Below are 66,660 nucleotides of genomic sequence, written 5' to 3' on the forward strand. Positions count from 1 at the left end.
ATTTGTGAGTGTGAAAAAAGAAAGAAAGATTGTAGTAGACTAGAAAGCAATAAGCAACAACAACGGCTTTATAGAGTACTACTCCGGGTATGAGGAAATGATGGTTAGTCTTATCCCCATATAGTGCATTCTGAACAAAAATACATCTGCCACCCTTGCATATGGAAATGGGCGAGCAGTCACTCACTAAGAAAAGTACATATAAACCTACTACATAGCAAAAGGAAATACATAGGATGAAAGCATAGTAAAAATAGGTGGAGACGGTCATGTGGCCATGGGCAACACACCCTGGACAATCATGACCGTGACACTTAGCATTAATCGCATGGCTCTCTCGTCATCAATGCATCGCTCGCATGAGTCGCTTGGCATGGCAGCTTGGCATCGACACATCACTTGGCACGGCAGCTTGGCATCGACGCATCGCTTGGCACGGTAGCTTACCATCGATCTTAAGGCTCGCTCAGCCGCTCGACGTATGGGCGCTGGCATCGATGCATGGGCTTGCTCGGCATGGGCGCTTAGCATCGCTCGCAGGGCTCACTCGACCGCTCAATGCATGGGCTCACTCGGCATGGGCGCTTAGCATCGCTCGCATGGCTCATTCGACCTCTCGACGCATGGGCGCTGGCATCGATGCATGCCACCCTCTAGCGTATTCCTTGCCCGCATCCTCACCTACCCTTACGTTTATATTCCTTCTGCATGGCCGACCCTCGTGCCATCCAACCTTCCAACACATCACTTTAACTTTCTTCCTTCAGCTGCATACCACTACCAACGTATCCATCACAATCCTTCCAACGCATCCATTGAGCCTAATGTGTTGGTCTAACCTCCAAGGCATGCGTCACTCCCACTTCAAATTCTCCCTTTACCCAAGTAATCTTTCCAAGATCTTATGGCCAACGCATAGCAATGCCTAGTCCAACACTTAGTCAATTTTCATCAATTAAAGCTTAACTCAAAGCTACTCAAGGAAAATCTATTCAACACTTAAAAATTTAATTCACTTTAACATCGGATTTAACTTTCACCTAGTTGATCCCTTAATCACCTGTTTAAGTAGGGATAATGAAAATTCGGGTTTCACATCAGTCGCTTACTAACACTCCACGATCGTTTACCTTACTCCAAGCTGTCACTTAGTAAATCCAATTTACTTGACAACTTCAGTGAGAATATTTCCGAAAGAGGAAATCTCAAATTCACAAAATCTCATGCTTACTAAAATTAGGAAAACATTTTTCCTTTTATCTTACGGTTACCATGAAAACCACCAATAACCTCCCACTCAATTGGTTATTAGAGAAAAAGAGTTAATTATCCAATAATTAATATTATTATAAATATAAATGATAACTAACTTATCATACTATATTTATAACCTATATAATATTTCATCTCATGAAACATACAAACCATAGCTCTTTTTCTTTTCCATGGTACTTAATGTAAATCTCATTTACATTAATCCTCCACTAGATGTATCTCATACTTCATACCGATCATATCTTATATAATCGAATTACCTCTTGTCAGTTTGAACATTTCAAATCAACACCAAGAATTGATCCTCAAATGAATCCATTGAGCTACCAAGGGGACCTTATGGACCTGTAGCTCGAAGCTTCAACGGTACGTGAATAATTGACTAAACTCTTTAATCACGGGATCCACCATCCATTAACTGTCAGGCACTCCACTAAAGACCGCCAGCTGAACTTTCCTTACCACAGATATATTATGTCTCCATTTTAACCAATCAGCAGTGCAACAACCCTTCACAGATCGTTCGTAAGTACAACTGGGCCAATAACTGTTATGCCCCTGTAGTTACATCTAACTCCTTAAGTACCACTGATCCTTCTAATGAACATAAGTCATAGTCCTACTATAGCTGAGTCCTCTCTTCCAAAGAGAAGTTGTGCCCACCATGTTCAAGCCCCAGAATCAACCCTTAAGGGAACAATCTCTCTACTTATCCCTACTTCAGGAAAGAAGTGAATTACATCTTGTGTATTGAGTTCCCAGCTCCCAAATCAGACAAGTCCCCAAAAAGGTAGGCATGTTGAGTTGGCAATCTAGCCATTCTCACCCATATTAATCAAAGGACCACCTTCAAAGGCAGAAGTTCTCAAAACACTCGGGATTGAGGTCGTGTCACCTATGGTCGTTTAGGTGAGATGTAAGTCTCTAGTATCAACGACATTATATACAGAGTCTCGTCATCTTGTGGTCTGGTCTTATACAAACTCTTTGTATAGGACACCTCCGCTCACACGTCTCCACATGAATGGTTAGGATCTACAATCTATTTAATCAGTTTACAACACCTTGCAAACCTCTACAAAGCGGGCCGTATCCACAGTGTCACCAGGATCAGGTATCCCACCTTAATCCTTATACTACATACCTTTTAGGTTATATCACTTAAGGCATGATCCACTTGTATATCACATATACATGCTAAGTTCACATAAGATAACCATGGAGCTTTGTTTATTGGATATAAGTAAATGCCGGAATGAATAACATTTATTTTATTCATAAACAATGTGTATAATTACAAACAACGAGACTCTGGGAGAATTAGGGCAACCAATCCCAAACAATCTGGAGATGATTGGCCTAGATAAAACATACTTAATTGTTGAAACCCGGATTCTTAATTTCCCTACTTAAGCAGGTAATTAAGGGAAATTGACTAAGTATAAGTTAATCCTATGTTAAAGAGAAGGAAATTATAAGTGTTTAAATAGATTTGTTTAGTAGCTTTTGAGTTAAGCCTTAACTAGTGAAAATTCGCTAAATGTGTAGTAAAAAGAAAATCATGTGTTTGGTGTTAGGAAATATTAATGCATGTGACCCTAATAAAACTAAGTTTATAGAGGTTATAAGGGATTAAGCATTGAAGCCAAAACAACCATGAGTTGAGCTCGTGAGATTTGGATGCATGTTGGCCAAAGTTATTGGCAAGAGGACGTTACCCAAAGATTGCTCATGCATTGGGATGATAAGAGCCTTCGTGAGTGAAATCGAGAGGGCTAGACAATGAGTACAAGGCACTGGGCGATGGAGTGATGTGCGTGGACGGTCGGTGTAATTACATGCAGTGCTAGACGATAGCACTAGACGATAGCGCTACACGATAGGCGATGATGCTACACAATTATCATAAGCGTTGGACGATAACACTAGACGATAGCGCTAAACGATGAGCTCAGACGCGCTAGACAATAAGCGTAGAAGTTAGACAATGCCTTAGACGTGGGCGCTGGGCAATAGATGCAAGAGTTACATGATGGCGTTACACGATGAGCGTGGGCGTTACATGATAAGCGAAGCACTAGACGATGGGCGTTGCACGTTAAACGATAGGTGCCAACGCTACACGATGAGCGAGAGTTACGCGATAGCGAGATTGTTAACAGCGAGAGGTATGCAATGAGCAACAGTGAGATCGTTAGCAGCGAGAGAGTATTAAACAATGAAGCTATTTGATGGGGCGTAAGTACTATGCAATAGGCGCAGATGCTATGCGATGGGTTATGCATTAGACGATGAGCGATAGCGAGAGGGTTGGATGATGAGCAACAACGAGAGATTACTAGATGATGAGCTAGGCGATGAACGGAAGAGCTACACGATGAACTAGACGATGAGCCAAGCCATGGTGGGCACATGGTGAAGTGTCTATGCTTTGCTAAGGCTTGCGGTACATAAGGCTTATGAGGTTGGATTGTGTTGGTCTTGAGCAAGAGACTAAGGACGTTGGCAAGCAACAAGGGCATGCTAGCATTAGTCATAAGGGATGCATTAGCAAGAGGCTAGGCAATGGTAAGTTATACCATGAGGCGTTGAGTTGAGACCTAGCTTGACCCAAGGGTTGTTATGCGCTGGTGATATGCTATGTGTTAAGGACATCCGAGGGCATGTGGGTGCATAGGACAAGGCTTGAGCAAGTAGCAGGTGATAACTTGTAGAAATACAAGTTATTTATACTGCCTTATCTAGATATTGCAGCCAAAAGATAGTGAATATGCGTCAATTGTGTGAAAATTAGCTCAGAATTACAATAATTATAAATTATCGCAATTACACCCACTAGCATCTTTAAGATGGAAGAAAAGGAGATTTTACTCTGTTTCGCAGGAAACTGAGTCACCGCTTGCACTCAAGGCTCAAGAAGACCTGATCAACGCATCTTTGACACAATGCCCGTCAATCCATAATGAAGAGACGATTAATGCAATGACGGCGCAATGCGACAGTTGATCTAGAGATGACTATCAACCACATGCGATAATAAAAACAGCACCGCATGCGAACTCACGATCGAAAGATGCAGCTGTGCAATGCAAAAGCGAAGGATTGAGACACGTGTACAACTAACGGTTCTGCAGAATTGACGGTCTGATTGCATAACAGAAGGAATAATATCTCTCCATCTTTGAAATTTTCATAACAATAAGTAGGGACTATAAGGCCGGAGTCAAAGATCCTCACCTATAAATACCCCATAGATTTCAGAGAAAACATATGTTACTGGATACGGGGCTAATTGTTGCTAAAGTGTTGGGAGAAAAGGTTGAGTTGGGTGCTTAACTGAAGAAATCCGGGAAGAAGACGAGACAAGGCCGAGAGGTGAGTCTCAGTTCTATTATGCCAAATACCCGTCGAGAAGCTCTGTGCTGAGAACCCTGCTACCGGTTGAGCAAGCCTGAGAGGGAAGCTCATCTATCCATCTCATCCATCCAATCCAGCAAGTAGATCTCCATTAGAATTCGTGCCAAGACATTGGCGCTTGTTTGTATCTGTTCTATCTATTTTCATCATTGTATTTCACTTTCTTTATCTTTTCATTCACACACCATGTATCAAATTATTAATAGACATATTAAATGTTTCGATTGCCTTCATATTCCATTGTCTGTCTACTTCTGTTCCTCCGTGAATCACTTTCTCCATGATGTCTTCTTAATCCCCTGGTAGTTAATATGAATTAAACGAGTACTTAACTTGTGTTAAAGAGATAACTACATTTAGGTAAAACATGCTAGACGACATCTTCACCTGTGAGAGCAGAAGTGAAGATGCCATTCTGATCTATCGAGAGAAGGTTAAAAGAATTCGTTAACTAAAACGAGTAGTACTTCAAGACATGGAAGCAACCTTCTATTCATTACGTTCGTCTCTGATTCACCACAGACATGTGAGAGCGCGGTCGATCACTGAAAGGTGTACACCAAGAGAAAAGCGGAATCGTACTTATAACTTCAACGCAATTAAGAAACTTGCGTTGTTTATATTCATTATCTTTCTCTTTCTGTTTGTACATAAGACTTGCCACCGCATTCCATACTCTTTGCATAACCTTCACAGCCAGCCTGGACCCCAACATCTTGTATCATGAAACCTGTATCTTGTATCATCTAGCTTAGGTTTACTGTACTTATTTTATTATCGCATTTTACTGCTTTCCTTTACTTTACCGCAATTTTATATACTTGTACAAAACACTCTTTAGAGATTGAAAAACCTAGTCGCATATACCACGAACATACCACAATAACCTCAAACAGTCCCTATGTTCGACCTTGGATCACACCGAGAAACTTGCGGTGGAATTACACTTGGTTCCAATGTAAGGAAACTTGTGACAACGCAAGGCATACTACAAGAATATTCATAAGTAACGCATATCTAGAAGTAGTATCACATATTTGTCCACATGCTTAAAGATATAAATTTTAAGATACAGCAGGCGTGGAAAAGTGTAATGGTCATAATCCTAGTTGAACGCATGTGCCAAGGGAGAGCCATGCAAGCGAAGAAAGGTATGCGGTCAAGCAAGGATGCGATGTCTTGAGTTTAGTATGGCTCAAGTGATGTGTTGATGAGAAAGTCGTGGGCTGATAGTGGCTAACCGAGAAAAGGTTAAGCTTAAGTAAGTAAAAGGCGGTAGATAAGATCTCGTGCAAGTTGAGATGGATAGCCGATGAGGCATGCAAGAAGGGACTTATACGTTGGCTAAGGGAAAGGAAGACACTTCTGTGTGGTTATGGCAAGGAGCTGTGTTGGCAACAGGAAGAGAGGACGCCTGGACATGCAACCAAATAGGAGGTGTCGAGCTTGGAGGGACTTTGGAAGCCTATAAATAAGGCCAATGACTTCTCTTCAAATCATAACTCGAATTCTCTTCAAGGAAATTAGGAAGAGTATATGAGGGCTGATGGGGAGGAGTCTATGCGTTGATCAAAGACGGCATGCATTGGTAACAAGACCATGCATTGGTCAAGTGGTTTCGAGAAAGAGAGATGCTGCCAGACAATGGGATCATAAAGTAGCATCAATTTGGGACGAAGAGTTCTCCCAGAATACTCGTGCGTTTTGAGTTATTCCAAAGCCAATTGAAAGCTCAGAGAGTCTAGTTTTCATGGCAAGGCTGTCCAAGAAGAAACTCCAAGAAATCAGGCTGGAGAGTGAGGAAAAGACAAAATGGTCGAGCTCTCAGGTAAGCTTGGGCCAGTTCTGATGATATGAGAATTCCGGCAAAACCATGAGGAGTTCTGAGCTGAGATTTTAAGGTAAAATTTTTTAGACAATTTAGAACATGTTTATAGAAGGAAGTTTCTCGAAATAAGATTTGGAACTATAAGTAATCTAAGATTTAAATTGAATATGAAATTTAGGGTTAAAAAAGGAACCCGAGGAAACCTAAAGAACTTCGGAGAGGAAAGTACCTACCCAACCAAGGTGAGTAGTTATTCCATCGTTTGTATGATTGATTTCTATATATATATATGTGTGTGTATGTATGATTATATATAGGTTGTATTTGAAATATTGGCATGATTGAGAAATGTGTTTTGTCTGGATTTGATTGTTGTTGTGTTATTGTCATAATGTGTTTATAATTGCATTGGGAAATGGGATTTATACTTGGGATATTGTTAGCATGCTTTGTGGATGCTTGGTTGGGATTGCCAGGGTATCTAGTTGGAATTGTTAGTGTACCCAAACATGTCTAACAGGAAATGTCGACATGTGCACATTCAGCGGGTTATAGGGTGTTGAGATTGTGTCCACGTTAGTCATCGCAGGTTATTCGCGGAGAGTACCCGGGGAAAATACATGATCATGCCAGGGTTGTCCAGCTGACAAGCTGGAGAGATCACATTTTGTTATATGGTTGTTGTTTGATTGTGGAATTGTTTTCCCAAAAATGAATTCCTTAAATCAAACTTATTTTCGTGTAAAGCTGCCACTCACTGAGCTTTGTAGCTCATGTTTTCCATGTTTATTTATTCCCCCCCCCCCCCTAGCCCCAGGAAGTGGAGATTGAGGAGTTCCAAGGTGTTGCTAAGATCAAGGTCTTCCACCCACAGTCACACTTCCAGTTTTAGGGTTGTTGTTGTAAACTTTGTAGTTAAGCCTGAGAGTTGTATAAATGTTGTACTATTGGTAATGAAATAAGGTTGGTCAAACAATTGTTGATTACATCTTTGGCTTAAAGTTTACTGAGTGTAGTAAGGTAGAGATAGACAGTAGGTATCACAAAAGGGTGGTATCTTCCGTCCTCATGCCTCTCCTCGGGATTAAGAGGCAGGCTCGGGGTAGAGTGTGACACTTGATAAGGCCAGCCTTTGTGATTAGGCAAACTTTGAAGGCCTACATATAGTGTCTCAACTTATCGACAGTGAAGAAGAGTGTGAGGCACATTTTCTCGATAGAAGAGTAATTAATTTTAGCTCTGGTTAATGTCCTACTTAAATAGTAGAGAGCACGCTTCCTTCTTTTCTCCTCTTCCTGTGCCAATAATGCCCCTAATGATCTTTCTTGCGCGACAATGTACAAAATCAATGGCTTGCCTACTACATAAGTGCCTAGGACAGAAGGATTAAGCAAATGTTTTTTTTATATTATCAAAAGCATTCTAACAGACTTCGTCCCACTCAATTTTTTCTCCTTTTCTAATTAGCCTTTGAAAAGATTGACATCGACTAGCCAAGTTGGAAATAAACCTCCGGATATAAGCTACACGACCTTGAAGACTTCTTAATTCATGTAAATTCTTTGGTCTTAGCATTGATCTTGGATTGGTCTATCTCGATCCTTCGATGTCTCACAACGAAACTGAAAAACTTTCCTGAGGTCACGCTAAATGCGCACTTGAGAAGGTTCATCCTCAGCTGATATTTTTGCAAGTGATCAAACATAACTCTTAAATCCCTCAGGTGATCTTGTCTTTTCTTGGACTTGACCACGAGATCGTAAATGTAGCATTCGACATGTTTTTGCAGCATATCATCAAACACTTTTTGCATGGCACATTGGTATGTAGCACCCGTATTCTTTAATCTGAAGGGCAACACCTTATAACAGTATATCCCCTTCAGAGTCTATAAAGCCGTCATTTCCTCATCTGCGAGAGCCATTCGTATTGGTTATACCTAGATGACCCATCCATAAAGGATAAGGCCTTATGCCCTATAGTCTTATTAATCATGATTTATGTGATGTTCAATGCAAAATCGTCTTTTGAACATGCGTTATTTAGATCACAAAAGTCTACGCAAACGCGAAGCTGTCCATTCTTCTTTCTAACATGAACAATGTCGGCTATCCATGTCGAGTATTTGACTTTGCTGATATATCTTGCTTCAATCAACTTATTGACTTCGACTTTAATTTGGGGAATCAGCTCGGGTCGAAAGCGTCGTTGAGCTTGTTTAACTGGTTGACACCTTTGTTTGATTGCGAGATGATGGAATGCTAATTTTGGATCAAGCCTCGCCATCTCTTTGTATGACCAAGTGAAGATGTCCCTATACTCAGTGAGTAGACTTATGTATTCTGCCTACTCCTCACTAGAGAGGGATGCACTAACAAAAGTTAGGCGCAATTCCTCTTTTGTACAAGGGTTCACTTCTTTAAGTTCATCCATAGCGGATTGTCCACCATCTTCAAGTGTTTGTGGGGTGTCCTCTACATCTTCGTCATTTTTCAACTCTTCTACGACGGAAATGTGGTGACATGAAGTTTCACCTTCCTTTTGTTCTAGGTTTTCATTTTCAAGATTAGTGAAGATGACATAACGTCTTTTTACTTTTAATAAGCCTTCGCACATATTGAGAGAAACAAAGATATTTCTTTTCATTCGCAAAGGCACAAAACTACGAATTTCCCTATCGCTCTTTGATTCACAAGATGACTTCTCATCCAATTGACTTTCGGTGTCCATGTGCTTAAGGCGGTTCCAGATTGACGTCGGGATATCAACTCCTTCTTTACAGTTACATTAGGCACATTGCTGCGAATTTCTCCTTCACTTTTTGTCCCATTGGACCATTTCTTACCGAAGCAACTTTCATCACCTTCGTGTTTGAGACGCTAAAAAATTGACATCTGAGGCACTTTCCCATTTTCTTTGTAGTCGTGCTTAATATTGCAAAGGCTAATAGTCATGTTTCCCCTGGCATTTGACAAATTACCTCTTCTACTTTTGAAGGCATGGTCAACCTTCGAAAGGTCGATCATTAATCGGGGCTAGGCATCAGATGTTGACTTCCTTTCTCTTTTGTTGTCATACTTAATCTTTCAAAGACTAAAGCACGTGTCACAGGTGGTCTAATGCGGTCGAAGGCTGAAGTTCTTTGATGATTACTCTCTTTTTCTTTTGCATCATCAACCTCATTTGTGGTTATATGATTATTGTCGACCACTTTTCCTCTCAACCTTCTAGTTGTATGAACTGGCTTCAGTGATTATATCTGAGTCTTTTTCTCGATGCAGCTATAACATGCCCTTCTTGCAAAAGCATTTTCTAGTTCGGAGAAAGCTCAGGCCGTTCATAGATCTTCAAGCTTTTGAACTTAGTGAGAGTTGCGAAATCATCACCTACTTTTGTTGGCAGCTTGTAAGCCTTAGGGTCGAACCCATTTTTCATTCGCTTTTTAGGCAGATTTACATTTGTCAGATCTACCTTTGGTTTATGGATCTCCTGTTTCGTTATCTTTGTGAGCGATGTGATAAAATTCTTTTTTAGGATTTTGATATCACCAACCGTCAACCCCTTCAAGCATTCCACAAATGGCGAATTACCCTTCCCACGTCTCGACAGAAAAACATAACGCAAGATTGGAGGGCTCGAAGCTTTTTCGCCCTTTAAAATGGTAATCTTTGTAATGCTAGTGGATGTCTCACTCTCTTTAGAGTTAGTGACAGCTATCCTATCGCTTTTCTCTTTCCTTGCATCAACTTGTGAACCTGGCTTAGGTTTACCTCCATTCCTTATCAAAGGGGTCTTCATAGGCATTGTTTTGTCGATGCCATAATTCTTCAAATAAAACTTCGCATTTGCGAAGTGATACTCGGCTTCTGAGAATGGATTGGAATCCGTTTCAACTTTCTTAATGCCATCTTGATAAAACTTGAAACATTGAAAATATAACTCCATTTTCGTGAATCCACAAACGACCCAACAACAACTTATATGTGGTCTTCGAGTCTATGATATGGAATAATGTGTGGGCTTCTGGTTACTGATGATAAGCTCTAAGCATATCATGCCTATCGCCCTCTGGCTTCCCTAATTGAAGCCTTGAATTACTAGTTTTCTATTTAATAGTTCTTCCATCAAGATGCCTAACTACTTCATAGTTGACTTTGGCATTATATTGACGGCTGATCCATTATTGATGAGAGTCTGACCAACCTTTTGTTCTTGAACGTATCCTAAAATGTACAATGATCTATTATAAAGTTTTGATTCCAAAAGCAGATCTTCATCTGAGAAGCCTACAGACGTATAGTAAAAGACGCATGTATGCGTCATAGAGGTTGGAGCATTAGATGCATTTGAACCTATTAATGTGTCGATGAAAACTGTCTTAGTTGCTGAAGGAAGTGAAAATAAGTCATTTACGTTGAATGATGGTAAGTATTTCAATTCTTCCACCATCTTCGAAGAACTCAGAGGAGCATCATCACTCTCTGCCGTACTAACAGTATGACAAGCGACGACTTCTAGCGCTTTCTTCAAACAATCATTGTAGAAATTCTCTAGAAAGAAATCTGCTAATGTAATTTGTCGCCTGGGTCAAGAAAAGTTTTCATCTTTCTCCTCAACAAGTTTAGGCTTCCAAGTATTCTTTTTTTCCTTTATTTTTCGAGTCATGTTACATTTTCCATACCTTTGATAGGAACACAACTCTTTTTTTGGTAGAACTCGACTTCTGTTTCCTTCGACGAGTCATAAGGATCCATCCCTCATTGTCATCATTGTCGACATGCTCATCTTTATTGTTAGAATCTGTCTTCGAGTTTACTTGCTAAAACCAAACAACTACCGGTTGAGGGTTTTGAAATGGACCAAGCTTTCTCTTTCCTTATAAATCATAGTTGATGTTGGAACACTTGGAGTTAATGCAACTGCAACATGATTTGCTTGAGCTACTTCATCCAAATCCAAATAAATCTTCTTCTCACGAGCCAACCTTAGGATCAGCTCCTTCAACACAAAGCATTTTCCAACCAGGTGGCTAACAACCCTGTAATACTTGCAGTAGTTAAGATCATCCATTTTTTCTGCTTGTTTTGGTTGTTTGCATTATGGCAACTGAATAAGTTGCTTTTCCAGCAGTTGTTTGAGTATATCCGCAACATCCGATCAAGAAACGAATAGACTTTCCCTTGTCTTTCTTTTAGAGTCAGTCGACGCCTTTCGCCTCCATCATCTTTCTTTTCAACTTTGTTCTCTTTTCCCTTGAAAGAAAATTTCAGCAGGGTCGTATTAACGACCATTGATTCCTTTGTGGCCCTCTTCACAATCTTTTTCGGTGCCTTTTGCCTCATTCTTATCTTTTTTTGCTTCAAGGACTAGAAAATCTTTAATTCCCTTATTGGTGATACTCAGCTTCATATCGTGGGTGCGAGTCGCCAACTCTTTAAACGTTCAGGGTTTTATCCCCTATAGAATGTAAAGGATTCTGTTGCGTTAAAAAAAATGGAGTAAATAAATCTGCGTACATCTTATGATATGCGTTGATCTCCATGCGTCGATGGTCATGTGTTGGACTAAGAAATATGCAAGATGCGTTTAAGAATATATGCGATGACCATGTGTTCCCGCCACAAGTTTTCTCGCTCTCTCGCCAAGTATAACGAGAACGCAAGTTTCTCGGGGTGATCCGAGGTCGAACTCAGGGACTTGTAACTAAATGTTGTTTGTGAAGTAATGCGTTTGAGGCGATGGATAAAAGTAAAAAGATAAAAGTTGAAGGATTATGCACTACTCCTACTCCTAGCTAAACATATTGAGCAATAGAAGTTTAACTAAGAGAATTGGTAAAGATGCAGCAGTCGTCAACGCATAATAATGTTCATTATGTTAGGTCACCCGAGTAATCCCAGCTCGCCACATTAACGCATCGCGCACCTCTCGGTGGTTGGCTGCATGCTTATATCTCTATAATGCATGGTTGCGTCGAGCATAAGATCATGCCTATCTCTAGGAACAATACATACTTTGCTTTAGTGTATCACTACTCACCCTCTCAGGCTTTTAGTTATGGCTAATCAGCTCATAGACAAGCATTGTAATAGCCCATAGACAAGCGTTGCGACAACCTCACATCAAGAAAAGAGAATTAACTCACTATACTCACACAACGTACACCTCTCAGTGGGTTGCTACATGCGTCCTATCTCTAGGCTACACGATTGAGTATGTGATCGCCATTAATAACTAAACGATGAAGATAAATGATGACATAGATAAAGAAGATGAAGAAGATGACGCTGAAGGAATTAAGATATGCATTGATTACAAAATGTCTTAATATCTTAAGTTAAAATATAATACAATACAGGGGCAAAAGGAGAAAGGGAAGGTGCGATGAAAACAATCTCTTGCTTTTCATCCGAAATGCATCAAGCCTGCTGGTGGCGCCATGGATGGATGGTGGAGATGTCTCTCTCGAGCTCTATCTCTGGCGAAAGCTCCGGTCATCACTCGGAATGGTTTGTGGAGGTGAAGAATCCTCAAAGAAAATCTCGCTCATGCTCTCATCTGTGATCGTAAGCATCTGCTTTAAGGCAGAAGCTCGGATGCTTTAAAGTAAAGGTCCAAGGTGCTATTTATAGAGCTCAAACGCCGACAGCCTTCATGATTGCGTTCTGCCTCACTGCCACCTTTGTCGCGGTATGGGCAATGTCAATATCATCTTATCTTATTAATACTCCCAAGGTATGCGTTTGTGCTTGCTTTTCTTTAGGTGTCAACGCATTCCATCTACCTTGTGAGTAGACTTCTATCGATCTGTGGAAGCAACATCCCATGCGGAAAACTTAATCTGCGTTCAACCTTGCGGCGGTCTAAGACCGACGCATGCGATCAACTCTTGTAATATCTGCAAAATTGAATACTTTGACCCGAAATAACGCATGGTATAGGGTTAGTGAGGATTTTTAGTGCTGTTTGATGCAAGCTCACTTTTCACATGAATTCTTAGTATTATCAACGCATATTCTTGCTTATTGGCCCTCATAATTCTAGGTAAAAGGCTACAAAAGCTTGCATTTCTATGAGCTATCATAGTCCCCAATGCATGCCCTGGGTGTACATCTCCACAGCAGGCAATTGGTTGAGTCTGTCTTTGCAGCTAAGACTTAGAGCTCTCTATCGTTGATGTAGTCAATGATCGACTCTCCCTTTTGCTGCATGACGTTCGTCAGTTCCATCTTGCTAACAGTACGCCTGATGCTGTAAAAGCTATTCAGGAACTCTCTTTCAAGTTGCTCCCAATTATTGATCACCTCAGGTTCTAGATTAGCGTACCAATAGAAAATGTTTCCTTTCAGGGTTCGGACAAAGTACTTGACTAGCAGATCTTCTCTTGTTCCTGCAATCTCACATGTTTCAACAAAATGGGCAATGTGTTACTTTAGGTTGCCCTTTCCATCGAATTGCTGGAACTTCGGGGGTTCGTATCCAACAAGCATCCTCAAGTTGTCAATTCTCTTAGTGTATGACTTGGAATACATAAGAGAAGTCTGAGATGGATCTCCATACTGAGCTCTAATGGAGTTGGTGATCATGTCCTGTAGTTGCTAAACCGACAAGGAGGCAACAAAAGTTGATTGTTGTGGTAGTGTTTCCTACAACACGATTTTCCCTTTGTCATGGATCTTGTTAGTAGGAGTTTGGCTCGAATCAATAGTTTCACGAGTCTGTATCGGATCTCTTAAGGTAGTGATTTCATGATCTCGCTCCTCAACAACTTTCATCAGGATATTTATTTTCCTTCCATCTCCACCATGGCTGCTTCGGCCGTTACATCTGCCATCATAACATACATCTTATCGAGGTGTAATTCTTTCCTAAATCGATTGGAAGCAAGAGTAGAGTTGTTAAACAAGAGATTTTCCTTGATGACGATCCCACCTTTTGGAGATCCCGTCAACTGCTCCTAGATTCTCTTTGCGATGACAGGACCTTGCTCTTGCTCCTACATGATTCCCTTTGAATGACTACGGGTGACAAGTCTCGTGTAGATGTCGCTTGTAGCAGTAGTTCTGGAAGTAGCTTTCTTTGGTGCCATCAATTTGTTTGAATGTTGAGAGAGAGATGAGAAGTAGAGATGTCCTACTGGGCGTGCCAATTTATTCGCACAAGTTTTCTGGAGAAACTTGGTTCGTGGAGGTGAACTCTGTATTTGTGTTGATTTGATGCGGATGTAGTTCGATCTCTAGAACTTGATCCTCTGATTCTCTCTCGGTTGAATGCGTATGCTTGATTTGAGGAAGCGAAGCGCGTGATGTTCTAGAAATTGGAGTTTTGGAAGAGTTTTTTTTTTTTATCTTCGAAAGACTTATATCTTCAAGGAGTGTTCAACTTCAGGAGTTTGAAAGTCTTCTGATTGTTGGGAGAATTCTCTCTGGGCTTTCTGGAGTTTAGAATTGCTGACCTCCATAAATAAAGAGAGTTCCTCTATTTATAGAGTTCTTAGGTAGGTTTGGTAAGCTTGGGCTTAGTTGGTTCATGGACCCATTTAATTGGATTTGAGTTTTATTTGACATTTGAGTCAAATTAAGTCTATTTTTGGGCTCATTAGAGTTTAACCCAAATAATATCAAATTGGATCAAATTATTTGATTCAATCCAACGGTCATGATGAATACACGTGGTATCATCAGGATTCTTCAATTTCAATTTAGGACACATGTTAATTTTTAATTAGTCCTAAATTAGATGATTTGTAAATTCATCATTAATTTGGTAAATAACATGACAATATGTGATTGGTCCAAAATTTTTTATTCAACATCAATTTTTCTAAATAATATATAATTTAATAGTTGATAAATAAAATTAAGATATGTCATGCAAGGCACACGGTAAAAGCTAGTAAAAAGAAAAAAGTAATATTCTATAGTGTGATAGACTATTGGTTATAGTCTTTGTTGTTAATACGAGTCTATCAATGATAGACTTATATCAACGATAAATTTGGCTAATAATGAAAGAACTGATAGACTTTAATTAGACATTTTAAATCTATCGACTGAATGTAAATTATGTTATAGATTTTAATTCTTTTAAATTGTGTTATATCGTAAATTATTTCGTGGCTGAATGCATTTGCAACAAGAAAAAAAGAAAAAGAAAATCGAGATGGCCTTGGGCCTGAGTTAAATGAGTATAATGGATCAGGCAAATGGGCCAACATCCAGAACAGGGTCGACGAAAGGAAAGGAAACCCATCGAACGCAGGATAACTTCGGATGTATCTATACTGTATGTTTCGTCGGAAACGAAACAACTCCAAAAAGTCCAAACAAATCCAAAGAGATAAGAGACTGTTTTGTGTTTGGAATCGAAATTGAAGAGCTTACACATATCATTACGTGTCACCCCAAATTCACCTTCTATTTACACCTGTCTCCCTTCAATCAAACCCCATTTTCATCCATTTTAAATCCCACAATCCTCCACTTCTCATCCATGCAATTTTAGAGCATATTTTTCCATTTTCAAGTTTTACAACAACGAAGAAAGGAAAGGAGAATAAACTAAACGCTCTGCTCCGAGAGGAAGAGTTTTGGTTGGTGGTTTTCGTTTAAGTTGAACTGTTTTTGCTGTCGTTATGCCGCCGAGACGATATGCTTTTGGACGGGCCGATGAGGCCACACATCCTGACTCCATTCGAGCCACCTTGGCTGAGTTCATTTCCACTTTCATCTTCGTCTTTGCTGGCGAAGGCTCCGTCCTTGCTCTTGGTATGATCACACTATTAAATAGAGTGATTTTTAAATTGTTAGTAATTTCCCCACATCAAAATTGATTTAGTTACTTAATTATGATTAAAAGCATGTTTTGATGATGATATTAAATTTAAATATGAGAAAAGGATGTACTATTTTTAAAATCAATTCCAAATATGCCCATGAGTGATTGTAAAATGGTTAAAAAATGCTTTGATTGTTTTCAAAATAATCATTCAAATCATGATACGAAAATCGCTTTTAAAAATATGATTAAATTAATTTTGAGTTATAAAATGCACTTTTAAATGAATTAATTTTGAGTAATAAATAAAAAGTGTACGATAAATTATTTTTCTTTCAAACATGCAACTGCGAGGCTCGAGCTTATTTAAATATTCGAAACATTGTATTTGATGGGAATTTCTTTTTCTTCACGGTCTAAAGGAAAAATAAGCGTCCAATTAATACATATATAACATTTTCAAGTACATGCATGCATGATCGATGGATGGATTTATTAGTTCTTGGGTTTTGCTCTTTGTAGATAAAATTTTCAGGCCAGCGGATTATGGAAGCCATGGCCATGGAAGTTATGGTCGAGGAGGATATGGTTACGGTCATGGTTATGGTCGAAGGGGGGCGGACACAGGCAGAGCTGCGTCGGATTTAGTAGTGATAGCAATAGCGCATGCATTTGCGCTGTTCTCGGCGGTTGCAGCGAGTATCAATATATCGGGTGGACATGTGAATCCTGCAGTAACTTTTGGGGCTCTTCTGGGAGGGAGGATCTCTCTTATCCGTGCATTCTTCTATTGGGTTGCTCAGATTTTGGGTGCCATTATCGCATCACTTCTCTTGAGACTCGCAACGGGTGGCATGGTAAAAGAAAAACACGCACATATACCTAATGCTTTTAGAAATGGAAGCCTTAAATTTTATTCTCACAGTTGTGAAGATTTAAGAATAAAGATGAACATGAATACTCCTGTGTGTTCAGATTAAACATGCATATTCGTTTATTTCATCATAGAGAGTGACTCTTTTCTTTTTTTTTTTTCTTTTTTTGTTTTAAAGAGCTTTTTTTTCCCTTGGAAGAAAATGCAACTTTTTAGCCCCATTTCGTAGTTTTTCTTTTATTCGTACATATTTACTTGCTCTTATTTCTTTACTATCGCAGTCAATATTTAATATTTTAATTAAAAAAAGTGAGTTTCATTATTTATTTATATTATTGTTATTGTTATTGTGCAAACGATCACAAGTTTTTTTTAAAAAAAAAAAAAGATTTTTTTGGTTTCATAATTTCATGCATAGCTCAACTGCCTCGCTGGTTTCACCCATCTTAATTTTCAAACCAAACCTTACCAAACCTCAGGTCCGTTCATAACCATTTGGGTTTGAAACCAAGTCTATAAACACCCCCCTCTCTATCTCTAAATTTATGCTTTCTTATTTACTTTCTACTAATTTTTTCAAAAAACCAAACTAAGTTAAAACTTACAAAAAGGGGGGAAAAGTAGTTTTTAAAAATTGTTTGTCTTGAAATTTGAGTGAACTGTTACCAAACAGCTCAATCTTAGTTCGATTCGTTCGACCTAATTTTCTTTTCCCTTTTGTTTTCTGTTGGGATATTGCAGAGGCCTATGGGGTTCTTTGTTTCATCAGGAATATCAGAATTGCACGGATTTCTACTAGAGATAGTGCTTACATTTGCTTTGGTCTACACAGTCTACGCAACAGCAATAGACCCAAAAAGGGGCAGTTTGGGAACAATGGCACCACTGGCAATCGGGTTGATAGTCGGGGCGAATATTCTGGTGGGTGGGGCCTTCGATGGGGCCTGCATGAACCCAGCCAGGGCATTTGGGCCGTCTTTAGTGGGCTGGAGATGGGACAATCATTGGATCTATTGGATCGGCCCATTATTGGGAGGTGGGCTTGCGGCCCTTGTATATGAGTACTTGGTTATTCCCGTTGAACCTCCTCTGCATACCGGTCACCAGCCCTTAGCTCCCGAGGATTACTGAGTTTTTGTTTTTTGTTTTTTTTTTTTTTTTTTATAAATTTGTAAAAACAGATTCGAATGTGTGTTTTGGATGTGAGACTGTTTTTATGCTCTATTCTGTGGGGTTTTTTTTTTCTTCTTTGAAAAAGACTGGATGCCTTTGTTGGCTGAGGGTTGTTTGTTGTCTCCGTTTGGGGTTTATTTGTGGTGTTTATGTTCATGAAGGTAATAAAAGTAATACAGCTTACATCTTTTTTTCTTTACCTAAATTTTTAGGGGATGGTTTTTTTTAATTAAAAAAAATAAAAGATCTCTTTTTTCCTGTTTCATTTGATAATCCCCCTTGGGGAGTTGCTCCATCTTTTTTCTCTTCCCTAATACTTCAAGAAGTAATGGACTATTTCAAATGGTAATTAGGAACAAATGAATTTTTTTAATCAGACAGGATTGCCTGTTCGGGAAACAAGACCCCTGTTAACATATTCAAACAGAATATTCAATAAATTTCAAAATAAAGACACAAAAAGGGGGAAAAGACAGACAGGAGTAAGATCGTGGTATGGAGATACCATAAGGTTCAAAATCTTGCCCTTAATCCTTATCCTTTTCGTCCTCGTACTTATCTGCCTATTTTATTTCCTGTATTTTCACGACAACCAGAAATGGTCTTTCAATTTTTGTCTTTGCAATCCAGGTCCTTAATAATATTGACATAAATTATAAACATAATTGCAGTCTAATAAACATTGGTCCCAATACTATTAAAAAGCATTTTGATCTCCCCAAATTATATACATAGCTACGGTCCAATAAATGTGGTCACAAGTTTATAGTATATTGGTGTACACTTGGATTGAAATTCTAAGAGGGAAAAAAAGGATAAACAAGAGGTAAATGGGACCAAAATTGACGTACAAAAGACCGAAATGCGTTTTGACGGTACATATACTAAAAAGATGAACGCAAAAAAATACAACAAAAATAGGATTGAACCTGTATTGTTGTTTCATTTTCTTTTATAGAATTTGGCAACCCAAGGAGCAAGTTGAGTGTCGTGGGGTGATCTTGGATTGGCGGCATAATGATCGGACCAGTAACAAGGGGTGAGTTTATGAGCGAACCTTCCGTTGGAATAAATGCAAAAAGGAAGCCAATTTTCACCACCATTCATCCTTCTCTTGCGTTCTATGGGATAAGCCAATGGTGCCTGGACATATCTGGAAAAAAAAAACATCTCAGCAATCTGCTTATGACTAAAGATGAAAGCACAAATTCACGTTTATAAAATGGTCACATAATGAGAAGAATTTATTGTCCTGAACTGCTTTCCTACACTTAAATTGTATTTAAGCACTTTGGAGAATCACACTCCAAAAGCTAGCTTTAGGATGGGAGAGCCAAACCACTTAAGTACCACATTGGTCATCCCATTCTAATCAATATAGGACAAAGACATCCCATACTACCTTGATTCTTAACAAATACATAATTAGACCTAGCAAAGTGAATTGATTTAACATTACCTGATGCCATCTAGTACATGATCCCAGCAGAAATGGGTATGACCAAACACATGACATGCTGATATTGTTTCTTTACTCCCGTGTATCGACCTTATACGATTCTCGAGATAATCTGAGCCAATGATTTTAGGAAGTTTTGGATAGAATAGCATCCTCTTTTCTGGGCATAGCTCTAGTCTATGAACACAACAAGCAGGCACACCAGTCTATCAACAGAAGTAACAAACAGAAAGACGCTTCTGATATAAAATTCATAAATTCTAATCTGCTTGATTTCGTCAAACGGTTCAGTAATCATGTTTCCCCGTGATTAGAAGTGATCCTAGTGGTATAGGATGTTTAGAGATAGCCTCCAAGATCATGGATTTAATAATTTTATTAATTTAAAACCTTTTTGACCCTTAAAGCTAGCCTTGGATCAGCGAACTATCTTCCAAAGGTTAATTAGAATGGACATGAACATATACATAATGAACATAATGTGTGGAGTGGGGGCCTCCAATACCACAGTTCTTTAATACAAGTGACAGTGATAAGAAAAATGTAATAAAAGAAAAAGTTAAGCAAACTTGTCCTTTGGTTTGAGTCGGTATTTGATTTGCTTCCGTACAATGTCAATCCAATTTCATTTAAGAATGAGTGCCAGAAATGAATCATCACATTTGTTACTACTTCATATTCTATAATAAAGTGTGGAACAAGCACCACGATACATAACTGCATTTCAAAGACAACAGCATAAGATATGCAAATTGAAGACTATTGACAAGATATAAAAGATGCGTCAAATTCTCTCCATAGAAGTCCGTGATATGAGAATCAATTTGTAAAACACAATTAATGAGTTGGGTGTTTGCGCACGAATTGTAACTGACCTGGGAACAAAGTGAGAAAATGTAATTATCTGACTGCAGGTTCTCTTGATCTTCTCAACCATTATGTGATTCTTTTCATTCATTGCATCAAAGAATGATGCTAGTGAAGTACCTTCATTTGAAAAATCTCCAGGCCATTTGCATGCATGGAAGTCTTTACACACCTGCCATTGGCCATAATACCAATCGGATAAGCGCACTCAGATAAGCAAAGGAAGTTGCAAAAATAATCAAAATAAAGTTTTCGTGTAAAAGAATGAAAATCATAAAATATAGAACCAGAGAACAGCCCCCTTCACCATAATCAGAGCGTTACGTTGTGACTAATCATGAATTGAAAGGATTCAAAAACAGTACGAAGATACAATAATAATTCAGAGTCTTTTTCAAGCACAAATAAATAAATTAATTACCATGCATGAACATCTACACTAAAGTAACTGACTGGAGAGAACTATTCGCTCAGTAAAATTCTCTTTTAATATAATGAGAAAAGAGATGGAAATTGATAGATAACCATACAAGTACAATTTCACCATAGATATAAAACATTAAAATTTCAGAGCCCAACTATACAAGAAAAGAAGATTCCTTATTCCATCAAAACAAGTCTTGATCAGTGCTCTAGGTGAATTTCCATGAGAAATCAAAGAAACATGAAACTTGAAAGAATACACACAATTTGAAAAGATACAGTACATCTCAAGCGAACTAAAAAAGAAAGAAAAATATACAAATTATAAATTTACAAGGGTTGGAGGATAAAAGACAACAATTAGAGCACTAGAACATAGAAAGATATTAGCGACGATTGTCATGATAAGAATGACTAATTTTATTGTCATTTTCTATATGCATGATTCAAAGAAAGAAAACCAATGAGACTATTGCAAGAACCATGAACAATAAATGAAAAGACTAACAGGAAACTATACCAAAGAGCGTTAAAGATGCATACAAAACTGACATTAAAACTAGCTCTAAAGACTCTTACTAGGGGAAAAGAAAGTGAATCACCATCTCCAGAGATGGAATGCGGATATCCTGTATGTCCACTTCTCTGTCAAAGCTCTGAAGCAAAAACATCAAATAACCAACAAGGAAAAGCATCAATATCACTTGAACCGAAAGCTAAAAGGAAAGTAACAGTCGATCACCCACCTCATGATACCAAGAGAGCAACGGAATGATTCCCAATCCGTTCAAAATTGCCGGATTGGTATCAACTCCAAGACCTCTACACGCATCAAGAAGTTTACTCATCTTGTCAAGAGAATCGAGCTGAAAAGAAGAAGGCGAGTAATGTAATAGCTAAGAAGTAAAATCTGCTGAAAATCGCAATGTGTGGATGATAAAAACTGGTAAATCAGCTTGCAAAGATAAAAACTAAGAAACTGCGAGAGAGTCTACAGCACGAAACTTAACCTCCGACAACTTACATAATTGTCTCCCTCCTGACGGCACCACAAATCGTGATTCCCAGGCACAAAGAAGACGCGCTCGAATCTATCCTTCAACAAAGCCATTGTTGAAACAAAATTACTTATGGTCTCGGCTACATCTCCGGCGACAAGAAGAACATCGTCTCTATATTTGACCGATGACAAGGAGTCAATCCAGTTCATATTTTCCTCGTAATCCGTATGTAGATCGGAGAGCACAAAGACTCGCAGGCCATCGACTTCTCCGAATGCAGACGGCAGAATCTGAGGCCTCGCAACACCGAAACATTTCAACTTTGCGCTTCTCTGATTTTTGCATAACGCTGTGAGGATCAGAGGGCGGTTAGAACGGCCGAGTTTTAGGGTAAAGTTCGAGCAAAAAGGGGCAAACGTCGCCACCATGTGCAGTGTGGCAATTGGCCGTCCGACGGCCTTCGTGGAATTTGGAGAGTCGAGATTCTTGCCTCTCCGTCGGAGTTAAACAAAATTTTTGCCTCTCATTAAAATATAGATAATATCTGGCGCCTAAAATTAAATAAAGTTTCGGTAGAGCTCAAAAATAAATAAATAAATAATAGTGCTCTTTTCAAATAATGGATGATTGTTATGGCCCATAAAAGTGATATTTTACTCTATTTTAAAATATTTTTTATTTAAAACGATTACTCTAAATAATAAAGGTTTAGTTATCCTTTTGTTTTCGTGAGATCTGAACTAATAAACATGAGTTATAGTTGTAAATTTAGTACCTAATCTTTTAAAACTATATAGAAGGTTTTTGGAGCGCAGAGTAGATTATTATAGTCTAATTTGTAGTATGTAGATTATAATAAATCGTGTGCTATTATAGTTTCTACTTGAAGTGTAGTGTAGATTATTACAGTCTAGTTTATAATTGTCTGTATTTGAGATACTGATTATTTTAATTTGTACTATAATAGTTTGTGTTTGGAGTACAAGTTATTATAGTCTAAATTATAATAATTTGTAATTTAAATGTAGGTTATTCTAGATCATGTGTAATTTTTTCTGCTATGATATTTTATAATACAAATAATTATATACATGAAATATCATAGTTTGAAAATATAATTAAAATTATATGTTCCACCAATTTATACCGAATTAATTGAATGTTAACTTATATTATACCATTTTTGTCATTTTGAGAGTTACCTTGGTTAACATGGACAAAAAAAAAATACATTACATTAGAATGCAATTTATGTGTTTCTTATATAAAGCTCCCTTTTTGGAGGTAAAAAAAAATCTAAAATAAAAATAAAATAATTAATTCATAATTGTATGATTAAAATATTGACCACCAAGATTACAAAATTTACTATAAATTTAAATGCATAATTGAAATAAAGTAATTATTGTTCAATTTTTTTTAAATAATTTTATTTTGGCAGGGGAAAAATTTGAGTTAAAGTAGTAACGGTATGAAGGTCTTTTCACTCGACAGTTGGTCAACTAAATTAAGTAAATTTGGGAATAAAGATTGGAGAAGGTTGGCATTGGCGAGTAAGGGTAAAATGAAAATCATTTAAATAAAAAGGTACATTGTCATTCCGTTTCGTTTTGCTTTAAAATGATAAAAGAAAATTTTTAACAAAGGAAAGGGTGAAGCCAAAATTTTGTGGAAGGTGTTGGGTGGACATGTGTTATTTTTGGTGGAATTTTAAAGGATTGACAAGTGCTTGATAAATTGAGGTTAGAAATATATATATATATATATAAGAGACATGGTAGGAGAAGAAAAATTGGGGAAAAACTTTTTCAAAAATTTTCAAGAATTTGGAGCATGAATCTGTACTAAGGAGCTAGAGCAAACAAGAGAAATGGCATGGCAGATTTTGGGGAACTAATGGATGAAGATTAACATTATTTGGTAAGTTTTCTAGTGAAATAAAATATAAAATAATGAGTTATGAGAATAGAACTTGGTGTGTTTATATATATTCGGTCAGGTGGTGTTCTAGTATTCATTTTAAGGGAGCGTTTGAGGTAAGAGTTATCATTAAAATATAATAACCACCTTTAGTTACAGTAAAAACTATTTCAAAACCTCCAATTAGCTAAAGTCAATATTATTTCAAAACTTCACTTTGCTACTGTATTTACTATTTACTACCATTTTTACTATTTTACATTCATCATTTTTATTATTATTTGCTACCGTATTTACTATTTTCTTCTCAAACTAAAATAATTTACACCTCAAATACATACTATTATAACCCAAACTAAAATAAGCTACACTCCAAACACAAATTATCATAACCCAATTATAATAACTTAAGACTATATTATAATTAACTCGTTGCCCCAAACGTCCCTTAAGAGTTTGGGATCAAAGTTGGGTGAACTAACTTGTTATTTAGATAGGGAAGTAGGCAGTTTAGGTTGTGGGAAATGTTAAAATTTGTAAAGAAATTTTGAATTTTATGACTCTTTTAGAAAAGACAATGGAGGAAAAGAGGTGAGATGAGGGGTGGAAGGTAGAAGATGCAGACGTGAGAGAGAACTTAAGGAAGAGGAATTGGAAATAAGATTGGTTCAAAAGTAATGAGAGGAAAGAGAAATGTTATTTAATTTGGAATAAGGACAAAGTATACCCTATTAGGTACACTTTGGGATAAGGGTTGTAGAATGTGATGTTTGATCTAATAGATTAGAATTAAGTATTATGGTTTTCTTGACACTTTCATAAAAATTATTCTTGGAATCATTATTTCAGGACAAACTAAGATTAGAACGACTTATGATTCGAATTTAACACTCCCAAAGTTTGATGTGGGGATACTTTCAAGTATTTTCAATATAAAATATATGTTTAATGTGAGAATGGTTTATTTTATAAAATATTATCATTTAATTAATATAACAAGTTCCTGGGTTTCAAAAATTACTTTACATGATTTTCATGATTCTGAATATAAGTTCTATTTCATGTGTGTTTGAGATATTTTATGTTTATTATGAAATCTTTTATTGACCGATATGATTTCAATGTGTTTTAAAAGTGTGGCAAGTATATTACAAGATTTGAGTTTTTTAAATCACCAAAATTATACCCATGGTGATTACCTACTGCACTTACATGAGTCTATTTCCATAAGTACTGTAGTCATGATATACATGAGGTCTTTGGAACCCACTTCGGCACACATATAGACTTTGGACCGTGTGTCGGGGGTGTTTTGCCTTTTGGGCGCTGCTCCACATGCACGTATGACCATGTTCCTCTACTATTTATGTCACACCTCCTCCCAGATTACCCTCTTAATCCAGAAGAAAATGTGACGATAGCAGTTTCCAACCCTATTGTGGTACATTCAAGTGCTAGCAGAACTTAAAACATTTATAATAACCTTAGGGCTCCACTACACAACATACTTACAACATATATAAAAACAAAGTTTAATGGGTCCAACACTCATTACTAGTCCCTAATATGAAGACACATGTGTACAAATATTTACAGAGTAAACATCTAAATTTCCTCTTCCAACTAAGTCTTTAAGTGGCAGAGTAACAGTGTAGTTAACCTCTGGGGAAATGACCACCACCTGAGGAAGAAAACATTTAAAACGAGTGAGCTACTAGCCCAGTGAATGATTAATAAATAATTAACATCATGCTTTTAAATTGAAAACTGCCAAGCAAACTCATATTTAAAACTTTCAAACATAACATAGATAAAACATAGCTTAAAACATAGCTTAAAATAATCCTTAGTTGAGAGAGAACCCCTTTTTCTCAATCCCTTAACGTCAAACCTTAATTGGTGTGGAGTATTCTCAACACAACCAACATTGACCTACCTACGTGCACATGGTTATAATTAAGTACCGTCATACCTTAGGTACTGCTGCCTAGATACCTTTTCATTGTCCTTCAATATCGTGTTCTAATAATCATCATAAACTCATACTTTGAAGCATAGCATCATAAATCATATGCTTAAACATTTTTACTATAAAGTATCAACTTCCAACACATAAGTGTAGAAATACTTAAGTTATGCTTATAAACTTCTTTAAACTAGCATGCGTTAATGGTTTCATGAAATATAATTTGCTTATAAATCATCTAAACATTCTTTTAACATAAGCAAGTATGAGTCTAAACATTTAAGTAAAGCACGTGTTACTAAAACATTTGGGAAACATCAATTTTGTCACTCACAGCCTTAGGTGTTCCTCCTAGGGTTGATAAGCCCTTCCTATTGGTGTTAACCCTGTGGAAATGAATAACATGTTTAGCTAGTGCCTTTAATCTTCTTGTGAGGCTAACTCACCTAAATGAACTTAACATTCAGCTTAAGACATCAATTTCCCTTTCAACGCATACCTTCCTATGTGTCCAACGCTTAAGAAAATCTTGAGTAGCTAAGCCTTAGCTATGCAGCCAACAAGACAACTCATGCGCCCATTGCATGCCCCATGCACCCAACCCACTGCATATCAACACATAGTCAGTGCCCTTTGCACCCATCGCTTCAGCACACACCCACACAACTCAACGCATACCCTTGCGCACAGCCCAATGCATGCCTTACACTCAACCAGCCCCTTGTGCACGCCTGCAACCTGCCTAGGTTGAGCAACCTACTTGCTCAACGGTTGCAGCTGCGTGCATGTTCAACCAAAACTAGTTCAATGTTGAGCTCGAATAACTTATTTTTCAGACTTTACCTTAGAAACTTTCCTTCTACAAACTTGTTTAAAAATGTCTTAACTTGCTTACCTTAAAATTTGAGCTTTTAATTCCTTGTGATTTGTCCGAAAACCTCAAATATTCATCACTGGTCTAGATTCACCTGAGAGCTTGACCTTCTTGTAATTTTCTTCAGATTTCACCTTGAATTCCTTGAAGATTTCTTTCAGCAGCCCTAGGACTTCAATTATACTCATCAAGCTTTCAAATGGCTCTAAAATCACTAGTAAAATGCTTAAACCACGCATAGCCTCAACACATCTAGCCCATTACTTGGTCTTGTGCCAACACTTGATTTCCCTTATCGTGGCCTTTGCTTTAACATCACGTAGACTCAACCATCGCTTCCACCAATGCATGGCTCAACACTACCTTACTAGTGTATGGCAGCACCTCATCACATAGCCCATCAGCTAACACATGCCTTGACACTTCTTGCGCCCATCACCTTGCCTAAAGCCATCGCATAGACTTGCCTACCCACACCACGCATCTGGTCATCGCATGCACACCCAACCTCGGTGAATACCTGAACTAGGCAGTGCATTGCTTTGCATGTCCTGCACCTATACTCATCAACGCACACACATAACCCCCCAATGCTTAAGACCTCCAAGCTCTTGCACACGCATCCTTGCCCATCTAACCTCCTATGGGCTTGACCAATGCATGCCCTTGTTCAATGCATGACATCTCTTGCGGCCATCACTTAGTGACACATAGCATGGCCTTACGTCCATCACGCGCCCAAATAACCTCAAAGAAACATGGCTGTCACACACCTAGGCAACTCATTAAGGCTTCCAACGCAAGATTACCATACTTAGCCAAAATTTTCCTTACAAAATGCCTCATTGTCTTACTACCCGAGGGCCTTAATGTTCAACACTTATAACATTTTTCCTTCTTTTCCTCTTCAAGCTTTTCCCTACAAACATATTATTAAATTATACTTAATCTTGATTAACATGTTAATTAACTTACTTAAGTAGGGAAAATAGGGTTCGAGGTTAACAATTTACCTTGGGTTTACTGGGTAAGTAATATGACCATGCTTTCTCTGTTATGTATCTTAAGCTTGCTCGGTGTATAGTATGACTATGTTTCTCTACTACATACATCGAGTTTCTTCGTATAAAAATGACCATGTTTAGGTACTAATTTTGGTGGCAAGCTTTGTTATCATGTTTATTTTTCCAACAACTATTACTCATGTTTATTTCTCTACAGCTAATTTGTGAAAATTATGTTGTATTAGATTGTACGTATCTCATCTTTAATATTTTTAGTTTTCATTGTTCATGAATTTTATATTTATATCAAAATATGTTTTTAATAAAACCACCATTCACTGGGCTGGTTAGCTCAACCTTTCCAGTTAATTATGTGATGTCTGTCACTTGTTCCATATAGTTCTGCATGTCTATTTTTGTATCTCGTGTTCGTATTAGAAGAAAAATTATTGTAAATAACTGGGGTTTTGAGGTGTTGTTTACATTTGTCATTAGTTTAATATGTTATATAAGTTATAATAAAGACATGTTTTATCTCAAGCATGAATTGTTATATCTCAAGCATGTAATTTTGACCGTAGGCTCCATTGCATGTTTGGGTTCTACTGTCATAACATCTTGTCTTAGGTTCAGGTAGGGCAATCTGGGGCGTGATCTAACACATAAGCTTCACCCTCTATCGGTTCTCCAATTCAGGAATATCTTGGAGTTGGCTCACGACTTCTGCATGTAGTTCGACCTCTGTTGCATGTTTCTCTTTTGGCCATTATGTAATCGTCTTTAACTGGTCATTTGCAAAGTCCACCACATTCCTAACAACATATGTCGTTTTAGATTGATATCCACTTCGCTTCCTCTTATTTCCTCTCGAAGCATTTCATCCTTTGGTGTTTCGACTCGTACATGTTCCATGCATCTCATCCTATGACATGTCCATTCCTTGACTAGACATTGTGGGGATGTCCGGATCTTATGATTCAACAATGGGAGCACCATTATTCATATGATTTGGCACATTAGACCTGATGTCCATAAAAGTCTCTGACCGTGCTCATGTAGCTCGATCCTTGTCGAAGACGTAGGCCAAATCGTCATAGAATGGGAACGACGTGTGTAGAAGCTCCTTTGTTGCAGGATGACTCTACACGAAGGGTAAAGTGGATGTTATGATTAGGTTACCAATATTCGTAAAATAATATAAACAAAATTTCACCTTCACCCCTCTATCGAATGTCTCATGCTCTGTTATGATGCATTGTAATTCTTCATTCCAGCTAAATTCATTGCAAGCGAGTCCTCTCATTTCTATGATTGCTTTTTTTTTTTTTCATGGATGTGAGCCGACAATCTATAGTTGGTGATCCTTGGATATTATAGTTAAGCAACTTCTTTGCTATCATACGTTGTAGTTGTGCCAAGTACCTAGGTCGAAACGTCCCATTGTTCGATCTCTATCCACCAGATGCGACCAAGCCCACTAAGCATCAACCAGCTTCGCTTCTTCCTCTTTAGTCTTAGTATGCTTCGGAGTTTTAGAGGAACTTGACATTTTAGTGTATACATGTGCATATTTTAATACAAACAAACAATAAACCCCTACAAATTATAATTAATTGGTAAAGTTAAATACAAAATATAGTAAACCTAATGAAATCATTTTCACAACACACTAAAGAAAATAAGCCTTCTAGATTAAAAAAGCATAAAGGCACTAATCATTACTTAGCTCCTATTTAAAAAACATTTGTTGTGCCAATTCATCCCTTCATTGGGTCCATTCATTTGAACTCTCGATGTAATTGATCTCATTCCCCTCAGTTATAGCAAAGCTTGAGTCAACCTCATCCAAATCCTGGTCAGTTCATTATTATTCATCTCCCTATTTATAAGATCGTGCAAAAGGCAACACGCTATGATGGTTCAACATTAGATTTGCATTGGGTAGTATGACTTTACTCTAATATTATTCATCTACCCATCACCAACTGAATGCTCGTAAGATGGTATCTTTCGCCTCTGTTGATGGCTTTTTCATCCTTAATCCCAAATTAATTAATTTTTATTAACTAACTAATTAATATTTTGATGATAACAAATCTGTTTTTATTTATTAATAATTTGAGTCTTTTGAAGTGCCCATTTTGTAGAATACGAGACAACGGTTCCAACACAATTTGAATCACCTAAATTAGACATCAAACGAAGAAGATATGACCAAAACAAGATTAATGAAAAATCTCTAGCTGATGATATGGCATAATTTTTCTCATCAAAGTGGATCAATCGAAATGTGCTACTTAGACCAATGGATAAGTAACACATGGTGAGCTTTTGATTGGTTTTAAAAAGAAAATGAATTTAATATTACTTTATGTTTGTGTCTAACAACAAGTTTTGGACACATGGTGGGAATTGATTTTTATTGGGTTTTAAAAAAATAATTTAAGAAGATATATGATAGCTCACAAAAAGAGCTATTATTTCTAGCTTAATTCGAGCCCGTTAATGGATTTTATGTGTTTATATTTATCTATTTTGTAGGTAATGAGCAACCAAGAGGTAGAATCAGGGATTTGAAGCTTATCGACTATTCGAAGCGATTTGGAGTAAATTTGAAGTATCCAAGCTTCAAGGGACGTTAAAAGACCAAAATACCCCCAGCATCAGCGTCACAACGCCGTGCAACACTTCAGCCCAATGATGTAAGACAATAGCATAGCGTTGCAATGCTCCTTTAGAGCATCGTGACGCTACGACATTTGACGAATGGATGAGAAATGCGCGCGCGAGTGAGCATTGCAACGCTGCCCTGAAATTTTCTATATATATTTCCTTTTGCTAGGTCAAAAATATGCTGAATTGTATAGAAAAAGGCCCAAAAAAATGGCAAACTCTTCATGGAGGCTGAGGAGAGGCCTTGATTTTCTCTTTTTCCTCTATGTATTAAGTATCATAGGTTAGATTTATTTTTTCGGATTATGGTTTTGTATCGGATTGTATCTCATTGCTTTGTCTATGAATCAATGAGGTAATTTTTTATTAGTTCTTGGACTAAGTGTTCTTTGTAATTTAATGAGTTATGTGTTCAATTTTGCACTTTAATTAAGAGTTATGTTTTTATTTAATCTCATATGAATTAGACTTGCTTTTGTGTGTTGGATTGACGACCCTATCACAATGCATATCTTTGCTAGTTAAGTTCAGGCTTGCACGTATCCTTGTGATCGTCCATGCTTTGAATTTACCTTCGTAGCATAGATTAGATGAGCATGCTTAGGTGTATAGGCTAACCTTGAATCTTTGTATCATACATTTAATCTAGAATTAAAGAAATACTTTGATTATTTGAACATGGCTTTCCTGATACTTAATCAACATAGTTGAATCCTTGATTTTCATGCATGTGTTTCTAGTTTTTTATGGCCGTTAAGGACCCAATTGCATCTAGAAGCATGTAGGCTAGTTAGGCACGGTCTTTCTAACCTCAACCACTGATTAGGATCTCAATTTGGTTTTATTAATTGATTTTTGGCCTTTGTAGAGATTAATTAGTTCTTATCAAATTAAGTAGCTATGCATGCATAATTCGAATATTAGTTGTTTGGCATATAACAATGACTTAATTTACATCGAATGAGCACTTGATCTGAAAACTAAACGAGTCCTTTACTATTCCATATATCCCTTGCAATTTACTTCTCTTGCATCTTTATAAATCAAACCCAAAACTCCCATTTTTACTGTTTTTCTTGCAGTCAAATCTAACACAAAAAGAAATTAATTCCTCACTTCTCTGTAGTTCGACCCTAAACTTACCACTGTTGCTAGTTTTAGTTGTAATAGGAGTAGTTCGGTATTTACGAATGATCTTTTGACCATACTTGAGGCTTATCAACGACGTAGGCTTTCGACTCTGTCGAAAATGGCATCATTGTCGGGGAGGTAAGCCAATTAATGTCTTTTAGTTAGAATTGACTGTTAAACTTTTTTAAAAAAAACATATTTTCCTTTTTTGTGTCTATTTGTTCTTTTATGGTAGGAAATTTTAACAAGTATAGTCTTCCATATGTCGAGCAATGGGAATCACCAGATACGAGAGATTCATGGCCTTAGAGGTCAAATTTCTGAACTAACCTCTGTTGTGCGAGTTTTAGCTAATATGCAGGATCAAATTTCGCACGGGCCTAAGTGTGGATACTATTCTCCTTGGGAGTGGCTGGCCAAACACCATTGCCAATGCCATATCAGTCTACCCACGCAAGTATTTCTTTAGAAGATATAGTTAGAGAACTTTCTAATCGCTCTAGTGAGTTTGTGCAGGAACGCCCCTACTATTATCAGGAACCCATCAATTTCCAGTAGGACGACCTCTGTTTCGAACGTGAGGTCAGAGATGAAACTCAAAATTTGAGTGACCAAATCGCTCAAATTGCTTAATCAATTAGGAAATTGGAGGAGTATTGTGAAACACCATCTGAGGATTTCGAGGCGAGCAGCGGAGATATGAGTATAGATGATCCCGCAGAACCAATAGTCCCTCAAATTTCAGAGCAAGGTAAGGCGTTGGATTATTTAATATGTGAACGTACTAATGATTTTTTCTAAGCGTGCAAGGAATAATTTAGAGCCATCCCGTGTCTATGGCACTGAGCTCTACCTTGTGATGGAATATACATGGACCGATTCAGACGATGATGTTTATCTTCTGCCACAACAAAAACGAGTTAGTGAGGTTAAACAAAAGGATGGACTTAATTTAAAAGGATTTCAGGTAAAAGAGTTAGAGGCTCCCAAGCCTCGCCCTATTCTTTGTACTGATATTCCTCTTATTCTTGAATTTTGCGTGCCTTCACCTCACGAGTCAATTGAGTCAGAGTCTTTCTTTTCAGTTGAGTCAGTTCTAGAGTCTTTTATTTTTCCACTGTTTTTAAAATCGAAAATAAAAAATTCAACCTGTCTGGTTTTTTTTTTTTTTTTTTTCAGAAAATGGGTACCCTTATAGTCTTGCCAGGCTATATCGACTCATCCAAGAAAGGACCGGAGAAATACGATAATTTCTTTGTACCTTGACAGGGGACAGGTCACGTCGAGCAACCGACATTAAAAAATTGCTCTTCTTGGAGGCAGCCAGGCTTTAAAAATTTTACTTTTTCATAGATATTATTTTATTTTATTACTTTCTTTTTTAACTTTAGGGAAGATATTTCCTGTTTTGTTTTTACTTTAAGATTAATTTTCGATTAAAAAAAAATAACTAATTTCGAATTTACAGCACAGCGTCGCAACGATTAACGCTGCAAGATAGAACAACGTTAAAATGTTGCGATGTCTCCCTTTCTTCTTCATCTTCTTCAATTTTCTCTCAACCTCGAGCCAACTCTCTCACCTTTCCTCGAATTTCTTCACTATTTTTCACCTTCCACACGTTTTTCGCCCATCCCTTCACGATTTTCCCTTGAATCCGTCAAAAGTTTCGTGGGTTTTTCGTCCATTCAAGATCTAGTAAGTTCTTGAGTTTTTTTTGTTCAAATAAGGTACAAATCTTTGGCCATTCTTGTTTCTTATTACTTATTTCTAGTGTATGGCTATAAAGAAATATGTTTCTACTTATGTGTTGCTCGATTCTTGTATGGGTTTGAGACGATATTGAAAATTATATGAATGTGTTGGGTTTTTTCTGCGTGCAGGTTGAAATGTTTGGGTAATTTTTTGAAGTTGAGGGTAGGTTTTGGTGAGTTTTAGAAGAAGGGTGTTGGATATTACCTAGGAACCAATTTTTTTAACCTTTTTTTTTTTTAAAAAAATAAATCTATAATGGGTCTTAGAAGGGTATGTAGAAATGAAGCTAGCACTAGTGGGCAAGACCCCATGCCAGAATTTGACCATCCTAGGTTTAGTTCTAGGGAAGCCCTAGATAGATATAACTATGTTGTCTCTTCTAAGAGGTTAGTTCCCAAGAGAGCCTTGAGCCTAGAGGCTAACTATTACCCTTACATTACTGAGCAGATCCATGAGCGAGGGTGGGAATCTTTAGCCAGGCGTCTTGGCGAGGCGGTTGTACCCATAGTCAGGTAGTTTTATGCCAACATGGATGAGACTAGAGATAACTTGTTAGTTAGAGGTGTTAGGGTTCCCTTTTCATTATCACGCATCAACGAAGTCTACGGTTTACGTGACTTTAATGATGAGTACGATAGGTTTTGCTCCGGGCAGTTCCTAAAAAAAGAGGTTATTCAGACCTTATGTGGGCTAGGAGTTTAGTGGGCTAGGTCACGAGGGGTCACTGTGAGGTTTAGGAGCACGAATAAGTTTGTCTCTGGTCAGATCTGACATGCCTTTGTGTGTTCCAGATTGATGTCAGTGATGTGCCTCACGGACGTCACGAGGGACCGTGCCAAACTTCTTTATTGCCTTGTTCAGGGGATGTCCATTAATATCGGTCATGTCATTAGGGTGTCGATTCGTCATTGTGGGTTGTATTCCACCACTGGTAGCTTAGGTCACCCAAGCCTGATTGCCGAGTTGTGTCAGAGGTCCGGGGTGGAGATCTTTGATGATGAGGAGAAGATGGGGGGTCGTGCTCCCATCAGTAGGTCAACGATCTTGGCCTTTCGAGGGAGAGTAATGGACCAACCTGATGATGATGACGACGAAGAGGACGAAGAGGAGGAGCAGGCTCTGGCGATAGAGGCACCCTCCTATGCTGGTCCCCAGGATCAGACTAACATTTCTATTGGAGGGGAGTCCTATGCAGAGCAGACATACAGGATGTCAACTGAGGCACTCCGAGTAACGACCAAGTCACTCGAGTGAGTCAGGAGACCGCCTGTCGAGCGCGGCACATGGAAAGAATGGTGAACTTCATTGTTGAAGAGAACTGTCTCTACTACGCCAACATCAGTTTCCAGAGTGGCCTTCAGAAGGACCCAGACTCTCCCTGAGGCTTGTTTTTTTCTTCCTACTCTATTTTATTTCTTTTTGTGTACCCTCAGTAGTTTCTTTTCTTTTCTTTCCTTTTCCTTTTATTATTTTAGTTTTGCTAATTTCTTTGTTTTGTAGGTTTTCTTTTGTAGTTTTTTTTTTTTTTTACTGTGTTCCCTTTCTGGAGGCCTCTCCAGAGCCTTATCTGTTTCTGAGCAGGAGGAGAGCCCAACACTACCACCACTGCTAATGCGAGACACTGTTATCAGGGGAGGTTTTTTGTTCCCTTGTTTTCATTCTTCTTGAGCTTTACTTATAAAACATTGGATACAAAGTTAGGGGTGGGGTACTTATTGCGTAGTTTTTCTATATATTAACTTAGGGTCCATGAGCGTTGTGCTCAGACTATGTTGTGTGTTTTTATTGCCTTGCTAGCATGTTTGCTCTGTTGTTATCATGATAGTCTACAATGTACTTTTTTTGTAATGAAATTTGCATGAAGGAACAATAGGATCGCATGATCATGATTTTTAGCCCATTTTTAAAAATCTTCTTGTGGATTGCATCTTTAAGTCATTGTTTTGCGACATTAACGCCTTGCATGCTTAGAATTGGGTTATCTAGTCTGTACTTCTGTTGTCACCCCGAAAAGTCCACCTTTGACTTAGGAGTAATTGTCCTTATTTTAGAGCAAAACTAGACAAAGTGGATAAAAAAAAGTGGTCTCTGTAAAAAAAAAAAAAAAATAGAGAGAGAGAGACAAAGAAAAGAAATTTAATTACAATTTTGAAAATTAAAAAAAAAAAAATAGTGTGCGTGTGTGTATGGATAGAGGTGAAAAGAGCTATCTCCACTATGTTCTATTAGGCTCGTGAGAAAAGAGTGATAGGTTCCTAGTGGTGGAGTGTGAAAGCTAGTCCTCTAGGTAAAAGAAATGCCCTTTATGTTTTGTGTGTGTGAGTTTAGGCAACCTTGTCTTACAGTTGCCCTTTTTTCGCAAGTATGGTATGTCCAAAGTCAATAATCAAACTAGATTAGGTGGAAAACGGGATAGGGACCTTTTAAAACTTTTCCAGACTATGCAAGCTTAACTAGCAAAACTCTTGGCTCACTTATGCATGTTTAGATAGAGAACATTCTTAAACTTGTGCTTCATTGATTGATCATAATTGAATTTCGTTCTTGATTCCAACTTTCGTTCAATCTGACTGTTGAGACTGGAGTAACAACTTTGTGAATTAAGCTAGCATGTCTTTAAGTGTTTTATATAATGTTTGAATGTTTGTCTCTACCTTACTTGGGACGAGCAAGAATTAAGTTGGGGGTGTTTGATAGCTCTCAAAAAGAGCTATTATTCCTAGCTTAATTTGAGCTCGTTAATGGATTTTATGTGTTTATATTTCTCTATTTTGTAGGTAACGAGCAACCAAGAGGTAGAATCAGGGATTTGAAGCTGATCGGGACTAATTTGAAGCGATTTAAAGTAGATTTGAAGTATCCAAGCTTCAATGGACGTTAAAAGACCAAAATACCCTCAACATTAGCGTCACAATGTCGTGCAACGCTTAGCCAATTACTGTGAGATAGTAGTGTAGCGTTGCAATGCTCCTTTAGAGTGTCGCGATGCTACGACATTTGACGGATGGATGAGAAGCACGCGCGCGAGTGAGCATTGCAACGCTCGACTATAGTGTTGCAACGCTGCCCTGAAATTTTCTATAAATATTTCCTTTTGCTAGGTAAAAAATATGTTGAATTGTATAGAAAAAGGCCCAAAAAAACGCCGAACTCTTCATGGAGGCCGAGGAGAGGCCTTGATTTTCTCTTTTTCCTCTATGTATTCAATGTCATAGGTTAGATTTATTTTTCCGGATTATGGTTTCTTATCGGATTGTAACCCATTGTTTTGTCTATGAATCAATGAGGTAATTTTCGATTAGTTCTTGGACTAAGTGTTCTTTGTAATTTAATGAGTTATGTGTTCAATTTTGTGCTTCAATCAAGAGTTATGTTTTTCTTTAATCTCGTATGAATTAGACTTGCTTTTGTGTGTTGGACTGACAACCCTATCACGATTGCATGTCTTTTCTAGTTAAGTTCAGGCTCGCACGTATCCTTGTAATCGTCCATGTTTTAAATTTACCCTCGTAGCACAGATTGGATGAGCATGCTTAGGTGTATAGGCTAACCTTGAATCTTTGTATCGTACATTTAATCTAGAATTAAAGAAATACTTTGATTATTTGAACGTGGCTTTCCTGACACTTAATCAACATAGTTGAATCCTTGATTTTCATGCACGTGTTTCTTGTTTTTTATGGCCGCTAAGGACCCAATTGCATCTAGAAGTATATAGGCTAGTTAGGGTACGGTCTTTCCAGCCTCAACCAAGGATTAGGATGCTCAATTTGGTTGTATTAATTGATTTTTGTCCTTTGTAGAGATAGAGTTCTTATCAAGTTAAATAGCCATGCATGCATAATTCTAATATTAGTTGTTTGGCATATAACAATGACTTAATTTACATCGAATGAGCACTTGATCTGAGAATTAAAGTCCTTTACTATTCCATATATCCCTTGCAATTTACTTCTCTTGCATCTTTATAAATCAAACCTAAAACCCCCGTTTTTACTATTTTTCCTGCAATCAAATCTAACACAAAAAGAAATTAATTCCTCGCTTCTCTATGGTTCAACCCCGCACTTACCACTTTTTCTACGTTTTAGTAGTAATAGGAGTAGTTCAGTATTTACAAATTATCTTTTGACTAGACTCGAGGCTTATTAACGACGTAGGCTTTCGGCTCTGTCAATATATATTATTATATTATTTTTTTTGTGTCTAACGACTAATTGAGTTTAAATCTTCACCATTCAATTTTCTTTTACCAACATTAAATAGTCTAAATTAAATGTAGTTTTTAATAATTTTCTCTCTCTATTTAAACTCTCTTTACCAAAATTTTTTTTTCAATCCTTCATAACTCAAAGCCTCCATTGTTACTTTTTTAAGCTTCGATTTTCTTCTTTTCATCTTCTTCTTGAGAGATATATTTTATGTTGTGAGGATTAATTTATGGAGTGCTACAATTTATAAATCCACGCTTGTAGAGAGTTTGTCAAATGTACTCTTTATTTTCATAAACATTTTGTAAGGGTTGCTCTTGATCCCAGAAAAAAAGAGTCATTGTAACAGTTTGATCCTCAACCGTGGAAAGGATCGAGTTTGTTTTTGCACCCGAAAAGAGAACGTTATAGCGGTTTGACTCTAAGCCGTGGAAAGAGTCAAAGACTTCTAGTGAAGTACCTAAGAGGAGCTTTGGAAATGGACGTAGGCTGGTTGTGCCGAACCACTATAAAATTCTCGGTGTTAATTTCTCTATCCCCCTCTTACTTTAATTTTGCAATTAAATTGTTGTTATATTTTATTGCATGAAACTAATTGCATTATTTGTTCCTTAAATTAATTGCTTAATGTTTATTTAGTTTGGTTGAATTGATCAACTCTTCCTATTTCAGGGAAGGAATTGGAGGTTTACTATGATGCTTCGCATCAAGGTTTAGGTTATGTTCTTATGCAAGAAGGAAGAGTGATTGCTATGCTTCAAGGAAACTGAGGAAGCATGAGTGCAGTTACCCGACACATGATCTAGAGTAGCAGCCATAGTTCTAACCCTGAAAATCTGGAGACATTATCTGTTTGATGAGAAATGTCATATCTACACTGATCATAAGAGCTTGAAGTACATCTTTTCAAAAAGAGCTGAACTTAGACAAAGAAGATGGTTAGAGTTAATCAAAGATTATGATTGTACGATAGAGTATCACCCAGGGAAAGCCAATATGGTAGCAGATGCATTGAGTAAGAAGTCTAAGCAACCTAATGCTTCACTTAATGCCATTAGTTCATCATTGTTAGGGGAGTTGAAAAGTTTCAATTTAGCTTTGTCGGTAGGGGCAGTGTGAGGTTTATTTGCTCATTCCCAAGTGAAACCTACCTTGATGGATGATATAATCACGGGAAAACTAGGAGACCCAATACTTAGGAAGTTAGCAGAAGAGATGAATCTAAAGCAAAGAATAGATTATGTATTGAGACATGATGGAGACTTAATGAAACATGACAGACTATGTGTTCCTAATGAGTTGGCCTTGAAAAATGCAATCCTGGAAGAAGCTCATAGTTCAGCTTATGCTATGTATCCAAGAAGCACAAAAATATATGTCTTACTGGTGGTCAGGAATGAAATGCAAGATAGAAGAGTATATGGACAAGTGTTTGATTTGTCAACAGTTAAGCCTAAATGTTAGAGGCCAGTGGGACTTTTGAATCCAGTTCCTATTCTTAAGTGGAAATGGGAGCATGTGACGATTAATTTCCTATTTGGACTTCCTTGAACTTCGAATGACTATGATGGCATATGGATGATTGTAGATAGGCTCACTAGGACAGCTTGGTTCTTGCCAGTAAAGGTAACATTTACGCTTGATAAATTGGCGAAACTATATATGGAAGGATTGTGAGTCAGTATAGAGCTTCAGTGTTGATTATATCTAACATAGATTTGAGGTTTACTTCCAAGTTTTGGCCTAGCTTGCAGGAGGCATTTGGAACTAAATTACATTTTAGCATAACTTTCCATGCTCAAACAAATGGTCAGTCAAAGAGGACCATACAGACATTGGAGGACATGCTACAAGCTTGTGTGCTGTAGTTTAAAGGAAGTTGGGATTCACATTTATGTTTAATGAAGAGTTTGCCTATAACAATAGTTATCATTCCAGCATTGAAATGGCACCCTATGAAGCATTGTATGGCAGATAGTGCAGAACACGTGTATGTTGGGATGAAGTGGGAGAAAGAAAGTTGATAGGGCTAGAGTTGGTTCAAGTTACTTCAGAGAATGTAAAGGTAATTAAGGAGAAACTGAAGACAACGCGAGATAGAAAAATTATGCATACAAAAAATGAAGAGACTTAAAATTTAAGGTTAGAGATAGAGTTTTCCTCAAATTATCTCCGTGGAAGGGTGTTCTACAATTTGGAAGGAAAGGAAAACTAAGTCCAAGGTATATAAGACTCTATGAGATCCTAGAACATATTAAACCATCAACTTATAAATTGACATTACCTATGGAGTTGTCCATAATCCATGATGTGCCATGTGTTACTGTTGAGGAAGTATGTCTAGATCCAGCTCATATATTTGAGTCTCAACCAGTGCAACTAAAAGAGAATTTGTCGTACGAAAAAGAACCTATTTAGATCCTCGACAGGAAGGAACATGTACTAAGAAACGAGACTATACCATTGGTGAAGGTACTATGGAGGAATCATGATGTGTAGAAAGCTATTTAGGAAAGTGAATACCAAATGAAGGCTAGTTACCCTTAGTTGTTTTTGTCACTCTTCCTCCCAGATTTCCCTCTAAACCTGCTAGGAGATATGACTGCAGCAGTTACCAACCCTCTTGCTGGCACTTACTGCCTACTAACCTGCTTAACTTGACTTAGAACCCTAACATGCATACATACTCAACCATATACTTAAGACAATAAAATTCATTAACAGAGTTCTATTACATAATCAGTGAGCCCAACACACTCAACTAGTCCCTACCTGACATAATACATGCGTACTACTTATACATAACCCACACTTAGACTTTCTAACAATTTGGTCTTGAGTAGCAGAGCAACAATAGAGTCGTCTTCTGGAGAGTGACCGCTACTTGAGGAGAAAAAATTTAAATAGGGTGAGCTAGAAGTCCAGTGAGTGACTAACCTTTGAAACATAAAAGACATACATATCAATCATGCTTAACAAAGAAATCATGCACTGAAAACCGTAGCTGAAAACTGAGAATTTAGTCAAACAGTATTTACATAAAACTTCTCTACACGTAACTAAACATCACATAAGCATCATAGACATCAGCTTTGGGAGGCCCTTAAGCCTCAACTTCCATATTAAACATCTTTACAAGAGAGCGACTCTTCTGGTCCGCTTTTGAGCATAACCTTACGAAACTAGAACTGGTTGAGAGAGGGACCCTCCGGCCCAACTTTCACTATAACCTTAGTCAAGGTGTGTCACTTCTGACCATTACTTATGCCTTTAACTGTAACTCATTGAACAACTTCCATAAAACCTGAAGCATAAAACATAATAACATTCTGTGAATATTTTCTGAATCTTAGTTGAGAACGAGCATTCATCGCTCAAGCTCCCAACGTCTGTATCAGGCTAAGAGACCCATACTTTGGCCTCAGGTTACTGAAATATGGCCTGGGAGACCCATACTTCGACCTCGCATTCAGAAATTTCTACGTGCACAAGGAGTTACTAAGTATCGTCAACACCTTAGGTACTTCCTTGACACCTTCCATACTTTTAGTATCTGGCTTACTAAAAACATATCATGCTTTAAAAATCATACATATTATGAATCTTTTAGAACACAGCTTTTAGCTTAGCATTTGTAGAAACTTATCTATAGTCTTTAAAAAGCATGCTTCAACATAGAATACTTAATTTGAAATAAAACTAACATATCACCTTAGCATGCGATAAAACAAGTGCATACTTGAGAAAAATGCTGAGCAATCTCATGAAACTTAGTTGCTTGAAAACATATAAACTTATCATCTATTAGCATTGAAATCGCATGGTTTATCATTCTTCATAGTTCTTGCTAATGCGGAACCAACTTAATGCATAACATTCTTCATTAACAAGTTTTACTGAAAATTGAGTTCATCTCCTGGGTTATGGCTCCTCTGTCCATCACCTTCCCAGTCCCACTGGCCCTACGTGTACGTAGCTAGGATCCTATCATCAATTGTCTCTAAGCTCGATTACCACCTCGAGGTATTGAGCTAAATACTTTACTAGGAGTCCTTCACATAAACATCACACTTAACTTTGTATTATAGACTTAGCTTTCCCTAATAGCATGCGCTAACCATTCAGGCCTTGCCTAGGGCAACATACTTCATAAGCACTATTAATCAATTAAGAACATCATGCCTGGATCATACTTATTCATACTTTATAAGTTATTAGTCTATCAAGCATTCATAAACATCAGTAAAGTAAATAGCTCGACAAACGTTTGAAGGCTGGCTATCATTAAGTAACTTTCATTAAAGCATGACTTGCTAAATCACTCATAAACATTTGTAAACATTAGAGTCACTCACAATCTTCGGGAAATCCTTTTAAGATTGATGAGCTTCTCCTACTATTTCAACCCTGTGAACATATCAATATACTTTAGTTACTAGCCATGGTCTCCCTTTTAGACTCACTTTCAAAATTAAGCTCTTTCAGAATTAAGCTCATATTAATCTTATCACATTAGGCTTTCCAGATTCAACTTCTAACATAAATAACTATAATTTCAGAACTTATCTTGTCACACTCCCTCCCAAGTTTATTTCTCATCCAAAAGGAGGCATGAAAACAACATATATCACTCTTTCATGACATCCATTGCCCACCCTTGCTAGTTTAATTTAAAACAATAAATTTCGCAGCGGACTTAAAGAAAACAAATGAAAATGTAACTCATTTTGGAAACCAGTTTACACATTTTAAATAACTTTTACAACAGTAGTCCCATCCCAACTACAAACTTCAATTTAGTAATGATCTAACTCGTGATAGACCTTGACCTCTTGCCACAACCTGAACTCTTCTGCTACTTGCAAGGAAGACATGAAAGTAAAACGTGAGTTTTTAAGCCCAGTGAGTGGTATCACAGTTTATAGGTCTCTTTCAACTCATAAACATCTCAACATATCATAATACAAGGTCATTACGCAAACCTCCATCCTGAATGAAGCTGTTCACAACCCTACCTACACACCTGGTAGATAGTCAACATTTTCACATTTATAACCGTTCATAACCCTATGTGCACATAGATCCCCCTCTTATGGGCTCAGAAGCTAAACTTGTCGGCCCTCTGACCATCCCATGCAAGGTTCCTCCCGCAGGCTTAGGAACTAGACTTCTTAGTCCCCTGACCATCCCTGAGATTCCATCTCGGGCTCAAGAGCTAGGTCCATTGACCCTGACTATCCCGACCACATGCTGTCCTTGTGGTAACTAGCATTCATTCATAAAATAGCATATAATTCAAAATATGCTAAAAGACTAAAATAAGAAACCACTAATAGTGATCCGTTGAGATTGCTCTTCCCTCCCAGTTCACCTGGTTTCCCCTAGCCTCCTGTTGAACCCTATTCCAGATTCATTTTGAAGCTCAGATTTCTTATTATTCCATAACATATCTCAAAACACTTCTTTCTATAAATATGTTTAGAAATTCCTTAACTTGCTTACCTTAAAGTTTGGCCTTGAAACTTCTACTCGAGACTTCGAAATCTCAAGTTCTCTCCACTTGGCCCGACTATCCCTTTTTCTGTGGACACCTCTCGGTTTCCTTCAATTTCAGCCCTTCACTTAGAATTTTCTCATAGCAGCCCTTATACAAAAACTAAATACAATTTAAAATATTTTTGTCTAAGAATCACCTGATTTACACGAGTATTTTGGGAGAACTCCTCGTTTGAACTTGGTGCTGCTGTCTGTCCACATAGCCTGCACAACCCTTGCATCCTTTGCTTTGGTCAACACAACCTTCCTTCTAATTGAAACAAAGATTCTTCTGATTTTCTCTCAAACTCTCCTTTTAAGTGATTCTTGAAGCGAATGTGTTTGTGAATTGAAGTGAAATCCTCGGCTCTATTTATAGGCGTTTTAACTTCTCTCGGTGTCCACACCTCCTGCTATCTGCATGTCCAAGCATTCACTACTCAAGCTACTGATAACTTGTAGAAATACAAGTTATTTATGCTGTTTTATTTAGATATTGTGGCCAAAAGAAAGAAAAGTTGCGTCAATTGTATGGGAATTAGCTAAGAAATGCAAGAATTATAAATTTTCGTCAATACACCCACTGACACCATTGCGATGGTAGAAAAGAATATTTCAAGTCTGTTTTGCAGGAAATCAAGTCACTGCATGCGTTCATGGCTCAAGAGAAAAAGAACAACGCATCTACATCGCATTGCTCCCATCATTCAAGAATGAATAGATGATCAATGCAATGACGGCGCATGCGAAAATCGGTCAAGAGCTAAGCGATTAACGCAACTTCAACCGTATGCAGTAATAAAAAACAACACCGCATGCGGGTAAACGATCGAAGATGCAAAAGAGCAACGCAATTGCGGAGGATTCAAACACGTGTACAGCTGACCGTTGTGCATTTCTAACAGGATTGATCGCGTAATAGAAGGAATATTCATTCCATTATTTTCGGAATTGTCATAACAATAAAGTGGGGTCCACACTACAGAGAGTCAAAGCTGAGCCTATAAATAGCTCTAGCCATTCCATTAAGAAAATATACATGATACGAGCATATTTTGATATTTGTATATTGAGAGAGAGATTGGTCTGAAGAACCTGATCGGAAAAGATCTGGGAAGATTTAAGAGACAAGGTCGAGAGGTGAGTCTCAGGGCAAATCCTTTCAATCTCCGTCGTTGAAGCTCTGTACTAAGGTCAATTCTACCGGACGAGCAAGCCTAAGAGGGAAGCTCTTCTCTTCACCTACTCCATACACCGGAAAGCAAATCCACCGTCCAAATCTGTGTCAAGATGTTGGCACTCTTCTGTATTTGTTTCTATCTCTTTATCATCAATTGTATTCATCTTCTTAATCTCTATCATTCACACCATGTATTAGACGCTAAATATTAGTATTGAATGTCATGGTCATTTTCATCTCCATATTTCTGGTTATTTCCATTCCTCCATGAATCGCTTTCTCCATGATGTTTTCTTAATCCCTTGGTAATTAGCATGAATCTAACAAGTAAATTAATCTGTGTTAAGGAGATAAATATGTTTAGCTAAAGCATGTTGACGACATCTTCACCTGTGAGAGCAGAAGTGAAGATGCCATTCCTCCTGTCGAGAGAAGGTTGGAAGAATACGTTAACTAAAGCAAGAAGTACTTCCAGATATGGAAGTAACCTTGCGTTCATTACGTTCATCCATGTTTCACCACAGAGATGTGGGAACACGGCCGATCACTGAGAGGTGTACGCCAAGGGAAAACGGAACCGTAGTTATATTTTTAACGCAATTAATAACTTGTGATATTTATACTAGTTATCTTTTCTCTTTCTGATTCATACATAAAGACTTGCCACCGCATAACACGACCCTTTGTATAATCTTCACAATCAGTCTCAAACTTAGTATCACGTATCAGTATCCTATATCTTATATCATGAAAGCTTAGGTTTACTTTTACAGCATTTTATTTTATTATCGCAACTTTACTTTACCGCAATATTTTACTTTACCGCAATTTAAATACTTGTACACACACACTCTTTTATTAATTGAAAAACCCCCCGATCGCATATATCACGAACGTAATGCATTAACTACGCAATCCCTGTGTTCAACCTCGGACCACTTCGAGAAACTTGCGGTGGAATTATACTTGGTTTCAACGCAAGGAAACTTGTGACAACGCATAGCATACTATAAGCATTCCATTAATAACGCATACATCTAGAAGTAGTATCGCATAAAGTCTGGATAAGTGTAACATAGCATCCACATTCCATTTCCATCTTTCAAGTCATCAAGTTTATGGCAGCATGAGCTTGTATGGTCCATCATTCATCACTGTCTATATGCTTATTTAGGAATCATCGTATCATTTTATGCATGTCAGCTGCCAAAGCAATTCCTGACCACCACCAGTTTGAAGTGTTCACTCTATCTTCATCCAACACAATACATTCAGTTTGCATGCCTTCTCCTTCGCCCACCTCAAATTGCATGGACTCTAGATATCCTTTTTATTACCACATGTCTGGATAAGTTATCAGCCCATAGCCCTCTTATCATCGCATACCCTTCATGGCTGCACGTCTCTTCACACAATCCTTGGTGCATGTGTTCATCAAGGTCACCACATATCCCTTATCACATGTTACTCGTGCTAACCTTGTTCTATGCGCCCACATGCCCTTCCTAACCTTGAATGTCCTTAGCGCATAATCAGTCTTAGCGTATAGCATATCATCATCGCATGGCCAATCCTCGTTAACGCATGATTAGGCCTTTCAGCGCATACCCTGTCTCGACCATAACTCTTAGCCAACAACTCTATGCGCCCAACATGTTTCTCATGCCCCGCCTAGTCATATGCATTCAACTAGCTTCCCTAAGGCCAATGATTAGTCCACATGACCACATGCTTCTTCCCATGCCCAGCCTTACAATTGGCGTATACCCCATAGACCATCGTAAAGCACCTTCAACGCATGGTCCTTTAAGCTCTACCATTACATGAGCATCGCATTTCCTTGTCGTGCTTATTGATAGCTTCAGCGCCCATCGCACAACCTCATCGTGTAGTCCTAGTGCACATCACACAGTCTTACGCTCATCGCTGGTGTAGGAATGTATTAGCAACAGCGGAAGCAACAAGGATCATTTAAGCACTCTAATTTATTAATTTTGGTAAAATATAAAGCATGCTCTTGTAGAAAACAAGTGAGTTTCATGACATACCTTTGTAGAACCTCTTCAAAGCTCGATCTCCAACTGCAATCTTCTCCGAATCTTGTTGCAGACCACCTCAAGATCTTTCCCACTATTCTCTTGGTGCTCTAGATTGAGTTGTGGGACTCAAAACAAGCTTGAATCAAGGGATTAAGGAGAATTGCTCACAACAACAATCTGGTTGAAGAACACTTTCTTCAGCACGAATTTTCTCTAAAATTCTCTCTTGATTGCATGCCCGAAACTCACTCCAAACTCTTCAATACATTGTCGACCATCATGCAAGGAAGAGAGTTACATGAGTTACAGCTCATACTTGGAGTAACACAAGGCAATAGTGATGGCTTTTATATGAGCAAGTAGGAGATGGATAATGGAAAACCATGTTTTTCCATTTGTGTTTTGTTTTTCAATTTTCCAATTCTATCTCAAAATCAGAATTTGATATTTAAAAACCATTTTGATTTTAAAACTGAAAATTTTATAAAATTAATTTCATAAATTAATTTTTAAATAAAACTTAATTAATTTAATATCAAATATTAAATTATTTTTTACACACATCCATCTTTATATATTTAAATCATATTTAAATATAAATTCTCCTATTCCATTTAATTCTCAAATTAAACATGTAGTTATATCTCATATAATTACTAATTCCCTTAATTCTAATTTGAACGTTTCAAATTAACCTATCATGCTATTCTAGAGCTAGTCCATTACGAGCTAGCAGGGGGACCTCGCGAACCTATAGATCATGGGCTCCAACGATCTGAGATTAATTGGTTAAACCCCATTCGTTAACTAATGGGTCACTCCACTAAAGTCCATAGTTGCACTCCCCTCACTACAGATATATTATGTCCATATAGTTTAACCATAATCAGCAAGTCGACCCTTTACAGGTTGTTCGTAGTACCGACTGGGTTAAATATCTATTTTACCCCCAAGATTACGTCTTATTCCTGAAGTCCCTACTGATCCTCTAATGAACAATTGGTTTATGATCCAACCACTAAACCAAAATCTCTCAGCCCAATGAGAGGGTGAGACCTTTTGTTTAAGACCTAAATCAGGTAGGCATGAACTTCGTCTTGCACCCTATGTCCCTAGATATCTATTAGGTCTTTCCCCTGAAATAGAAGTCTTATTGAGCCAACCCTCACCTATGAAAATATAAGAGTAATCTCGAATAAACAGGAGTTCATAGTTAACTCAAGATTAAGATCGAGATACCTAGGTCATCTAGATGAAATAGTCAGTCTTATATAGTAAACAACGTTATAAAGTAAGAGTGACTTATTTCTTGGTCTGATCTTATGCAAACTCATTGCATAGGATGCCCCCACTCCTCATGTCATAACAAGTACGAATTAGGATCACATTGTATGTAACACTTTACAACATTTTGTAACAACTACAGAGTAGGCCGCAACCAATGGTCTTACCAGAATAAGATACCCAATCTTATTCATGTACCATAGATCATTTTGACTATTTACGCGAACCTGATCCACTCTTATGTCTCCTCATAAAGTTCAAGTACTCATGCAATAGTCATGGGTCTTAGTTTATTGGATTTAGACTTTTATACAATTTATTAAATCAATAAAAAGTATATTGATTATAGAAAATGTTTATCATTTTACAAACTACAAGTTTTAGGACATAAAATCCAACAGTTGGTTGCCTCAATGCATGTTGCCTTGCTCCATTGCATAGCTCTAGCACACATTGCACAGCCTTGCACCCATCGTCTAGCGCCTAGGCTCATTGTCTAGTGATATCGTCTGGCACTATCGTGTAGCCTCACAAACACTTGCAATCGTCCTCGTGTAACGCCTCAATGTCTAACACCCACGCTTGCGTGCAACCGAACGCATCTTGCTTGTGCCAGGCCCATCCTCGTCACTCGATGGCCTTTCCCGACTGCTTGCTCACACAGCCTCTTATCTTCCTAACGCATGAGTAGTCCTTGTCATGCTGACGCTTGGCCAGTGGCTCATGCCAATGCTCGGCCAACATGTGTCCATCATGGTTTGACCCATTGCTTGGTGTCTTGGCTGCACACCCTATACCAACGCATAGTCCTTCATGCGTCCACCACTTTAGCCAACATGACACCCTCAAATGTCAAGACCAACGGATAGCTAATTTTCACCATGCACCCATGCCTCACAAGCCTCAACGCATGGTTGTCCTAGGCTTCAACACTTAGCCAAATTTTCACCTGTTAAGCTCCAACTCAAAGCTACTCAAACATTTACTCTAATACTTAGAATTTTTTTCTTCCCTTCAATATAGGTTTTAACTTATACTTGGTTTATTTCTTTAATTTCTTGCTTAAGTAGGGAAATTGGGATCCGGGTTTTACATCCATGCATCATGGAAGTTTATCCTATGCATCCAAGCTTCTACTTCAATGCCTAGCTTATCCTTGAGTTAAACACAACCTTGCACATTCTTTGCAAGTCTTGGCCGCTCATACATAAAGCCCCATGCATTCAAGTTACTTAACACCCACACATGTCTATTTTGTACTTAGCCAATTTTACCACCATACTTAATCATTCTTGGGTGAGGGTGTCACATATTTGAAGGGAAATACTTCTACAAACTTGATTAGAATTGGGTTAAGTAAATAACATTAAATTTCAGCCTAAGAACTTTCGTGGTTTGCTCTGAAGCTTCAAATCTTCACCATCGACCCCGAATCAAGCACCTGCCTAATCGTATAATGATTTCTAGGTTTAAATTCCAAAATATTTAACTCAAACCCCAGACCTTATCTTGCAAAAGTTCCTTCTACAAACTTACTTATAAAGGTGATAACAATATTATCTTATTTTCAGCTCGAAATTCCATGTGGTTCGGCTGGGGTCTTAAATTTTTCGTCGACGGCCCGGATTCGCCCAAAAACGAAACCCTTCACCACTTCCTCCTTTTTTCGACCTTCTTCCAGTGGGACTTCCTTTCAGTGCTTTGCTTCAGAAACTAGACTCTCAGAGCTTTCCAACGGTACCAAGATCGCTTGATTTTCTCAAAGGAATCGTCCAAAACAAGCTCTTGAAGTTTCCTTTTTCCTTTTTATACCACCACCCAGCCTTCTGCATGAAATCTCCTTAAGCCACCTCACCCACTAGTGAAGATTAAGGGCCAAGATTAAGCCAACAACCTAGATTACTTAGGGTTTAAAGTTGATCACTTCGTGCAAAACTCGATACTCGAAGGAATACTCTATGGTAATTTGGTAAATACTCGATGAAAAATTCACTGGTATTCTCGAAAACACTCGATGGAAAAACTCGATGCTTGATGGGATACTCGATGCTCTATGGCTTGCTCGATGCACGATCCTTCCTCGTGTTTGGATTAGTGTCCTAAATCTCCTTGTAATCTTGTAGTTTGTAAACTCTGTATAAACATATTGTTATTAATAAAATAAGTGTTATTTTATAAGCATATACTCAATCCAATAAACTAAGATTCGAGGTCATTTTATGTAAATTTAAACAAGTATGTAGAGACATATAGGTGGATCTTGTTTAAATAATAACCTAAATGGTCTGTAGTAAATGGATAAGTTTGGGTACCTTATCCTGGTGACACTGCGAAAACGACCCGCTTTGTAGGTGTTACAAATGTTGTAAAGTGCTATAAATGATCTGATCCTGATCATTCATGTGGAGATATGCGAATGAGGGTATCCTATATAAAGATTTTGTATAAGACCGAACCACGAAATGGTTAGTCTCTTTATGTAACACCATTGATAATAGAGACTTACATTTCACTAGGATGACCAGTAACATGAACTGAATCCTAAGTGAGTTGTGAACTCCTGCTCATGAAGACGATCCTTTGATTTGTATGGGCGAGAGTGGCTAGATTGCCAACTCAACAAGCCTACCATTTTGGGGATTCATCTGATTGAGGAGTTGAGAACTCAGCTACACAAGACGGAATTCACTCATTCCCCGATGTAGGAGTAAGTAGATAAATTGCTCCCTTAAGGGTTGATTTCGGGTCTTAAACATAGTGGCCACACCCTCTCTTGGCCAGAGAGGACTCAGTTATAGTGGGACTATAACTTATTGTTTATTAGAGGAATAAGTGGTACTTAAGGAGTTAGATGTAACTACAGGGGAAAAACGGTAATTTGGCTCAGCTGTACTTACGAGCAATTTGTGATGGGTTATCGCACTGTTGATTGGTTATATCCAATGGACACAAAAATATATCTATAGTGCAAAGAGTGCAGCTATCGGTCTTTAGTAGAGTGTCTGATAGTTAATGGATGGTGGATAATGTAATTAAAGAGTTTAATTAATTATTCACTCACCGTTGGAGCTTCAAGCTACAGGTCCATAACGTCCCCTTGGTAGCTCAAAAGGATTATGTTGAGAATCAATTTTTTAGTTAATTTGAATTGTTCAAATTAATAAGAGGGAAGTTAATTATATATGATATAATTCAATTAATTCAATCATATATGATATAATTGATATAATGTATTTGATACATTAATTGGAGGAATAAATATTTGAATGAGATTCAAATAGTTGTTGATTTAATATAAATATGATTTATATTAAATGCCATAAAATAGAGAAAAAGAATTATAGTTTATATTGTATGTGATGCAATATTAAAACTATAGGTTATAAATATAATATGATAAGTCAGTTATCATATTTATTTATATTATTTATTATTTTGAATAATAATCCTTTTTTTTCTCAAAAACTACTTTAGTGGGTGGTTATGGAAATTTTATGGCAATTGGAATGAAATGAAAAAGAGTTTTTCATTTTACTGGCGAGAGGCTAACACATAAAAGAGAACAAGAAGAATGCAAAAAGAGACTATACGATAGTCTACACGACAAACTCAGAGCATATACGAAGGCTCTCTTTGTCTATGCAATAGCCTATGCGATAGGTAGTTTTGCTATGCGATAGCCTAAACGATTGAGAAGTTTGCTATAGGATAGTACTTTTTCGATCATCTTCCTCCTCCAAACTCACAAATATACTCTTAGCCAAAATAGTCAGAGCCCACCACTCCTGGGTTCTCACCCTAAGCATACTGAGGAATCCGAGTGGTAGTGTCCTTGTTGGTTCGAGGATCGAGTTGTTGTTTGTTGCTTGTTCGAGAAGAGTGTTCGTGTCTTGTTCAAAGCGTTCATGAACATGTTGGATCGAGGGATTACTTGAAGAACGGTACAGTTCTTCAAAGGTATAATCTCTCAACCTTTCTTTTATTTCAAAAGCATGCTGCAATTTAGTTTCTAATGCATAATTTGTTTGTATGACTGTAAATGTATGAGTTCAATCACAATGAAATTTGGACGATCCACTTCCGCTCAAGGAACTCCTCATGTTAAGTTTCCCTTCACCTCGATCGCACAAACTCGATGCTCGAGCATTTACTCAATGGTCAGCCACCATTTTTCACGACTAACACTTAACCAAAATTCCATTTTGCAAGCTAGCTTATTAAGCACCTGAGAGCCAAGTTTCCCATACTTAAACATTTCCCTCTTTAATTCCTCATCCTTTACCCATTTTCCTACTGAAGAAAATCAGACATGAGGATTTCCATGAGCAACGGAAGGATCATTCTAAATTTCATTTGAAATTGACACTAACAATTACAGTCAATAAACAGAAACTAACTGGTCATGCAACAACTAGAAATTACAACATGCTTACACAAAGAGTCAAGGGATAAAATATACATACCTTTGAAGACTCATTCTTCAAACTCCCTTGATCACTCCAATGCGTCCAAGAACAACACCTTAGCCTTCAAACACAACGACTGGTGCAACAGCACGATCACAATGAACACCACACGAACAACATGAATAACTAAACGTCACGAACCCAACGAACGATCTCCAGAACCCTGCCTTAATGAGCCCATCGTAAGGAAGAAGCAGGTTAGGACAAGAAAATAAGTTACCTTATCCTCTTACAGGAGATCAAATAAAGAAACACGCAAAACTGCCATCCTTTAGGGAGACACTCCCAGGGTGCCTCCAGATAATGCGCNCTGCCATCCTTTAGGGAGACACTCCCAGGGTGCCTCCAGATAATGCGCAGTAACTTTATTCAACCTAATGAGGGAGACCGAGGGATATGTTGTCGCACTTCCCGCTCCCACTTACTATGAACACTCTCTCTATCCACCTTGATATTGACCTACCCAAACACCATCCGTTAATGGGACACGCCAAAGGTACTGCGAGGCCGAGGGTAGATCTCACAGTGTGGACTATTTAGGAGAAACGTGAAAGGTTTAAGTGAAGCATCTTATGTCCCAAGTACCTCCCACTGAATGTTTTATCTAGGGTTCATTAACTTAGATAATCCGGCTACTAATTTTAGTCTAAGTCGTCTTTTTAAACTCTACTCATAAACAACGTTTTTCTATGAAATATGAACAAGTTCAAGTAGTCACATTTAAACACTTTAATGGACTATCCTTAACTTGCATGCATGCATCAAATCTATCTAATTCACCTTTCCAGGTAAGTTCCCAGGTAGGGGTGTTACGTTTCCGTCAACTTAAATACCCCAGCCTAGACAGAACCTTCCTTAGACAAAAGGTCCCTTATAGATAGATTTGCTACACTTTAACCTTTTATTAGCCAATTTAATCCTATTAAACTGATTAAAAGATAAGCCTGAGGGTTGCTAATCGTATTAGAACCGTGATCTTAGGTCCATGTGATCCAAGTTTTAAACACTTTAAAACCATGAATTAAACCTAAGTGGGCATGCATGTCTTTCTCATTTCTTTTAGTTCTAATTTCTCTTAACTTTTAAAAAGAAACAACTAAAACCATTGCGCACAACGAGGCATTTATAACATTTATAAAGTAACCTATGTGTCATGCTTCATGCAATTTTCGGTCATTACTATATATAACTTATATATAACGTATAACAACCAAGCAAACATGTTATCATTCACTCTTATACTATAACAATTATAATATAAAGATGATGCATGACAATACTTTTTATGCATGCATAAATATAACTCTTATATTATATGATGCATGAGCATGTTCTTACATAATTAAGTCATGCTTCTCTAAATTATAACAATTACAATAAAGAGATGATGCATGAACATTGCATAACCTAAGGTGGGATTTACTATATGTGCATACCATATGACATATAAAAACATATATCGTATGTAATAAATAAAGGATTAATGGACCGGGATGAGCCTTTACAAAAACCGGAATGAAATAACCCTATCTATTACATTTTTCATCGAGCACACCGGTTCACAAGAGAACTAAGTTTTGAACCGCCAGGAGGACTCCATCGTGTAGTAAACGCCGTAGGTAGACGATCGCCCAGCATACACTAGACGATAGAAGCAAAATTAAACGATCGCATAGACGACAACGAGGCTGCGAAGCCTAATCGTCTATGTGATCGCTTAACTCGGCGACAGGTAAACGATTTACCTTGCATTACTAAGCGATCGTTTACTCAGTTACTAAGCGATGAAGCTTGCTGACCTAAACGATCGTCCAGTGTGCACGCGTTAAACGATACGCGAGCATCCCATCGTCTACACGACCCGATACTCTACGATCGTGTACCCGATCATCAATACGATGCGATCAACTCTTGATCGCATACCCCATCCTTTAACCGATGCGTTCAACAACGATTGCATACCCCATCATCTGTACGAAGTGATCAACAGCGATCACGTACACCATCGTCTGCACGATACGATCAACCCTTAATCGTCTCATTCCTCGAAGAACTCCAATGCTTGCTTCGATCTTCTTCTTCGAACGACTCAAACTTCAAATAAACTTTGAATACATACTCGATAACGATTATTAATGCCCAAAAACGCAGGGTCCTTTTCAAACATTTTAATCAAATCGAGGCTAATCATCCACGAAAACATCCATTAATCCGCACATCCACAGCAATTTAACCATTAAACAGTGTAGAAATGCACCCACCAAGAACGTAAATGTCATTTCATTGCAACATATGAAATTGGAGTATTAGAACCTATCTCTGATACCAATTGAAGGATCTCTTACCGAAGAGTTCCATGAGCGCGTTCGGAACGCTCCAATTTCACAGTGACCGAAATATATCAAATATGTTCAAACGCACAGTTATGCAAACAAACAGTAATTATCAGCATGCTTTGAAAAAGAAATTACAAGGGAGAGAATTTCCATACCAGTTGAAGACGGTCTTCAAACTTTGGAACTCAATGCAGCAGAAACCTCTACCCGATCAACCAATGCTCGACAGATGCGTCGACTACAGCAGCACGAACAACTGCAAACTCACGAACGCAACGGGGATGACACCACCAGAAAAGAGCCCCGGGTATTCTCGGAGTGAGAACCCAAAGAGACTTCACTTCACTAGGATGACCATAGGTAACATGACCTCAATCCTGAGTGAGTTGGGAATTCCTGCCATTGAGGGCGGTCCTTTGATTTGTATGGGTGCGAGTGGTCAAGTCGTCGATTCAAACCTACCATTTTGGGGATTCGTCTGATTTGGGAGCTGGGAACTCAACTAACAAGATGTAATTCACTCCTTCCTCGAGGCAGAGGTAAGTAGATAGATAGCTCCCTTAAGGGCTGATTCTGGGGCTTGAACGATGTGGCGCCACACACCTTCTCTGGCCCGAGAGGTGTTCACACATAGGTGGACTATGTTGTATTGTTCATAAGAAATCAGTGGTACTTAAGGAGTGGGATGTAACTACAGGGGAAAAACGGTAATTTGGCCCAGCTGTACTTACGAGCATCTGTGAAGGGTAATCGTATTCATGATTGGTTATATCCAATGGATACAGAAATATATCGTGGTAAGAAGAGTTTAGTTGTTGGTCTTTAGTGGAATGCCTGATAGTTAACGGACGGTGGATCTCGTGGCTAAAGAGTTTAGTCAGCTATTCACAGATCGTTGGAGCTTCGAGCCACAGGTCCATTAGGTCCCTAGGTCGCTTGGATAAAGTCAAGAATCAGTGTTTGTATTAATTGAAAGGTTCAAATTGACAAGAGAAAGTTCAATTGTATATGATATAATTGAACTAGTTAATTATATATGATATAATTGGCTAAATGTATGAGATACATTATTATGGAGGAAATTAGATATAAATATGATTTATATCATGTGGAGGAGAAATTACTATAGTAGATATGTGATTATCAAACTATAGGGTAAGAATATAATATGATTATATTTATTAATATTTTAATTGGTTAATTATTTGATAATTAACCCAAAATTACGTTCGGACATGCATTAGTGGGAATTGCACTGGTTATTGTAACCGATGAATTAAAATGAAATTTGTTTTTATTTTGAATTTGTTCGAAAGTTCGGAAAAAGATCAAGAGCGCGTTGGTCTAATATCGTAATCGATCGTTAATCTCAAGAGGCTATACGATAGTCGCTCTACACCTAAACGATCGTCTACCTACCGCCTAAACGATCGCACACTAAGTCCTAAACGATTGGTTAGTTTTCCTAACAATCGTATAGTGTGTCATGTTTGCTAAATGACCGCTTCTATTTCTAAACAATAGTTTAGTAAAATCTACCTGATCATGTAGTTTCTTCTAATGATAAGCTTCTTGCTATACATAGCGTCTTTTTCCCTCCACTTGCTTATCCCCTGCACGATCTGTTCTTCCTCTTTTCTTTACCAAATTCACCAAAGACCACGCTTTGGGTTCTCACTCCGAGAATACCCGGGGCTCTTTTCTGGTGGTGTCATCCCCGTTGCGTTCGTGAGTTTGCAGTTGTTCGTGCTGCTGTAGTCGACGCATCTGTCGAGCATTGGTTGATCGGGTAGAGTTTGCTGCATTGAGTTCCAAAGTTTGAAGACCGTCTTCACTGGTATGGAAATTCTCTCCCTTGTAATTTCTTTTTCAAAGCATGCTGATAATTACTGTTTGTTTGCATAACTGTGCGTTTGAACATATTTGATATATTTCGGTCACTGTGAAATTGGAGCGTTCCGAACGCGCTCATGGAACTCTTCGGTAAGAGATCCTTCAATTGGTATCAGAGATAGGTTCTAATACTCCAATTTCATATGTTGCAATGAAATGACATTTACGTTCTTGGTGGGTGCATTTCTACACATGTTTAATGGTTAAATTGCTGTGGATGTGCGGATTAATGGATGTTTTCGTGGATGATTAGCCTCGATTTGATTAAAATGTTTTGAAAAGGACCCTGCGTTTTTGGGCATTAATAATCGTTATCGAGTATGTATTCAAAGTTTATTTGAAGTTTGAGTCGTTCGAAGAAGAAGATCGAAGCAAGCATTGGATTCTTCGAGGAATGAGACGATTAAGGGTTGATCGTATCGTGCAGACGATGGTGTACGTGATCGCTGTTGATCACTTCGTACAGATGATGGGGTATGCAATCGTTGTTGAACGCATCGGTTAAGGATGGGGATGCGATCAAGAGTTAGATCGCATCGTATTGATGATCGGGTACACGATCGTAGAGTATCGGGTCGTGTAGACGATGGAATGCTCGCGTATCGTTTAACGCGTGCACACTGGACGATCGTTTAGGTCAGCAAGCTTCATCGCTTAGTAACTGAGTAAACGATCGCTTAGTAATGCAAGGTAAATCGTTTACCTGTCGCCGAGTTAAGCGATCACATAGACGATTAGGCTTCGCAGCCTCGTTGTCGTCTATGCGATCGTTTAATTTTTGTTCTATCGTCTAGTGTATGCTGGGCGATCGTCTACCTACGGCGTTTACTACACGATGGAGTCCTCCTGGCGGTTCAAAACTTAGTTCTCTTGTGAACCGGTGTGCTCGATGAAAAATGTAATAGATAGGGTTATTTCATTCCGGTTTTTGTAAAGGCTCATCCCGGTCCATTAATCCTTTATTTATTACATACGATATATGTTTTTATATGTCATATGGTATGCACATATAGTAAATCCCACCTTAGGTTATGCAATGTTCATGCATCATCTCTTTATTGTAATTGTTATAATTTAGAGAAGCATGACTTAATTATGTAAGAACATGCTCATGCATCATATAATATAAGAGTTATATTTATGCATGCATAAAAAGTATTGTCATGCATCATCTTTATATTATAATTGTTATAGTATAAGAGTGAATGATAACATGTTTGCTTGGTTGTTATACGTTATATATAAGTTATATATAGTAATGACCGAAAATTGCATGAAGCATGACACATAGGTTACTTTATAAATGTTTAAATGCCTCGTTGTGCGCAATGGTTTTAGTTGTTTCTTTTTAAAAGTTAAGAGAAATTAGAACTAAAAGAAATGAGAAAGACATGCATGCCCTTAGGTTTAATTCATGGTTTTAAAGTGTTTAAAACTTGGATCACATGGACCTAAGATCACGGTTCTAATACGATTAGCAACCCTCAGGCTTATCTTTTAATCAGTTTAATAGGATTAAATTGGCTAATAAAAGGTTAAAGTGTAGCAAATCTATCTATAAGGGACTTTTGTCTAAGGAAGGTTCTGTCTAGGCTGGGGTATTTAAGTTGACGGAAACGTAACACCCCTACCTGGGACTTACCTGGAAAGGGAATTAGATAGATTTGATGCATGCATGCAAGTTAAGGATAGTCCATTAAAGTGTTTAAATGTGACTACTTGAACTTGTTCATATTTCATAGAAAAACGTTGTTTATGAGTAGAGTTTAAAAAGACGACTTAGACTAAAATTAGTAGCCGGATTATCTAAGTTAATGAACCCTAGATAAAACATTCAGTGGGAGGTACTTGGGACATAAGATGCTTCACTTAAACCTTTCACGTTTCTCCTAAATAGTCCACACTGTGAGATCTACCCTCGGCCTCGCAGTATCCTTTGGCGTGTCCCATTAACGGATGGTGTTTGGGTAGGTCAATATCAAGGTGGATAGAGAGAGTGTTCATAGTAAGTGGGAGCGGGAAGTGCGACAACATATCCCTCGGTCTCCCTCATTAGGTTGAATAAAGTTACTGCGCATTATCTGGAGGCACCCTGGGAGTGTCTCCCTAAAGGATGGCAGTTTTGCGTGTTTCTTTATTTGATCTCCTGTAAGAGGATAAGGTAACTTATTTTCTTGTCCTAACCTGCTTCTTCCTTACGATGGGCTCATTAAGGCAGGTTCTGGAGATCGTTCGTTGGGTTCGTGACGTTTAGTTATTCATGTTGTTCGTGTGGTGTTCATTGTGATCGTGCTGTTGCACCAGTCGTTGTGTTTGAAGGCTAAGGTGTTGTTCTTGGACGCATTGGAGTGATCAAGGGAGTTTGAAGAATGAGTCTTAAAAGGTATGTATATTTTATCCCTTGACTCTTTGTGTAAGCATGTTGTAATTTCTAGTTGTTGCATGACCAGTTTAGTTTCTGTTTATTGACTGTAATTGTTAGTGTCAATTTCAAATGAAATTTAGAATGATCCTCCGTTGCTCATGGAAATCCTCATGTCTGATTTTCTTCAGTAGGAAAATGGGTAAAGGATGAGGAATTAAAGAGGGAAATGTTTAAGTATGGGAAACTTGGCTCTCAGGTGCTTAATAAGCTAGCTTGCAAAATGGAATTTTGGTTAAGTGTTAGTCGTGAAAAATGGTGGCTGACCATTGAGTAAATGCTCGAGCATCGAGTTTGTGCGATCGAGGTGAAGGGAAACTTAACATGAGGATTTCCTTGAGCGAAGTGGATCGTCCAAATTTCATTGTGATTGAACTCATACATTTACAGTCATACAAACAAATTATGCATTAGAAACTAAATTGCAGCATGCTTTTGAAATAAAAGAAAGGTTGAGAGATTATACCTTTGAAGAACTGTACCGTTCTTCAAGTAATCCCTCGATCCAACATGTTCATGAACGCTTTGAACAAGACACGAACACTCTTCTCGAACAAGCAACAAACAACAACTCGATCCTCGAACCAACAAGGACACTACCACTCGGATTCCTCAGTATGCTTAGGTGAGAACCCAGGAGTGGTGGGCTCTGACTATTTTGGCTAAGAGTATATTTGTGAGTTTGGAGGAGGAAGATGATCGAAAAAAGTACTATCCTATAGAACTTCTCAATCGTTTAGGCTATCGCATAGCAAAACTACCTATCGCATAGGCTATTGCATAGACAAAGAGAGCCTTCGTATATGCTCTGAGTTTGTCGTGTAGACTATCGTATAGTCTCTTTTTGCATTCTTCTTGTTCTCTTTTATGTGTTAGCCTCTCGCCAGTAAAATGAAAAACTCTTTTTCATTTCATTCCAATTGCCATAAAATTTCCAATAACCACCCACTAAAGGTAGTTTTTGAGAAAAAAAAGGATTATTATTCAAAATAATAAATAATAAAATAAATATGATAACTGACTTATCATTTATATATTTATAACCTATAGTTTTAATATTGCATCACATACAATATAAACTATAATTCTTTTTCTCTATTTATGGCATTTAATATAAATCATATTTATATTAAATCAACAACTATTTGAATCTCATTCAAATATTTATTCCTCCAATTAATGTATCAAATACATTATATCAATTATATCATATATGATTGAATTAATTGAATTATATCAATATATAATTAACTTCCCTCTTATTAATTTGAACAATTCAAATTAACTAAAAAATTGATTCTCAACATAATCCTTTTGAGCTACCAAGGGGACGTTATGGACCTGTAAGCTTGAAGCTCCAACGGTGAGTGAATAATTAATTAAACTCTTTAATTACATTATCCACCATCCATTAACTATCAGACACTCTACTAAAGACCGATAGCTGCACTCTTTGCACTATAGATATATTTTTGTGTCCATTGGATATAACCAATCAACAGTGGCGATAACCCATCACAAATTGCTCGTAAGTACAGCTGAGCCAAATTACCGTTTTTCCCCTGTAGTTACATCTAACTCCTTAAGTACCACTTATTCCTCTAATAAACAATAAGTTATAGTCCCACTATAACTGAGTCCTCTCTGGCCAAGAGAGGGTGTGGCCACTATGTTTAAGACCCGAAATCAACCCTTAAGGGAGCAATTTATCTACTTACTCCTACATCGGGGAATGAGTGAATTCCGTCTTGTGTAGCTGAGTTCTCAACTCCTCAATCAGATGAATCCCAAAAATGGTAGGCTTGTTGAGTTGGCAATCTAGCCACTCTCGCCCATACAAATCAAAGGATCGTCTTCATGAGCAGGAGTTCACAACTCACTTAGGATTCAGTTCATGTTACTGGTCATCCTAGTGAAATGTAAGTCTCTATATCAATGGTGTTACATAAAGAGACTAACCATTTCGTGGTTCGGTCTTATACAAAATCTTTATATAGGATACCCTCATTCGCATATCTCCACATGAATGATCAGGATCAGATCATTTATAGCACTTTACAACATTTGTAACACCTCAACAAGCGGGTCGTTTTCGCAGTGTCACCAGGATAAGGTACCCAAACTTATCCATTTACTACAGACCATTTAGGTTATTATTTAAAACAAGATCCACCTATATGTCTTACATACTTGTTTAAATTTACATAAAATGACCTCGAATTTCTAGTTTATTGGATTGAGTATATGCTTATAAAATAACACTTATTTTATTAATAACAATATGTTTATACAGAGTTTACAAACTACAAGATTACAAGGAGATTTAGGACACTAATCCAAACACGAGGAAGGATCGTGCATCGAGCAAGCCATAGAGCATCGAGTATCCCATCAAGCATCGAGTTTTTCCATCGAGTGTTTTCGAGAATACCAGTGAATTTTTCATCGAGTATTTACCAAATTACCATAGAGTATTCCTTCGAGTATCGAGTTTTGCAGAAGTGATCAACTTTAAACCCTAAGTAATCTAGGTTGTTGGCTTAATCTTGGCCCTTAATCTTCACTAGTGGTGAGGTGGCTTAAGGAGATTTTCATGCAGAAGGCTGGGTGGTGGTATAAAAAGGAAAAAGGAAACTTCAAGAGCTTGTTTTGGACGATTCCTTTGAGAAAATCAAGCGATCTTGGTACCGTTGGAAAGCTCTGAGAGTCTAGTTTTCTGAAGCAAAGCACTGAAAGGAAGTCCCACTGGAAGAAGGTCGAAAAAAGGAGGAAGTGGTGAAGGGTTCCGTTTTTGGGCGAATCCGGGCCGTCGACGAAAAATTTAAGACCCAGCCGAACCACATGGAATTCGAGCTTGAAAATAAGATAATATTGTTATCACCTTTATAAGTAAGTTTGTAGAAGGAACTTTTTGCAAGATAAGGTCTGGGGTTTGAGTTAAATATTTTGGAATTTAACCTAGAAATCATTTAACGATTAGGCAGGTGCTTGATTCGGGGGTCGATGGTGAAGATTTGAAGCTTCAGAGCAAACCACGAAAGTTCTTTTAGGCTGAAATTTAATGTTATTTACTTAACCCAATTCTAATCAAGTTTTGTAGAAGTATTTCCCTTCAAATAATGTGACACCTCACCCAAGAATGATTAAGTATGGTGGTAAAATTGGCTAAGTACAAATTAGACATGTGTGGGTGTTAAGTAACTTGAATGCATGGGGCTTTATGTATGAGCGGCCAAGACTTTGCAAAGAATGTGCAAGGTTTGTGTTTAACTCAAGGATAAGCTAGGCATTGAAGTAAAAGCTTGGATGCATAGGATAAACTTCCATTGATGCATGGATGTAAAACCGGATCCCAATTTCCCTACTTAAGCAAGAAATTAAAGAAATAAACCAAGTATAAGTTAAAACCTATATTTGAAGGAAGAAAAAAATTCTAAGTATTAGAGTAAATGTTTGAGTAGCTTTGAGTTGGAGCTTAACAGGTGAAAATTGGCTAAGTGTTGAAGCCTAGGACAACCATGCGTTGAGGCTTGTGAGGCATGGGTTGCATGGTGAAAATTAGCTATCCGTTGGTCTTGACATTTGAGGGTGTCATGTTGGCTAAAGTGGTGGACGCATGAAGGACTATGCGTTGGTATAGGGTGTGCAGCCAAGACACCAAGCAATGGGTCAAACCATGATGGACCATGTTGGCCGAGCATTGGCATGAGCCACTGGGCCAAGCGTCAGCATGACAAGGACTACTCATGCGTTAGGAAGATAAGAGGCTGTGTGAGCAAGCAGTCGGGAAAGGCCATCGAGTGACGAGGATGGGCCTGGCACAAGCAAGAATGCGTTCGGTTGCCGCAAGCGTGGGTGTTAGACATTGAGGCGTTACACGAGGACGATTGCAAGTGTTTGTGAGCTACACGATAGTGCCAGAACGATATCACTAGACAATGAGCCTAGGCGCTAGACGATGGGTGCAAGGCTGTGCAATGTGTGCTAGAGCTATGCAATGGAGCAAGGCAACATGCATTGAGGCAACCAACTTGTTGGATTTTAATGTCCTAAAACTTGTAGTTTGTAAATGATAAACATTTTCTATAATCAATATACTTTTTATTGATTTAATTAAATTGTATAAAAGTCTAAATCCAATAAACTAAGACCCATGACTATTGCATGAGTACTTGAACTTTATGAGGAGACATAAGAGTGGATCAGGTTCGCGTAAATAGTCAAAATGATCTATGGTACATGAATAAGATTGGGTATCTTATTCTGGTAAGACCATTGGTTGCGGCCTACTCTGTAGTTGTTACAAAATGTTGTAAAGTGTTACATACAATGTGATCCTAATTCGTACTTGTTATGACATGAGGAGTGGGGGCATCCTATGCAATGAGTTTGCATAAGATCAGACCAAGAAATAAGTCACTTCTTACTTTATAACGTTGTTTAACTATATAAGACTGACTATTTCATCTAGATGACCTAGGTATCTCGATCTTAATCTTGAGTTAACTATGAACTCCTGTTTATTCGAGATTACTCTTATATTTTCATAGGTGAGGTTGCTCAATAGACTTCTATTTCAGGGGAAAGACCTAATAGATATCTAGGGACATAGGGTGCAAGACGAAGTTTCATGGCCTACCTGATTTAGGTCTTAAACAAAAGGTCTCACCCTCTCATTGGGCTGAGAGATTTTGGTTTAGTGGTTGGATCATAAACCAATTGTTCATTAGAGGATCAGTAGGGACTTCAGGAATAAGACGTAATCTTGGGGTAAAAAATAGATATTTAACCCAGTCGGTACTTACGAACAACCTGTAAAGGGTCGACTTGCTGATTATGGTTAAACTAATATGGGACATAATATATCTGTAGTGAGGGGGTGCAACTATGGACTTTAGTGGAGTGACCCATTAGTTAACGAATGGGGTTTAACCAATTAATCTCAGATCGTTGGAAGCCCATGATCTATAGTTCGCGAGGTCCCCTGCTAGCTCGTAATGGAGCTAGCTCTAGAATAGCATGATAGGTTAATTTGAAACGTTCAAATTAGAATTAAGGGAATTAGTAATTATATGAGATATAACTACATGTTTAATTTGAGAATTAAATGGAATAAGGAGAATTTATATATTAAATATGATTAAATATATAAAGATGGATGTGTGTAAAAAATAATTTAATATTTGATATTAAATTAATTAAGTTTTAATTTAAAAATTAATTTATGAAATTAATTTTATAAAATTTTCAGTTTTAAAATCAAAATGGTTTTTAAATATCAAATTCTGATTTTGAGATAGAATTGGAAAATTGAAAAACAAAACACAAATGGAAAAAACATGGTTTTCCATTATCCATCTCCTACTTTGCTCATATAAAAGCCATCACTATTGCTTTGTGTTACTCCAAGTATGAGCCCTGTAACTCATGTAACTCTCTTCCTTGCATGATGGTCGACAATGTATTGAAGAGTTTGGAGTGAGTTTCGGGCATGCAATCAAGAGAGAATTTTAGAGAAAATTCGTGCTGAAGAAATGTTCTTCAACCAGATTGTTGTTGTGAGCAATTCTCCTTAATCCTTGATTCAAGCTTGTTTTGAGTCCCACAACTCAATCTAGAGCACCAAGAGAATAGTGGGAAAGATCTTGAGGTGGTCTGCAACAAGATTCGGAGAAGATTGCAGTTGGAGATCGAGCTTTGAAGAGGTTCTACAAAGGTATGTCATGAAACTCACTTGTTTTCTACAAGAGCATGCTTTATATTTTACCAAATATTAATAATTAGAGTGCTTAAATATCCTTGTTGCTTCCGCTGTGCTAATACATTCCTACACCAGCGATGAGCGTAAGACTGTGTGATGTGCACTAGGACTAACAGATGAGGTTGTGCGATGGGCGCTGAAGCTATCAATAAGCACGACAAGGAAATGCGATGCTCATGTAATGGTAGAGCTTAAAGGACCATGCGTTGAAAGGTGCTTTACGATGGTCTATGGGTATAGCCATTGTAAGGCTGGGCATGGGAAGAAGCATGTGGTCATGTGGACTAATCATTGGCCTTAGGGAAGCTAGTTGAATGATATGACTAGGCGGGGCTGAGAAACATGTTGGGCGCATAGAGTTGTTGGTAAGAGTTTATGGTCGAGACAGGGTATGCGCTGAAAAGGCCTAATCATGCGTTAACGAGGATTGGCCATGCGAATGATTGATATGCTATAACGCTAAAGACTGATTATGCGCTAAGGACATTCAAGTTAGGAAGGGGCATGTGGGCGCATAGAACAAGGTTAGCACGAGTAACATGTGATAAGGGATATGTGGTGACCTTGATGAACACATGCACCAAGGATTGTGTGAAGAGACGTGCAGCCATGAAGGGTATGCGATGATAAGAGGGCTATGGGCTGATAACTTATCCAGACATGTGGTATAAAAAGGATATCTAGAGTCCATGCAATTTGAGGTTGGGCGAAGGAGAAGGCATGCAAACTGAATGTATTGTGTTGGATGAAGATAGAGTGAACACTTCAAACTGGTGGTGGTCAGGAATTGCTTTGGCAGCTTGACATGCATAAAATGATACGATATTCCTAAATAAGCATATAGACAGTGATGAATGATGGACCATACAAGCTCATGCTGCCATAAACTTGATGACTTGAAAGATGGAAATGGATATGTGGATGCTATGTTACACTTATCCAGACTTATGCGATACTAACTTCTAGATGTATGCGTTATTAATGGAATGCTATAGTATGCTATGCGTTGTCACAAGTTTCCTTGCGTTGAAACCAAGTATAATTCCACCGCAAGTTTCTCGAAGTGGTCCGAGGTTGAACACAGGGATTGCGTAGTTAATGCATTAACGTTCGTGATATATGCGATCGGGGTTTTTTCAATTAATAAAGAGTGTGTGTGTACAAGTATTTAAATTGCGGTAAAGTAAAATATTGCGGTAAAGTAAAGGTTGCGATAATAAAATAAATGCTGTAAAAGTAAACCTAAGCTTTCATGATATAAGATATAGGATACTGATACGTGATACTAAGTTTGAGACTGATTGTGAAGATTATACAAAAGGGTCGTGTTATGGCGGTGGCAAGTCTTTATGTATGAATCAAAAGAGAAAAGATAACTAGTATAAATATCACAAGTTATTAATTGCGTAAAAAATATAACTACGGTTCCCGTTTTCCCTTGGCGTACACTCTCAGTGATCGGCCGTGTTCCCACATCTCTGTGGTGAAACATGGATGAACGTAATGAAACGCAAGGTTACTTCCATAATCTGGAAGTACTTCTTGCTTTAGTTAACGTACTTCCAACCTTCCTCTCGACAGGAGGAATGGCATCTTCACTTCTGCTCTCTCACAGGTGAAGATGTCGTCAACATGCTTTAGCTAAACATATTTATCTCCTTAACACAGATTAATTTACTTGTTAGATTCATGCTATTACCAAGGGATTAAGAAAACATCATGGAGAAAGCGATTCATGGAGGAAATGGAAATAACCAGAAATATGGAGATGAAAAGTACCATGACATTCAATACTAATATTTAGCGTCTAATACATGGTGTGAATGATAGAGATTAAGAAGATGAATACAATTGATGATAAGAGATAGAAACAAATACAGAAGAGTGCCAACACATCTTGACACAGATTTGGACGGTGGATTTGCTTTCGGTGTATGGAGTAGGTGAAGAGAGAGCTTCCCTCTTAGGCTTGCTCGTCCGGTAGAAATTGACCTTAGTCACAGAGCTTCAACGACGGAGATTGAAAGGATTTGCCCTGAGACTCACCTCTCGACCTTGTCTCTTAAATCTTCCCAGATCTTTCCGATCAGGTTTTAAGACAATCTCTCTCTCAATA

At 37.9% G+C, this 66,660-nt stretch overlaps 2 protein-coding genes across 3 annotated transcripts; one reads left to right on the plus strand and one right to left on the minus strand.

The window, feature by feature from the left end:
* Positions 1–15,910: 15,910 nt before the first annotated feature.
* Positions 15,911–18,543, plus strand: LOC120083791 (probable aquaporin TIP3-2). Its single transcript, XM_039039664.1, has 3 exons — positions 15,911–16,287; positions 16,820–17,154; positions 17,913–18,543. The coding sequence occupies exons 1-3, from the start codon at positions 16,155–16,157 to the stop codon at positions 18,300–18,302; spliced, it is 858 nt and encodes a 285-aa protein (XP_038895592.1). The 5' UTR covers positions 15,911–16,154; the 3' UTR covers positions 18,303–18,543.
* Positions 18,317–22,652, minus strand: LOC120083790 (acyl-carrier-protein phosphodiesterase PptH-like). 2 transcript variants are annotated; one of them, XM_039039662.1, is made up of 7 exons: positions 22,118–22,649; positions 21,840–21,959; positions 21,696–21,749; positions 20,679–20,842; positions 19,804–19,980; positions 19,274–19,497; positions 18,317–18,919 (listed from the first exon to the last, which is right to left on the minus strand). In XM_039039662.1, exons 1-6 carry the CDS (start codon positions 22,520–22,522, stop codon positions 19,287–19,289), a joined length of 1,131 nt encoding a protein of 376 aa, XP_038895590.1. In that variant the 5' UTR covers positions 22,523–22,649; the 3' UTR covers positions 18,317–18,919; positions 19,274–19,286. The 2 variants fall into 2 exon arrangements, with proteins under 2 accessions (XP_038895590.1, XP_038895591.1); XM_039039663.1 differs by lacking the exons at positions 18,317–18,919; positions 19,804–19,980 and having other exon boundaries at positions 19,037–19,497; positions 22,118–22,652.
* Between the last annotated feature and the right edge of the window lie 44,008 nt (positions 22,653–66,660).

This window comes from Benincasa hispida, chromosome 8 (genome assembly GCF_009727055.1).
Source record: "Benincasa hispida cultivar B227 chromosome 8, ASM972705v1, whole genome shotgun sequence".
In the NCBI taxonomy this organism is placed as follows: domain Eukaryota; kingdom Viridiplantae; phylum Streptophyta; class Magnoliopsida; order Cucurbitales; family Cucurbitaceae; genus Benincasa; species Benincasa hispida.

Bases quoted from the DNA above. Each gene is read 5' to 3' on its own strand.
- LOC120083791 (XM_039039664.1), top strand. From the start codon at position 16,155: ATGCCGCCGAGACGATATGCTTTTGGACGGGCCGATGAGGCCACACAT. The intron at 16,288-16,819 runs GTATGATCACAC...TGCTCTTTGTAG, and splicing joins AGGCTCCGTCCTTGCTCTTG to ATAAAATTTTCAGGCCAGCG. The intron at 17,155-17,912 runs GTAAAAGAAAAA...GGGATATTGCAG, and splicing joins GACTCGCAACGGGTGGCATG to AGGCCTATGGGGTTCTTTGT.
- LOC120083790 (XM_039039662.1), bottom strand. From the start codon at position 22,522: ATGGTGGCGACGTTTGCCCCTTTTTGCTCGAACTTTACCCTAAAACTC. The intron at 21,960-22,117 runs GTAAGTTGTCGG...TCTTCTTTTCAG, and splicing joins GTCAGGAGGGAGACAATTAT to CTCGATTCTCTTGACAAGAT. The intron at 19,981-20,678 runs GTCAGTTACAAT...TTGTGTTCATAG, and splicing joins TTTTCTCACTTTGTTCCCAG to ACTAGAGCTATGCCCAGAAA.